This window comes from Arvicanthis niloticus, chromosome 14 (assembly GCF_011762505.2).
Source record: "Arvicanthis niloticus isolate mArvNil1 chromosome 14, mArvNil1.pat.X, whole genome shotgun sequence".
NCBI lineage: Eukaryota > Metazoa > Chordata > Mammalia > Rodentia > Muridae > Arvicanthis > Arvicanthis niloticus.
In genome coordinates this window covers 53,928,751-54,000,839 of record NC_047671.1, presented here as the reverse complement: position 1 = coordinate 54,000,839, position 72,089 = coordinate 53,928,751, and the positions used below count along the sequence as shown (strand labels likewise).

At 41.7% G+C, this 72,089-nt stretch overlaps 1 protein-coding gene across 3 annotated transcripts; it reads right to left on the bottom strand.

Annotated features, from left to right (window-relative positions):
• Positions 1-17,547: 17,547 nt before the first annotated feature.
• Nrep (neuronal regeneration related protein) lies at positions 17,548-44,920 on the bottom strand. Of its 3 annotated transcripts, none has more exons than XM_034518542.2 (5): positions 44,390-44,534; positions 43,948-43,991; positions 42,620-42,683; positions 23,606-23,683; positions 17,548-19,382 (listed from the first exon to the last, which is right to left on the bottom strand). In XM_034518542.2, exons 3-5 carry the CDS (start codon positions 42,620-42,622, stop codon positions 19,257-19,259), a joined length of 207 nt encoding a protein of 68 aa, XP_034374433.1. In that variant the 5' UTR covers positions 42,623-42,683; positions 43,948-43,991; positions 44,390-44,534; the 3' UTR covers positions 17,548-19,256. The 3 variants fall into 3 exon arrangements, with proteins under 3 accessions (XP_034374433.1, XP_076768973.1, XP_076768972.1); XM_076912858.1 differs by lacking the exon at positions 44,390-44,534 and adding an exon at positions 44,173-44,250; XM_076912857.1 differs by lacking the exons at positions 17,548-19,382; positions 23,606-23,683 and having other exon boundaries at positions 42,614-42,683; positions 44,390-44,920.
• Between the last annotated feature and the right edge of the window lie 27,169 nt (positions 44,921-72,089).

Sequence of the window (72,089 nt, the reverse complement as noted above, 5' to 3'; positions counted from 1 at the left end):
AGAAAACCGTTCGGCCCCTCGCCATCAGGTTTAATGCTAGCTACAGTATTTTCATATTTTTAAAGAAAAACCTTCAGTAATGGGTTTGAATCCCTCAAATGATTTTTTTTCTACATTTGGTGGTAATAATTCATTTATTGCTGTGATAAGATACGACTTCATGTCATACATCACACTAAATACCAGTATAAGTGGCAGAGATGTGTATATTGATTATTTTCAAAATTTCCCTTTGACTTCTAAGAAAGACTTAGATTACTTTTTGACTCCAAAACACTCTAGGATTTTCTGCACTGACTGGGGTGTTCATGTAATTCACTTTCTGTCTCAAACAGAGTAATTTCTCGTTTTTTACACCCCCTTACCTCATCTCCACAGTAATCTACACACTTTAATATTTATTAAAGCACTTTTATCTGTTCCTTCTCCGAATGAGAACACCAGCCTGGCTCCCTCCACCAGACGCCTGACCAGGTATTTACACCTCACACTTTCTCTGACACCAGCCTCTTTCTGAGCATAGATTTAGCACTGGCTTCCTGCTGTGAAGAGCTGGCCTCCTGAGAGCATATCCCCCCCTTTTTTTTTCTCCTTTTTCTCCCCATAGCACAGGAAATTCAGTACCTTCAATTCCCTCTGCCTCCTGCATCACCCAGTACTTTCAGAGCCTCTGCCCCCTCGGCTACGCCAGCGAGGTTCCCCAGATTGTAGGTGCGGGCGGCCAGCTCAGCTCTGGGTGTCTCCTATCAGTCCTTACGGTTGCCAGGTTCACCTGCTGCTCTGTTACGAGGCTGGATCTGCACACTTGGACTGGACCACTATCCCCTCACTGCATTGATCTGGATCCCCTTTTGGCTCAAAGTTATTGCTGACTCCTAAAAGATGGTTGAGTTGGAATAACCGAAGTTTTCTTGAAACCTTGGCTTGAGCTTGGACCTGTTCCGCCTTCGCAGATATCCCCAGAGTTCTCGTCTTTCTCTCCTTTCAATGCTCAAAGTGAAGTCGGATGCCTGCTTATGTGAAATTTTCTTCAGATTTTGTTTTAGAAATAACATGGCACCTGTAAACCCCTGGCTCATCAACTTTATCATAGGAAAAGAAAAATTAGACCTTCCGGATCACGCCGTTGTGGGTCCTCATGTGGAGCCGCACCAGCTCTGGGTCAGAGTCTTCCTGTCTACCCCCAGTTCTCCATAATACCTGCGGAAGCTGTCTCTGCCTGTGGCCTTCTGTCTCCATCTCTGTGTGTACTTATAGGAAATGAATCTTCACTCCCTGATTATCCTCCTTTCCTTGTCTCCCCAACATCCCGGTTCAGGTCACAAATAATGTAGATCAAAGCCTTTTTATTTATTTATTTATTTATTTATTTATCTATTTATTTATTTTTACATCCCAATCACTGCCCCCTCACAGAGTCCCTCTCCCTATCTCCCATCCCCTTGTCCTCGTTTGACCCCAAATGTGTCCTATCTAAAAGAAATGCAGTGACAAAGATAGAGCAGAGACTGAAGGAGTGGCCAACCAATAAATAACTGGCCCACCTTGAGATCCATGCCATGGGCAAGCTCTAATCTGTGACACTATTAACGATACTCTGTTATGTTTACAGACAGGAGCCTATCGTAACTGTCCTCTGAGAGGTTCCACCCAGCAGCTGACTGAAACAGATGCAGAGACCCACAACTAAACATTGGACAGAACTAGAGGATTTTTTTTAAGGCTCCCCTCATCTCTTTGCAGATTCTACTCCCTGAACTTCCCTGTAGTTCACCTCTGAGCTACTGACTCTTCTGATACTTGTGCAGATTGCTCACTGCATACCTCTCCTCGATTACTTCCTTATCTCTCAGGGCTCTTTGTTCTGAGAATGACAGGTGTGTGTGTGCGCACACACACACACACACACACACACCCCTATCTTACAGAAGATGTAATTTTCACTATCAGAGCATCTTCTCACAATATACAAGGTAGGTATGAGTCTTTTCACACAACAAATGATAAAAGCTAAGCCACACTATGACATTGGCACAGCTGGTTAAGGGCAGGAACAGAGTCTGAAAGCAAGATGCAATTTGATTTGCACCTGAGTCATGAGGGCAGGAAGAGAGGAAACCCTTTCTTCTTACTAATCATCTCGGGCTCTTATAATGCATCCTGTCTTACGTAATCAGATATGTTTTATTTGACTTCCAGCTGTGGCCCAGTTGTCATTAGGAACCTTTTCAACATCTATGATTACATGGACAGAGACAGAACTAGTCAGTAGGTCTCAGAACAGCTTAGAGAACTGTAGAGAGATGAAATACCTAGGCTCTGCCCAGAGAAGAGAAGGAGGAGGAATTACCTTCTTCTGAGGGTGAAGTTAGCCACAGAAATTCTCTCAAGTTTTCCCAAGCAACCCTGATACGCAGCCAAAGTGGAACGTTACTAGATAAAACTCATTCTTAATGCCCCACCTACCCTCCATATTTCTTAAGTCTGGGCAACAAGCAAAGTTCTGGACTCACTTTGAGTACCTTGAACTTGTCAAAGCTGTATAGTCACCTTCTGGTTTTGGATCTAGTACTAGGACAAGTTTACAAAGGCGAGTACGAACAGCTTCCTGAGAAGCAGGACTGAAGTCACCAAGAGCATATGAGCACAGGTGCTAGGCCATCGCTAGCATGGTGTAGCTTCACCCTGGATAACATTGTCAGGGATGGAGTCAGCTGTGAGACCTGATAACAGAGTCTCCATCACCCCTAGCATTCCGGGTAGTAGTTGTGGTATATGGCCAAACAAGACTGTTTCCATCAGCGCCATCCTCCTAAAAGCAAAATGTTTCGTAAAATCCACTATTAATTTTATTTTTCTAACAGATTAATCAGGCCAGAGCAGTGTATCTATCTATGTGTTCCTTGTAGGAGTCCCCAACCAGAGGTGGTTCTTCTGCCTCTAACTACCACATGGTTCTATGTGGGGTAGAAAGGGAAGAAGGGGGCAGCTACTCAGATAGGCAGGCCAGCTGAGCCAGGCCTGGGGATCAGCATTGTAACAGATGTCTCAAACAGATGGTGTGCAAATCGTGTCCATGTACCCTAGAAACATGGAATCCAGGGGAGAAATGCAAAGTATGTCTGTGCTAGGCTCCTGTCCAAATAGATGGTATGATGTCAGTCTGTTGAAATTCAGGCTTATAGAAAAGGGTCTTTATTAGGCATGGGTAAAACGCCACTTGATTTCTCTCACCTTCTATTTCTGTTTTCTGAAATCTGCCTATTATCACACCATGCTTTCATGGAAGAATTTCTGCTACATTAAAATGCCCATTAAATTCCCCTCTGAGAATTTCATACATGCATAGAATGTGTTTTATCTGTCTATCTATATAGATAGATATAAACACATAGATACACTGCTCTGGCCTGATTAATCTGTTATCTATATCACTATATCTATGTAGATAGATGGAGATGATATAGATAGATATATATATAGATATAGATATAGATATATATATAGATATAGATACATATATCCACTCCATGCTTCCAACTCCTAGACTTCCATTATTCCCTACCAATCTTAAATCCTCTTATTTATTTTCTTTTTGCTTATAACTGAGTCCAACTGGTGCCGCACACATGATCATGGATGCCAGACTATCCATTGGCACATAGGCAACCTACAAGAGGCCACACCCCTCAAGAAAGCCGACCCACCCTCTCCTAGTAGTCACCAACTGCCAATCACTCCTCAGTTAGGGGTGTGGCCTCATGCACCCCTCTTCCATCGGTGCTGGACTATTGGCTTGCTTGATCTTGTGCAGGGAGCCACAACCACTGTGAGTTTCTGACAGCAGTGATGCTGTTCCGTCCAGAAAACAGTTTCCTGGCAGTCTGAGCCAACCTCTGGCTCTTAACAACTTTCTGTCCCCTCTTCCATACGGTTTCCTGAACCGTAGAGGAGGGAGGCCATGGTGAGAGATATATATCCCACTATGGTTGAGCACTCCATGGTCACCTGTTTCCTGTGCTTTTGGTCATCTGAATAAGTGAAAAATATTGCAGACCTTGTGAGAGCATATTTCATACAAGTGAAACATGGTGTCTGACTTTAATTTGTCAACTTGACTGGGTTATGGGATGCTTAGGTAGCTGATTAAATGCTGTTTATGTACCTTTCTGGAAGCTATTAGCATTTGAGTTGGTGAACAGAGTCAAGCAAGTGGATCTCCTTAATACAAATGTCTTCCCGACCACTGAGGGCCTGGATATAACAGAAAAGCAAAGGAAGCTGAATTTGCCTTTTCTCAGCCCAACTCCTGTAGCTGGAAGATTAATCTATCCTAAGTTGGGTGTGGTGGCACATGCTTACACTCCCACCTCTCCGAAGGTTGAGGCAGGAGAATTACCTTGAGCTCATGACCAGCTTGGACAACACAGCAAAAATCTCTATCAAATAAAACAATTAACATTTTGGCCTTGGCATTTCTGGTTCTCAGGAGTGCAGATGAGAACTGGAGTCTACGCCATCAATTCTCAGGCTTTCTGGTCAGGTCTCTAGGTTGACAGTGATAACGGGATGTTTCATGAGCCTCAACCTTACAATATACACCTTCAAAACTGGATATGTATATTATTTTTTGTTTCTCTGGAGACACCCCCCCCCAGTGTTTCTTCTTTATTCATGTGGGAATTGAGGAAGAACATGAGTTTAGAGAAAGGGATAAATAGCAAAGTTAGGTTCCTATGATGTCACCATGGAGTAGGTAAGGAGTGGCCTGGCCATTTTAGCACAGACATTTCGCAGAGTGATTTACCTCTCAGCTGACACACTGCTGCTGACTTCATGGTGTTGTGGAGGGGCCATGTGCACAATGATATCAGTGACAATGTCCCACACATTCAATGAGCAAGTGGCTATTTTCCACACTCTTCCCGGGGGCTGCTGCCACCACACTTTTAAAAAATGCACTTCTGAGTTTGTCTTCCTCCAGAACTCACATGCAATACCCCCTCATTAGCACACGTGACAAAGCAGATCGCAACTGTCAGTGACAAGTAGGAGCCCCAGTTAACCTTCTCCTAGAAGGCAGTGCCTCCCAGCTCTCTAGGGAACATCTGCTTTTCAGAAACTAGCCGTGTAATTGCGAGGAACCAGCCAGGGAGACAGACGTCCCAGAGGAGGCCTGATGACACCTCTGCCTTGTTTCTCATCTTCCAGATAGCCAATAGCTTTTCAACAGAGCTCATGGAAGGAGACAATTGGAAGGAGCTTGGACCTTTCATGAAGAGAAGTGACTGTCTTTCGATGAGTTGTGAAGGGGACACAAGGCGTAGGGTAAAGAACATGTGAAGGCCGACTGTACAGCAGATTCTTAGGGCACAGACACTCATCTCTCCTTCCATTTAGCGACACCATAGAGCACCCTAATGGCCCCCGCCATTGACTCCTTCCAGACCTCAGCCATCATTTAAAAAAACATCTGGGTTGGCCTTAGACAAGGGTTCATATAAGAATTTGAAAAGAATGTTGAAACTTCCAGGGTCAAAAACAGGTACAGAGAGACTAGTTAAAGGATCTGAGGCCTTTCATCCCTGAAGAGAGAGAAAGAAAAAAGAAGCAGGAGGAACAAGATGGGAAAGGTGGAAGCATAGGAGGATGTGCAGTGTTGAAGAGAAATAGTAGGAGTCTTGGGCTCAGAAAGACCCCAACTACTTATTAAACTGCTCAACTTGAAGGACTGAGCAAATTAGCGCATTCCTAAAATTCTCTTTCTGCAAGGCTTTCACACACAGTCACATGGGTCTGACTGAAACAGCTAAGCACAGGCAGCCCTCTCTAGAGCTTTTTATCATTTTTCTCGCTGGGTACAGTCATGCTTTCTTATGACATCTTCATTATGTCTCTATGTATATTCCAGAGGTCTGGAGGAATGACCATCCTCATAGAAGAAGAAGGAGAAGCATTAGTTAGGCTCCAATCTTTATTCCTGAGACCCCCAGCACTCCTAAGGAAAAGTCAGTGCAGAAAGCAGCTCAGGAATCTGGGCCAGAAAGGAGGGTTAGTTTTCCCTTTATTGTATATGTCTACTAGGCTCACCTCAGAACAGTAGATTTTCAGTTGAAGAGATTGCACCCCACTGAGCTCTGCCACCACCACTCCATGTGCCTTACTGACCCATCCAGGTTGCCATAATTAAGTATGAATGAGTATTCTGAATATCATTTTCCTTTCTTCATCAAAAGAGCGCTGGTCCCCTTGGCGTCTTTCCCCTTGCACTGACATAGAGAGCGCCACAGAAACAGACAAGGCTTTGATTTAAGGGGCGTGGGGTATGTCCAAGCTTCGTGACTAGCTACCAAGTATTTCTGACCAAGAATAGATTCCTCGAGGCACTAGACTGGGTGTGGTAGTGCATGGCATTACTTCCAGCACCCAGAAGGCACAAGTAGACAAATCTCTGTTTAAGGCCAGCCTGGCCTCAATAAGTTCTAGGCCAGTCAGTGGTACACAGTAAGACAGACAGCAAGATGCTGTCTAAAAATAATAAAACAACACATGAAATAACAGATCTTAGACTGTTGTGTAGCCAAAAGTTTTCAAAATACGTTGCTCCTTTTACATGTGTGTATGGTGTGTCTATAGTATGCGCGTGCATGTGAGGGCTTGGGGGAAGGGCACCCATGTGTCCTGGAATGCATGTGGGGGGGGGTCAGGAAACAAAACGTTGAGTATCAGATCACATCTTCCACCTGTCTGAGAACATTCATTTGCTCACAGCTGTGTATGTCAGACTAGCTAGCTCCCAAGGCTCTGAGGCACTCCTTATCTCCCATCTTGCTGTTGGCTCTCAGAGATGACAGACCTGCACAATGGCATCTGCCATTACTCGGGAACTGAGGATTTGGACTTCAGTCCTCACCTTGGCACAGCAGGTGTTTTGAAGACCCACCCAGCTTTCCTGCCCAGCCCCAAATATCCTTGTTATAGAAATAATATGAAGAATGTACCTTTGTGCAATTTTTAATTGGATGGTTATGTTTATGTATTTCTAAATTCTGTAATTTAAAGAACATTATAATTGCTTCTATTTTTTAAATGACCATTATAATTCCTTGCACAAATGTATACAATGGGATCAAAATATCATGGTATTAAGTAAGATGGCATCATTCTGTTTTCGGAAAAGAAATACTACTATAACTTTCAGAAGTTGAACATTACCCCTCCCCCCGAACTATTTTTTTTTTTTTTTACTTTTACTGGAGACCTTTATCTTAATGTACTATTTTGGTCAAAAACACTTTATAACCCTATTGCACTCACCTACAATTAAAATGCACCTAAACTTTCACTTGTATTTCCTTTGCCCAGAAATACCTAAGTATTAAAAGAAATCTTTGCAAATGGAATAATTTTTAGAAGCAGTGCACTACAAATGAAAATATGAACACCTTCCTCTTAGTAAGAACAAGTGCAAAATCATATGCCAGTGCAAGGATTGATGAGATGGGAGCTTTAGTCATTAGTTCATGATCTGCCAATGAGGAATTACTTATTGCTCATATGAAACAGATCAACATAAATTCTATTTCTTCTGTCTGTCTGTCTGTCTGTATGTATGTACATATACACTACACATACACATATGCTATATACATTGAAAATGTTTTACTACAGCAACAAAATTCAGTTCTTTGAATTTCTGATGCCATGTGGCAAAATTCATGTAATTATCTGTAATCAAAAATGCTTTTGCTTTTCTGTCTCCTGACAACTTGGTAATGTTCTTCTGCATTTTTAAAGTAATGCACTGGAAAGTCTGAGTAGCAGAGCTTTATTCGCCAGTTATTTTGAATAATTTGCTTTCCCGGTTTCTGGGAAGCACACCAAGACAGATTCACTCTGACTTTTTAAATGATTCCTAATTATGCTGTAACACACGCATTTAGGGCCACCTTAAAAAAAAAAAAACAAAAAAAACCAACAACTCTCTTTTTAGAAATGGCAGGAATAAAACCACATGTTTTTTTTAAGCTGATTAAACATTTGACAAAACAATACTTTCTGATGAAATGCTTCAATCTTAATTTTTGCTTTAAGTGTATTTTTCTACTTTAGAGCTGTAGATTTTACTCAATTATGGAAAATGTCTTTCAAAAATACTCATCAATGGGGACAACATTCACTATCAAATTGGCTAAATCAGGTACAAGTTCTGTCAGAAAAAGGTTGGCTTTGTCTTTCTACTCAAAGAGCTATTTTTAATTCTACAAAACATTGTAAAACTGATCACTAAAAGTACAAATGGAGGTGATATCGGTGTAGCTGTTGTATATTTAAATGTATTACAGAGCAACGTGATCAACATGCACTCACATAAAGCAAAGTTGTGTCCGCCAAGTTTATGTCAATTTGACACACACTAGCCTCATCTGGGGAGAGGGAACCTCAACTGAGGAAATTTCCACACCATACTGGCCTGTAGGCAAGCCTGTGGGACATTTTCTTGATTGATGATTAGGGTGGGGGGCCCAGTTCACGGTAAGTGGTGCCACCCCTGGGCTGGCTGAGCAAGCCATGGACAGCAGACCAGTAAGCAGTATCCCTCCACAGCCTCTGCGTTAGTTCCTCCCTCCAGCTTCCTGCTCTCAGTTGCTGCCCTGACTTCCCTCAGCCATAAGTATTCCTCAGTGATAAGATGTTACCAGAAAGTGTTAACTGACATAAACCCTTTCTTTCCTGAGTTACATTTGGTCATAGTGTTTCATCATGGCAAAATCCTAACGAAGACAAAAGTGTTTTGATTTGAATATGCAATGTCCTTCAAAAGCTCGATTTCAGAGATCTTTGAACCTGTTGGACATGGAGCCTGGCTAGTAGACATAGGGCCTTGGGTTTACAGGTTACAGATGGACCCTGGCTTGGGCCTGGCTTTTTGTTCCCAGCCATGTGCACCTGTCACCATGGGCTCTAACATGCTTTCTTCACTGTGATAGACTGACTTCTCAAACCATGAGCCAGACTATGTCATTCTTCTTCTAAGTATTTGCTTGTCAGGTTTGCTGTCTTAATGGCATGAAAGTAACTAATACACAAGGCAGGCCACTTCTCCAGCACAAGTGTATGCAGCTCTTGAATGCTGTTGGCTGGTTTTAAAGAATAATCATGTAAGAACTTATGTCAAAATCAATAATACCACTAAGAATGGAAATGTTCTTTTGGGCTACTAATCGGTCTACCAGCACAAAAGTTTTTGTTTCAATTATGAAGAGATATTAAACACTTTATATGATAATATATGAAGATAAATGATTATAATTGAATAAACATTTCATGTCATAATTTGGGCAATGGTTTTGACAATCTTATCAAACAATGTACATCAAGTCTGAAGGAATCCTCATGAAAGTGTCTTTGTCTTTGGATTTATCCACTTGACATCTCCAGAAAGCATTATAATTCCATTTAAAACAGTCATCAAAAGAGACATGGTGACATCCCACTGCAGTTCCAGCTGATTGGGAACTGAGACAAGGTTATTGCTTGAGCCCAGGAGTTCAAGGTCAGCCTAGGCAACAGAGCAAGATCTGGACTCAGAATGCAGGAGTGAGTAAATAAACAAACAAAACCCAGCATGGCCAGTCTGTGATAACCTACATGTTTCTTGTTATTTTTCTTCTTAGTCAAGTATTCAAAATCTATCCTATGCATTAGTATCTATATAAGAACAGTAGAAGATGATTGTATGCTACCCCTTGCAGAAGCCATTTCCCCCTGACTTGATGTCTCCCGCCATTTTTGTCATCCCAGCTGCCGCTGCACTCCCCGACTCCCCACAATCTCCCAGGAAAGCAAGACAATCTTTGCTCAGAATCACTCTGGGGAAGAGGAGGAAGTCTGAAGTAAACATTGTCCCTGTTCCTTTCATTACAATTTCCATACTTCTAAAATCTGAAAATCCCTAAGAGCCCAGAGACCCAATTTCTTGCTCATTAACACTGCAGTCATCTTTAACACGAACAGGAGATGGAGAAGCCTGAGCCTCTGTTCATGACTAATGAGAAGAAACCTTCTGTTTGCTCCATCTGGGGTTCGGTGTCATGTTAAAGGCCATGTGTTGTACTAAGATCTGAGATAGAGGAAACCTCCCTCTTTAAAAAGAAATAGTGTGTTAAAAAAAAAGTTTATTATGAGCCCAGAGTAATTTTCTGTAGATTGATTTGAGGGAAAGAATACAGAAGAGTTTAAAACAAACTTTCTTAAAGCCAGCCATAAGTATCCATGGGAAGTTGCCAAGTACCCAAGTTTGAACTTCATGAATCTCTTCTGCTCATAAGTAGCCTCACCCAAACCAATCCAACGTCTTTTTTCTCCTTAAGTCATAGGATTTCAGTGCTTGGAGGAGAATTACCGAACATTTCCAAAGAGGGCCCCAGTGAGGAGGCACAGCTGGTCCAGCAGGCAGGCTGTGGGCTCAGCATACAGGAACCTGTTTCCCGCCTGAAGTTAGAGCTACTGCATGTAGTTCCACTGTCAAACACAAAGCTTTTGTAAGGTGCCTGGCCCCTGGTTAGTAAAACAGGTTCATGGCTACTCTCAATGTGGTATAAATACCCAGAGAATTAGTGATGCAAACCATCTTTCTTGAATGAAGCCAGGAGCAAGAACAGAGGTGGTGAGGGTCATCAAAGGGAGGAGGCATCCCTCATCCGAAGGCAGAGTCTGCTGTTCAACTCCACTCTCCTATTGTACAGCTTCCATTTTTCCACCTAGAAATTCATGTGGAGTATTTCCATCTTGGTAAGTAATCAACATTCTTTTGTGTGTGTGTATGTGTGTGAAAATCTTTATTGGATATTTTATTTACATTTCAGATGCCATCCCCTTTCCCCATTTCCCCTCCCTAGAAAACCCTATCCCATCCCCACTTTTGCTTTTATACTATTTTTTTAATGTTAATCAAAGGCTTTATAAGTTTGGTAATGCTCAATATCAATCAGAAGTGTAACCCAATACCCAACCTAGATATATCAACTAGCTTTGACTGGCAGGGACACGCAAACATCCACCTCCATGTCCCCCCCCCCCCTTGTCACTTAGCTCCTCCTCTCCTTCTCCTCCTCTCCTTACTCCTCCCACCTTAGCTCCTCCTACATATCACCCTTCCTGTTAAAATAAAATTTTTCTCTTAGAATACAATTAGAGCATAACTATACCAATTTGTGTCAGTAAGATACAAGATAGACCTAATACCCAGTCCATCGTTTTGTTGACTAAACAGAACTTCTGTCGTCCCTCCTAACTAAAAGACTTAATTCTGAACCTGGCTTTTTTTCTTGGCTTTAGAATGAAAGTCAGCTGAAAACCATCCTTTCATACCTTTTCTCTCAAAGTACATGGCCGGGATTGGCTATGAGACTATAAGTCTTCAACCCTGTCAGAAATCCAGAATGACTGAGTTAACTGAAATTATGGGAAGCACAAAGCATAGCTTCTAAAACTTAGCCAAATTATAGAGACCGCTGAGCACCTGGACAGTCCCTATACTACAAAACATTGGAACATTTGATCTTCAGCCTTCTGGCCCAGGATCATCTGACAGACCTAGTGATGCAGAACTATTAAGGGCTGATTACTCAGTCTTGGCAGATATAATCAGTCAACTATTCTGCAAATGTGTCCTTTTCTGGACAGTAGTTTGTCTGTAGATGAAAGGAGGCAATTCTTGCCTAGTGGCTGTCTCACCACAACTGGAGTAACTCCAAAGATGCTCAATTTCTTCTTAGAATCCAAGACAGGAAGCTGCCAGGAGCAGACAGGTCTCTAATCAAAATGGACATTAATACAGAAATGTTTGTAACATCAATTCTGTGGACTTATGATGTTTTGAAAACCAACTATCCATGTAAGGGAATCTGGACTGTTGTCTCTTAACTCCTCTCAGCTATTTCTAAATAAAATATAGAAAACACCCTAGCAATAAATTCCAAGCCATGAATTTGCTATAGGCCCTTAACTCACATGCTAATTATCTCAAATCAGTTTAAAAAGTTAAAGAAGGACTGGGTCTAAGCCTTGTTTTCCTAAATGTGTTATATAGGTTCAATGCCTATGAGAGTATCAATATTAATCTCACTTTTATATCAATAAGATGCTGATACTAATGAAAACCTTAAATTTGAAATCAAAGTAAATTTTGTACCATTTAAGAAATTATAACTTCATCTAAATAACAATTATACATATTTCTACCAATAGGTTATGGCTATGCAATAAATCTTAGCTAATCCTCCCTGTTCCAACAAAACCTCTACTTTTCCTTAGAAAGACAGCCCAATATTAACCACCTCAGTCCCCAAGCCCAGGGAATAGGGGCGCCAACTCTTCATTAACTTCTTCAAGCTGATTATGGGCATTGAGATATTAGAAGAGGGGCAGGGAGAAGAATAAATTGATAAGCCTCTGATGTCTGTGTCTTCATTGCATCCAGCTGCAATTTCAGGACATCAGAGGTTTGAGCAGGTCTGCTCAGCTCACTTGATGAGTAGATACACCAAGGCTGTGTATTCTGCAATATACAATTCTTAAAACAAATTTTAATATCAAGATAAGTTTTGTTTGAATTCTGTAGTCTAGTCTTCTAGCAGCCTGACTCTGTCATGTCTAATCCATATACTTCTGGGAGTTTCTATGAGGGTGTACTACCACAATCCTCCCATTTTTTTTCCTCCCTGCTCTTAAATTCCCCAACACTAGGGAACCCAAACTTTCAGGCACCAAGGCCCTCTACTTCCACTGATGCCTAATCCCTTACCCCATTCCCCCTCCTCCAATTACTATGAGGGTGTGCTCCCACCATCCTCTCATTCCCACCTTCCTGCTCTTGAAATTTCCCAAGACTAGGAAATCCAAACTTTCAGGTACCTAGGCTGTCCACTTCCAATGATGCCTGGCAAGGCCACCCTCAACAACCTATACAGGTGGAGACATGAGTCCCCCGCTTTGTGTTCTCGGGCTGGAGATTTTAGAATGGCTACTCCAGCTTGTTTCTTAGGGCCATTTGCTTGAAAGATTGTTTTTCCAGCCTTTTACTCTAAGGTAGAGTCTGTCTTTGTCACTGAAGCAGGTTTCCTGTATGCAGCAAAATACTGGGCTCTGTTTATGTATCCAGTCCATTAGCCTATGTGTTTTAATTGGGGGATTGAGTCCATTGATGTTAACAGATGTTAAGGAACAGTGATTGTTGCTTCTTGTTATTTTTGTTATTAGATGTGAAATTATCTTTGTGTGACTACCTTCTTTTGGATTTGTTGGAAGAGGATTACTTTCTTGCTCTTTCTAGGGTATAATTTCCCTCCTTGTATTGAAGCTTTCCTGCTATTATCCTTTGTAATGCTGGGTTTGTGGAAAGATATTGTGTAAATTTGGTTTTGTCATGGAATATATTGGTTTCTCCATCTATGGTAATTGAGAGTTTTGTTGGGTATAGTAGCCTGGGCTGGCATTTGTGTTCTCTTAGGGTCTGTATGACATCTGTCCAGCATCTTTTAGCTTTTATAGTATCTGGTGAGAAGTCTGGTATAATTCTGATAGGTCTGCCTTTATATGTTACTTGGTCTTTTTCCCTTACTGCATTTAATATTCTTTGTTTTGTGCACTTGGTGTTTTGATTATTATGTGATGAGAGGTGTTTCTTTTCTGGTCTAGTCTATTTGGTGTTCTATAGGCTTCTTGTATGTTTATGGGCATCTCATTCTTTAGATTAGGGAAGTTTTCTTCTATAATTTTGTTGAAGATATTTATTGATCCTTTAAGTTGGGAATCTTCACTCTCATCTATACCTATTATCCTTAGGTTTGGTCTTCTTATTGTGTCCTGAATTTCCTGGATGTTTTGTGTTAAGAACTTTTTGCATTTTACGTTTTCTTTGACAATTGTGTCAATATTTTGTATGGTATCTTCTGCATCTGAGATTCTCTCTTCTATCTCTTGTATTCTGTTGGTGATGCTTGCGTCTGTGACTCCTGATTTCTTTCATAGGTTTTCTATCTCCAGGGTAGTCTCCCTTTGTGATTTCTTGATTGTTTCTACTTCCATTTTTATGTCCTGGATGGTTTTGTTCCATTCCTTCACCTGTTTGGTTGTGTTCTCTTGTAATTCTTTAAGGGATTTTTGTGTTTCCTCTTTAAGGGCTTCTACCTGTCTACCTGTGTTCTTCTCAAATTCTTTGAGAGTGTTATTTATATTTTTCGTAAAGTCCTCTATCATCATCATTAGAAGTGATTTTAAATCTAAATCTTGTTTTCCTAGTACTATGGAGAATTCAGGACTTTCTTGTGTAGGAGATCTAGGTTCTACTGATGCCAAATACCCAGGTTGCTGATGCTTATGTTCTTGCACTTGCCTTTTGCCATCTGGTTCTCCTTAGTGCTCCCTGCCCTGTCTCTGACTGGAGCCTATCTTTCCTATTATCTTGGTTTTATCAGAACTGTGTGGGTTACTACTGGGTAAGAGCTGGGGCCCAAAATCTGCTCAGTGCTCTGGGCTAAGAGTGACTTCCTGGGACCTTGTGGGTCCCGGTTACTCCCTGTTTGGGGCGAGCGTTGCTGTCTGCTTACCTAAAATAATGCCAGGGTTAGAGCACCTGGGATCCCGACTTCCTCTGGGTTCTTAGAGATTGGGGGCAGAGCTGCTGCCCCGGTATCTGCTCAGTGCTCAGGCCCAGACCGGAAGGCAGTAATCAACATTCTTAAAACACATTGCACACAAAGGAAAGAGGTCAATAGAGTCTACCTGGTCATTAGTTGTTGGTTGCCCATCTGCATCCAAATGCAGTATGGTAATAAGTTTTTGTCTCTGGTGAGAGAACAAAGTCTTTAATCAAAAATTGGGGCTCCTGTTTGACTCCAACTGGCCTTCAGATTCATTTGGCCTTCAAATGCTTAACTTTGCCGCAACAGGTATTAACCATTAACAGGTCCACAGTTGTCCCTGGCATGATTCCTGTGAGTTTATGGTGGAGTGCAGGGTCAATCACCCATCGTTTTCAACTTTATGAAACCTGAATGAGCCGCCCTCAGTGATCCCTGTGGAACACCACTGATTTTTCTCAGACTGTAAATATCATGTATCCCAACCTCTCTTTACAACTGCCAATGACTGATTCTTGAGGGGCTAAGAACACTTTGGTTAGTCAGTGGAAGCCCTGCTGTTCGGGGTGTGCTCTAGAACCCTCTTCAGAGCCACGCTCTATGGGGCTCCAGAAACTTTCTCTTCAAAGAAGTATCTGCTATTCCAGGTTTCAGTTTTCTTTTAATTCATCCCTTAGCCTACAATAAACCCTGAGTTCTTTTACTAGATAGAGACAGTTATATTATTTCAAAATCACGTCTCCAAATTCTTTAGTTTTCCCCACTTCAAGAAATAAAACTTGCTTTTCTACCCTGTAGAGTACATCATAAGGCTGTATTTAGTAGCTGGTTTACCTGAACAGAATATGATAATGGTTGGCTTGGGGATTTTTCTTTGTTTGCTTGCTTGCTTTCTAGTTTCTTTGTTCTTTTCCGGTCTCACACTATAGATCAGGATGGCCTAGAACTCAGTATGCAAAACAGGCTGGCTTCAAACTGAAGGCAACTCTTTTAGCCTTAGACTCCTTAATTCTGTGATTACAGGTGTGAGCCACCATTTCAGCACAATGGTGAAGTTTGAGACTAGATCATAGGTACCTGGGCTTGTTCCTAGCTCTCTCTCTCTCTCTCTCTCTCTCTCTCTCTCTCTCTCTCTCTCTCTGTGTGTGTGTGTGTATACCCATGTATGCACACACACACACACACACACACACACACACACACACACACACTGCTATAGATAAAACCCAGGATTTGGTGGATTCAAGGCAAGCTACTCTACCAACTGAATTATATTCCCACGCCTCTCTTGATGTACTCTTTAGGAAGGGAGAAATTATGAGGCCATTTCAGTTCTGCAGAGAGACCAATGAATAGAAGGACTGAGATGCCCAGCCAAGAGTCAAGGGTGGGGGTATGGCTTTCCAACCCCAGCCAGAATATCAGATGGCTCTAGGCCCATTTGATATCTTGGCTTCAAGGACATACTAATAACCACCAACTACACTACTCCAGAATTCCTGACCCATAGACCCTGTGGAATAAGAAAGAATACGGTTTCAATATGCAAAATGTGGTTTCAGTCTCTTTAGGAGCAATTGGTAATTAAGGTGGATGGAACTAAAATAACAGAGAAATGTCACCCATTTCCCCACCTCATTACCTTTTCATATTCTTAGTTTAGCAAGGCAATAAGGCAGAGTGTATTCCCCCAGAGCTGTGACACCACTCCAAGCAGAGTGTATCCCCCACAGACTTGACGTTCCTCCAAGCAGAGTGTGTCCCCCATAAACATGATACCCCTCCAAGTATATGCAAAGGCATTAACCTCTGGGTGTGTATCCAGGTGCCAGTATCTCACCTGGAATTCACATTAATTTCAAATTAAACTCAACACACTCCAAATTTGAGACACCTCTTGACACGCACAATCAGGAACCAGAATCTTCCAGAAAGCATCTTCTGGCCCCCATACTGAGGACACGTTCCCAGAGTGGGGATGGTAAGATTCTCTGTTCTCCCTCCCTCTGGCTTTTATTTCAGAATTATGTTCTTTACCCTCTGGTGAGGGGTCTCGGTGTCAACATGCCACCAGCTGATTTTGAAACTCTTGCATAAATCAAGGTGATGCTCCAGTTCCATAATAAATGAGGGAAGCAGCAGAAGCTTCTCAACAGCCAAGACGGCAAACATTCAATACTGAGGCCGTGGCTGGAGAGCCACGCCCACGCCCACGCCCACGCCCTTGCCTGCTGGCTGAGAACCTCAGTTCCTCTATTCATAGGTCTCTGTTCAGAACTGAGATGTCCCCATAATCCTGCCTTTCCTAAAGAATATATCGAAAGGGGTTTGAGCATGAAATTCAGTTATAGTGTAGCTTTCCTTGCATGCACCAACCTTAGACTCTATCTACAGCAGCACATGGAGCAGGAATCCCCAATTTCCAGTTTTCAGAGTCACTTGAGACTTCCAAAAGGCTCTGATGATGGCATCTCAATACGCACAGGGGTTCCGGTGACTGCATGCCTATACATTAATGGCTTAAACGTTTATTTCAGAGTTGAATCCACTTGCAAATGTAAGTGTGGAGGCGCCACCCTTCACAGTGTGGGTCTTGCTGGTAAAGGAGTGTGAGAACATGCATTTTGAAGTGTGTGGGAAGGGGAAATGTCTAGAAGTGAAAGGATTTGCATTTACTTCTCCTTTGTGACCAGGGCGATGCTGCTAACACCATCTTAATGAGCCCCTACCTGGATCCCAATTTCAAAAAGCCCTCAAGAGAGAAAAATTTCAAAAGGCAAATCTGTTTCTCCCTTCTGACACTTGGCCTGACTTGAGGGATCCTGGGAACACAAAACGTAGCATGACTCCGCAGAGGCATTCAAAAGACTGACCGACCCTACAGTGAGGAGCCAAAGCCCGGTTACCTTGTAGCTTGCATATTTATTGAACAAATCCTACTAAAATAGCTAAAATACATTGGGTACTTATGAGAGGACCACGTTACAAAAGCCTGCATTTTCAGCAGTGCACAACTGTAACTCTACGTAAATGCCACAAATGCACAATATCGTTTCCTTGCTCTATTTACATAGCGGATATATCTACCCTAACAGAGGTGGGGGTAGGGAGAATGCACAAGAAACTCAGGCCAGAGGGGGTGAGGGAGAGAGAGAGAGAGAGAGAGAGAGAGAGAGAGAGAGAGAGAGAGGAGAGACGAAGAGGGACAGTGCATGCGTCATTGGTATTTAACAGTCAGAAGCGCAAACAGTTCAGAACAAGGCCTGCCCTGTCAAAGGAAGAGCTAAAGACATTATATAAGAATTAAGGTGGGCTTTCAGTCTGGCTAACACAACAACATTCCGTGAAGAGATGGCATTGTCAGATTTTATTTTTGTTTATCCATTTCACTGGGAGCAAGGACAAAAATGTAAAATCTATACCTTGCTTATCAAAACTGCCAAAAAATAGGTGTTTTGCCTTTCATCATCATCATCATCACAACCACCACTATCATCATCATTACCTTAATCATCATCTTCATCATCACTATTTTGTAAAGACATTTTTCTCCAATTTCAATTTTTGGAAAGGGCTAATTTTCAAATTCCTACTCAAATGCCAAGTACTTTAATAAGTACACATGGCACTTATTAAAAGAGTGGACCTTCCCCCCACCCCCCAATATCAAACGAAAAGAATCCAAAGAGATAACCTCGAAACGCCTGGAAAAAAATTATTGCTTTTCTTTTTCTAAGTCAGGCAGGTGAGGCTGCAGAAAGGAAGAGATCTGGTAGGTCAATTACAGTTTTGTGATTGCTCCCGCTACCGTGACTGCACATCCGCCAGGGCCAGTCACGAGAGGACAGCCTCTCACACTCTTGGTAGCATCCGCTCAACCTACAACGCTGAAGAAGAAAGCCACACTCAGGACACAGGGAAAACAAGTCAGTCCAGTCTAGAGAAGAACATTCCAGGAAACAGAGTACCAACACCTTCTTAGAACATGGAAATAAAAAACAACTCCACCAGAGCTACCTCGCCAAGGAGCATGTTGAAAGTCCAAAATAGCACCATTCATCAGTGTCTCAGGCCCTGTGGCAGCGTCTCAGTCAGTTACCACAAGGGAACAATGAGTTTCAAACTACTTCTATACATCCAAAGAGTACATGGGTAAAATATAGAGATATACAGACAATCGATGAACATAATCTACCAGGCTTGTTACATCTAAATGAGAAAATAAAAAAGTGGGGGACTCTCAGCCTTTGCAAGAAGCAGTCGGGAGCTGTGTGATGAAAGGCGGGAGTGGACCAGTCATGTGAGCGCAGTGGGAGTTTTGAGTTGTGGAAGACATCGTTGTAGCGAACCAGGCCTGAAGGCCCACCTGTAGGGGTTGTAAACGTGGATTCACAGTGTGAAATTCTGAGCGTTTTCACTGGAGTCAGAATGATTAAAAACTGGTTTGATGAAACCTATTTGTCCACTGTAAATTCTCTAAAGCCAGGCTTAGAGTCCCATAGTTTCTTCTTATAGTTGATGATTTACACAGAAAAAAAAAATCCCATATATGATACCAAGACCTCATCAAAACCCCATACACCGTATGCAATACAAATGGAGGTGGGACGATTAAAAAGGGTGGAGGTAACTGATCGCTGCGGAGCAGCGTTCATGGCTGCCCAGCGGAGTCAGCGAGGCATCGCCGGGCTCCTCCATCTTTTTGCGGTTCACTTCCTTAGGCACCGGAAGTCTTCCCTGCAGGGAGAAAACAGACAAACAGAGAGACAAATGGACACACACAAGATATACTTAGTCACACTTTTAAAACCATCTTTAACGGTTTTTGCTTCTCTACCTTTTTCTTGCCCTGGAACTTTTGCTATTGTGCAGTTTATATATTAGCAGTTTTCTCTTGAATGTAAATATCAGGCCAGTGGGCAATGAAGCAACTGAAGACCAGCTTTCCCTTCCTGGTGTAGAGTGAACTGTTTCTCACATGGTGGTGACATCATTCCTCAGAGTCAGGTCTCCAGGGACAGTGGCTGGTGTTAGACAGGGCTCAGGATAAAGCTGGGTCAGGAGTACACATAGAAGTGATAATATATTTTTAATGATTTATTTTATGTATATGAGTGTCTGCCTGCATGCATATATGTGTACAACATGTGGGCCCGGTGTTAAGGGAGGGAAGAAGAAGGCATTGAATCCCTGGAACTGTAGTTGCAGATGGTTGTGAACCATCTGTGAGTGCTAGGAGCTGAGCCCATGTCCTCCGCAAGAACAGAATGTGTTCTCAGCCTTCTTAATCACTGAGCCATCTCTCCAGACCCATATGAGTGTGTGTGTGTGTGTGTGTGTGTGTGTGTGTGTGTGTTTCTAATTTTCAATGGATGATGTGCTGGAGGGCTGACAGTAGTCTATTTCCTATTACACTACTTAAATATATCTCAATACACAAGTCTTTCTTATGTAAGCTTTACTCTATAAGCCTCTGGTACAACTTCATATAAGTTCTAATGGTCAGGACTAAAACAGTACCCAACATGGGAGTGTTTGAGAGATACACGATGTAAAAGGATCCCAGATTAAAAGCTACAGGAAAGAGTAGGAGACCGAGAGACCACATCCAGGGATCCCGGGACTCCCTAAGTCCCTGTCACTCAGCTGGCGCTGACTAAAATGATGAGCCAGCCCAACAGGTGACAGCCACCGCGCTGCTTCTGCTGACACACAGAAGGAGGCCAGCAGCGAGGTGCAGCCTCCCTCAGAACCCAGCAGCAAGAGGGCAGGTCAGTGGGGCCCACTGACCAACAGACATGAAAGTCTTAATTCATTCAAAAACCGAAGAAAGATTGCATGTCCCATTCACATACACTCACCTTCAGTGAAGGCGAAGCTCTCTCTAAATCAAACCATTGATTTTTGGTATTTTCTTAGGGAAGACATTAATTAGCCTTTGTGGTTTTTTAAGTATTTGTGTCCTGTCAATAGAGTTGACTACCTGGAAGTACTTGGTTACTAGATAAAAGTACTGTGCAGCTATGAAAGCCATTTCAGTCTGGAAATGTTAGATCGAAATAAATAAATACAAATAAATAAATAAATAAATAAAATCCACTGATATTTTCCAAGTAATGCTACCTGCCCCCAATCTGATCAGTTAGTGTGGCCTTGAAACTGTTCCAAAGTTAGCACACTGCTGTGTGTTGGTTTTGAGACTTAGACCCACTAACTCTTGACCTCCAGAAAAAAAAATACACTGCAAATGAAAACTGAGAGCCTAGGAAAGAGTTAGCTCCTGAAAAACGAAAACAAAAAAGAACTGGAGTATTTCAGATCTGAATTTAGCTCTTCTATTTTTATTTCATTTTATTGTCTTCTTTCTGTGGTACCAAACACTCATACACTTCAGCCCTCCTTATTGTTGGTCTGAATGCTTGCACACACTGCTAGGGTCTAAGTCTACAGAGGGAAACAAACAAAAATAGTCTTTACCTAATCTGCCCTTAACTATGATCTATGGGAGAGACCAGAGTAACTGGACAGACCATGCCAGTAGGTCATGCAGAGGCATGCTACTGAAAGACCCTGCGGGCCAATAAACTGAACCACCTTCAATGGGACAAACTCCCAGAGAGATATGACTCTCTGCACTTTCTTTTCGGAGCCTGGATTTACTAGATCACAATCCTTGTCCCTGACACTTAACTGTTTGGTTTTACAGAATCGTCTGTCTCTAATTCACTTTCTGTCCCCACAAGTCAGGCCTTACAATAGTTGAGGAGACACAGTTACCATTCTCCATCACCCACAGGTAATGATCCATGTGAGACAGAGACCCGAGTAACCTAGAAGCCCAAGGATGGACAGTAAGCAGAGTTGCTCGTGGCCACAATGTGCCTGCTCTGCCAGAGGCCACATCCAGATATCCAGCGCCAGTTACTAATTAATGTGCTTTGGACCAAGTAGACTGAGATTATCTTTCATGCAGGTATGCAAAGGTATGCTTTTCCAGAAGTTTCCTCCTGGAAAAAGGCCAATTATATTATGTTTAAAATACCGCTTCCTATTTAAAGAAGTTATAAGAAGGTAGCTGAAGGCCTGCCCCTCCTACTTACCATGTCTGCCATGGAGCACATTGTCATGTAGGCAAGAAATGCAGGGAAGGACAGCTGACCTAACACCTCACTGAGGAACCACATCTGGTCTTGCCCACCTCTTGATACTGCCAGTATGAAAGAGGGCTGTGGGGAGGCCTGACTGACGTATGAATTAACCACACTGTTTCTTTTCACCCTCAGCTGCCTCAGGGGAATTATGCCCTAGTTTAGCCCAGAAAAGAATATCTAGGGGTAAAAATACACGTGTATGTGTATAAATAATTGTAAGGGGTGAAGCAGGTAGCCCAGAACAGAATATGTGCCTGGCGTGCATTCTACCTCCAAAACCATCAAAGTAATAATGTAATAATAATAATAATGAACAATAAGGAAGAGGAGGATGGGGTGAGTTGGTGGTAGAGTTATGCTGCCTCTTGGCTGTGTGCTGGTGCTGGAGTTGTAGGCTGTGGTTAAGCTTCTACCCCAGTTCTTTCCCACCCCAGCTCTATGTGACTAGCACAGACTCAATTCCATCAGGTCCCACAAAATTACATCTATCTGCATCTCTGCCAAAAGTTTCAACTTGACCTTCAGAAATTCTCTGAAAAGCTAAAAAAAAAAAAAAAAAGACTTAGGCTTCTTTTCTGTCCATGCTAACTGCCAGGGGACAGAACCATAATTTCTGAAAATTCTGTCCATAATGAGAATTCTGTCATTTAGTGGAAATAAGGTCTTCTCCTACAGGAAAATGGCAGCAGTGTTATACCTGGGTAGTACCACTGTCCAATGACATGAGACTTTGAATTTTAAAAAAAAATTATTTTATGTGCATGGGTGTTTTGCTTGCATGTGTGTATTTGAACCACAAGCATGCAGTGCCTAAGAGGCCAGAAGTAAGTGTTGGGTCTCCTGGAACTGTAGTAACCGACATTCATGGGCCATCATGTGGGTGTTGGGAATTAAATCCTTATCCTCTGGAATAGTAGCAGGACTTTAAACCACAGAGCCACCTCTCCAGCCCCATGAAATTGCTAAATGGAAATTTTATTTTCAATGGGTTTTGTCTTCATTGTGAGACCAGCAGGGTCAGCACCATCAACCTACTTATGGTCAAGTTGATATTTAATGTAGCCCAAGTGTCTACAGGAAAAAACATTGATTCATCTTGTTTTTTGTTTGTTTCAAGAACAGTACTAATTAAAAAAAAATTCCTCATAACAGAAAAATTTTGGCCCAACAAGATGTCACACCAAAACCATTTTGATGTAGAGTGTTTCCCAGGTCTATAAAAACTAGACAATCTAACAGTTTTTAATGATTTCCCATTTTATTTTGTGGGTCTTCTCTGATGAGCGGGCACCACCAACAGCTATCACTTCATACTTAGAAGAAGACCTCACCACTTTTAACCTGCCTACCTTCCTGGTTTTGCTTTTGGATTTATCACCGATATTTAAATATAAAGCTGCCTAACCAGGATTGAAACAAGTTTAAGATCTGTAAAACATACATTTGACACACTGATTCAATGATGCTTAAATGAACATTTGCATCTGAATCCAAGTCACAAAAAAGAAGGTAACAGGAAGGTTAACAGTCCTTGGCTATGCAAAAAATGTTTGAGATAGGCTCTCACTAGAGCCTCAAATTTTCAGTAGTCCTTCTGTCTCAGCTTTTTGGGGTGCTGGGATTATAGGTGTGTACCACTAAGCCCAGCTCTGGGTTATTTCCAATATCAGCATAGTTTCATATCAGTGGATTATTATGGGATATGCAACGAATGCTAAGATAAAACTGAAGTAAGCCCGATTTATTTCTGTGTGTGTTTACGCTTCAAATTTGAAAACAGTGTTTACAGACAGCAGCTCAGGCCCTCACCTTAGAAAGACCTCCCTCCATTTCCTTGTATGGAAATGGTTCTTGACTGACCCAGACCAAGAGTCCCGGGGAGTAAACCTGTGGAGACATAAAAGCACACACATTCAAATGCCAAACAAGATCCACCCTGAAGCCATAGAGCCTCACCTCTCATAGCTCAGTTCTCAGTTCTCTAATTCTTAACTCTCAGCTCTCTAAGCTTTCCTCTTACCCACCCCCAGCAACCCCACCTTCTTCTTAGAGCACCAGGAAACTCATTAGATTTTTTCCAAACATGCACTGCACCCAGGAGAACTTCAGCTTCAACTTCGATCTTCCAAGATGGAGTCCAACAGAGCAGAGATATCAATCAATGTTATCTTTAGCAGGCAAATTGGCAGCTTAATGGCAAGTCTGGCAAGGTGCACTAAGTCATCATGGAGAGCTTTGAAAGCATCTTACATTCCATGGGTACCCTTTGCAAACCTCCATGTTGATGACATAAATGGTCAGGTCGTCATCAACACTGTTAGGAATTAGCCTCCTATTATCAGAAGGTTAAGGAACAGACACTGAGCAAAGAAGGAGGGAGGAGATGTCGCACATCCTCCCCAGTCCCACAGCCCTTCTCACCACACAGCAGCTAGCTCCCTAAAGCAGCTGGGGTACCTGAGAGAGGGGCAGGGAGCTGGGCAGCGATGCAATGAATGATTCAGACAATAAGAGCTGATGGATTCTGAGGGTGGGAGGAGGTAGAAGGAGGGAAGTGAGCTGAGTAAGTCTTCTTTAAATATACAAAGGGTTATTAGCATAAGGTGGTTGACCAGCTGTTCTCTATTTCCAGAAAGCAAGATGGGGAGGGGAGGCTTAAAATTACAAATCACAGATTTAGGTCAGCTATAAGAGAGATCTTGGCACAGGAATCGTTAAATTACTAAAAGAATTTAGAGTGGAAAACTGTGAAATCTTCTCTTTAAAAATTTAGAAACAGAATCCAACAGCCATCTGTCAGAGCTGGTTCACATTTGTCCCAGCGCTGCCTGAAGGGAGGGAAGAGGAGACTCCTTCCAGATCTGAGTTTGTCAAAGAAGCCTCCTATATAGTAACAATTAAGAAGCGCCTCTCGTTAACAGATTAACAAATAGACTCACGTGTCACTTTCAGCCTTGGGAGCTCTAATTGTTGAATTAATGGCTAATATTGTGTATGACTCCATCAACCTAGTTGGTTAGGGGTCTGTGTTCATTGGGATAACAGTGCTTTGGCTGGTCTTTCCGTTATGGGTAGGGCGCATCACAGCTCACCGAGTAACTGTGTACACTATTTCATCTATTTCAGCAGGTGGCTATGAATAGGAATGTTTTAATTACACAGAAGAGAGAAAGGTCAGGATGTTTTGCCCAAAGCAACACATCGTGGGTCAGGACTGCAGCTCAAATTATATTCCTAGATCTACGCTGTTCTCTCCAGTGTGCCGCTGGTCTTAGGTTATGCCCTAAAGCAAAGAATCTATTCTCTACCATCCCGCTCACAAAGCAAGACTAGTCCATAGCTATCACCCACTTTGGCCTCCTCAATACTTGAGTGTTCGTCCTGTAAGCAGTGGTACCATTTCCTCTCCTTGGACTGTGGCTGCTTTCTGAGCCCTGTGCTTGCTCCCACAGATTTCCCCTCCTCTGCCCGGCTCCTTCTTAAAGAATAACCCCATCTGCCTCGTGTGGGACAGGCAGCCAATCCTGGCATTCTCTTCAGCCAGAAAAGAGGGAATGAAAGTACAATCTAAAATAAATAAGCTGTTTGTTTGTTTGTTTCAAGGCATGTAACAAAACCATAGCACATAAAAATCCCAGCTTAGCCTAACATTCTCAATATGACCAGAATAGAGGTCAGGAGTAAACTCACTTAATATAAATTGACCTTAGTGATTGATCACATCTCAACATTATCACTACATTTTTTTTAAGAGCAAATAGTGAAAAAAGGTTTCCCAAAGAACCAAAGGCAAAGTCAAGAAATGATATTTGTGGCTGTGCGATTCTCTGAGGATGTTTCGTTTTAATAAAGTCACTTCGGCATTTAGCATATCAAAGCTGCCAGAGCACGTGTCAACTACGAACAAACGAAGCCAACATTTAGTACACTATCCAGAAGCGTCGGCAGCAGAGGGGCTGCTGTCAGCAAGCTCACAGGCTGCTGTATCTTGGCTGACTAACTAGTACAGAGTACCAAGAGCTAGCAATGACTCGTGATTGTGATCAAGGCCTGGAGATGCTGCTGACAACCAGACAACAAGAATGTGCTACGAATCCTCCTGGAGTCCTGTATGACACTGACTGCAACGTTTCTCTCATCCTGGGTACCAACTGGTTCTCACCACACTCATCACCCTGGATTACAGTTTGTATTTTTTTTTTCATGAAAACTAAAGTAATGCTTTTTTTTTCCACACTTAATTATTGAGTTCTTACTTTGAGTGACAGTATCGGTTTGTATCTCACAAACGACAGCATTCTGGGAAGCATCCATGAAAACACCCTAAAATGGTTTTATTCTTTCAAAACTGTCTTCCATGTAGAAAAATAGACAAAAGTCCCAGTCAAATCCTCCTAGAATAGTATTATCTTAGAACCCAAATAGAGACGCCAGGGATACAAGCTGTATTTCAATAATGGTGAGTGCCTAGTCCAAAAATGTGAAGGAACGATTTAGCATTTTTTGTTTGATTTTGCCTGTCAGTGTGTTCATTTCCCATTAATGCACCTTTTCCCACAAAACCACATTACTTCCCTGGTGATTAATTAGGAACAGGACCATATGAAGGACTCAATCAATATATGCACATCTAAGACATACATTCAAATATGGCTTATGATGACAATTTACTATTTCTTATTCCCAAAAGTATCAGATTGCTGGGACTTAAGTTTAAATATCCCAGCACAACATACACCTTGAGAATAAAGGCTCGCTGGCTTTCTTTCTTTCTTTCTTTCTTTCTCTCTTTTTTTCTTTCTTTCTTTCCTTTCTTCCTTCCTTCCTCTCTTTTCTCCCACTTTGTTTCTTCTCTTTGAAGACTTTTTACTTTATCAAGGCCACAACAAAAATAACTTTAATTTTTAAGCCTATATGGTAATTAGCTTGATAGCAGTTTGGTATTTGATATGAACTGTAACTAAAAACTAGTATTCCATATTAGAAAAATAAAGTGTGTGTGTGTGTGAGGGGGAGGAATCAAAAACCAGTCTTTTATGTTTCAAAAAAAAAAAAACGACCTAAAGCATTGGCTAACTTGTTTCATGCTTTTCATTTGATGATGCTGGGTGTCTGTTGCTATTGTTTTGGTTTATGCTTGTGGTCCCCGTTTAGGAGCAATGGAGAAGCCCTTTGTTCTATTTCCTATCCATTTCCTTTATTCCACAACAGAATTTGATTTCTATGTATCACCAGCTGGAGATTTAGAAGCTTCTGAATGTTCCCTGTTTGTTTACTGCTTTTCTCAACAGTTCATTGAGAAGACTGTTTGGAGATAATGGCCAACAAAGGCTCCAATTATATTTTTACCCTGAGCAAATACATTCCACATAGATAAACGCCTCTTACTTAGCTGTTTGGCAAACCTTCACAGAAGTAAAGACTGTGGCACTGCTTAGCTGTGAGTGACTAACTGTAATAAATTCTTTTCCTTTGGAGAGGTCTACTGTGTTTCAAGGGTGTATACACATGTCCTGTGTATGACTTAAGAAGACAGATGCTCACCCCTTCCCATTAATAAAACGGACCAACAGGGCCGCAGGTGTCCGACCTCCATAATTAATTCTTTTTATAGCAAGGGGATATATTTCATAATTTCACTGCCAATTAAACAGTGTAAGCCTGCGTATATATATATATATGTTCTACTATAACTAATTGGCCAGAAAGTTGTGAAACCCAGTCCTGTCACTTAAAGAGAATGCATGTGCATATACATACACTTAATTTTGGTAACTATCCCCTGAAGTATCACAATATGAATCTTCCTCAGAAGCCACTGTGTTGCTGGTCACCTGAGCGAAGAATGTAAGATGAAACTCTAAACTAGGAACAAAGACCATCTTTCTGTACCAAAGACAAGATGGTGCAAAAAGGTGATGTATTGTGCTGGCTCTCAAGAGGCCTGGGCTCAGAGGCCTGCAGAACCCAGACAAAGCTTCTTCAAGGGAAAGCACATGGGGAGAAATGCATTGCCACCAGAACACGAAAAATAGAACATGAAGAACACTGGCCACCAGAATGACGGATATAGTCCTTGCAAATTTCAGAAAGCAGAATAAAAGTGTTGGTGCCTAAGTTGGCAAACACTCTGTGTTGAGAAGTAAATGAAACACACACACACACACACACACACACACACACACAGAGGCTATTAAAACAATGAGTAATTAGAGAGAATGCGTTATGAGTCTTCTTGCCAAGAAGCAACGGTCGGCCTCTAAGCTCTGCTGATACCCTCAGAGTCCCCATAGGCTTGACAAGTAAGTCCCTAACATGAAGAAAGTGAGGTGGGGGAAAGATACTTGCACCTCACAAGAAAGAAGACAGGGAGAGCTCCCAACTTGGTCAGACCCAATGCTATCAGCTCGACCTTAGGTTCATCTTCCTCTGATGGGCCCAGATAATGTTCACATGTGATTCCTGTTCTGTAGCAGATTATGTGACCATCTGACATGTGTTGGATGATCCAAAGACTGGTAATTCTCTGTTGGAGCAGTCAGAGTGCCTGAAACAAGCTGTGTGGACTTTCATAGTGGAATCCCCTGAACTCTTTCTGTTCATTGTAAAGCCGTCATGAGAGGCCGCTGATGACTACGTGGGAACCTGACAGCTGTGGAATTTTAATTCTAGACTTCAACTAGGCAGAGAAAGGAAATGAAAATCTCCTTCGCTGGCAACAAACCGAAAGTGTTTGCACGTGAAATTAATCGTCAGCACAAAGAGCTTTCACCACCGTTGTTCCACAATGTAACAGTCTGTTTGTTTCGCTGCAGACTTTTTTAGATTTCATTTTCTAAGAATAACAGCAAAGACTTTCAAAGGTAGCAACAAACCAAGGCAGAAACAAGACCCAGAAGGCTAACAACCGTGTCTGCTTTTTCTTTCTCACCACTGTTTAAACCTACTCATTCCGTCAATTTCCTAAGTTTTGATGATGCATGGTGCAAGTTTAGGTGCAGCAGCTGCTGGCTTCAGAGCAGAGCAGTCCTGACATCCTGACCTCACTTGCAAACACTTACGTTGTACAAACTCTCCCTCCCATCCCAGCCTCATCCTGCCCAATAGAAAGAAGCTCATCACAATACAACCTACTGAAAGACTGCAGAAACCCCAAAACAGAGGGCAGGCATCGAGGGATTACCACATTGCTGCCAAGACACCTCCCTGGAACTGGAGGTTAGTCTGGTACAGGAATCGGAGCCAAGTGTGGTCTAAACTCGAGGAAGTAAGCTCAGTGCTTCTAATCTGGACTTTAATGGGTGACTTCCCAGTAATGAAGACAAAACAAAGTCTAAACAGCTGATAACAGCTCAAAGCAAGCCACGAGGAAAAGCACAAGACTAAAGCTTTGGAATAGCTCATAGTGTCTGAGGACAGACTTTCCAAACGAAGAGCCAAAAGCTTTTTAAATTCTGAGATTATGTAGATGCCACTGAACAGTGAGAATCGAGTTGAGTGGTGAGATGCCTCAGCAGGTAAGGCTCACTGCTGAGGCTGGTGGCGCCTATCCTGCAACCTACACAACTGTCCTATGGTATGTGCATGCATCCATGCATGTGTGCACATATGCACACACAAATTAATTAATTAATTAATTAATTAATTCAACAAAAATAATTAACATTGTTTTTAAGCAGAGGTCACAGCGCATTTTGCCTTTTCAGTAAGAAAAAAAAATGAACGAGAAAGAGAGAATAAAAAGAAGAAAATGGAGCCTTTGTTGAGCTGCAGCCAAAAAGCCTTCGAGGCTTGACAGCAGTGCACAAGCTCCCCTTCACCCCCGTGATTCCAACAAATATGCTAATAAAATTTCCTACCTCCCTGGAGTAGAAACAGAATAAATATTTATTTAACACATCTGAGTTCTAAGTCTGGACTACCTCGTAGTCCCACTAGATGAATTTATTTTCATTTGTCAGCAAGAAAGGAGAAGCATTACATCTTGTGATATTTCTCCATCTTTGAAGGTCCGTCAAAAGGAGAAAGGAAAAGAACCCTGGGATACTCATTCTGTATGTGCCAAAGTGCAGCTGGACCTTAGGGCAGCACTGTCTACCACCGAAAAAGCAACGCTGCTGCTCTTCTCCCAACCTGCACACCCAGCGGCTGGTCCCAAGGCTAGCAGGAAACGACAGACTTAACTTTTCTCAATATTTTAATTTTTATACACTTTATTATTTTAAAATTGCCCATAAATTATAACATCACACAGCAAAATGAACCATCCCCAAAGTCTCTTCAGACTTGATGTCAATCATGTCAATAACTCTGGGTATGTCAATCACCAGGTTCAATCCTCAACTAACTACTAGAAGTCTGACTTCTCATCACGAAGGACATCATTTCTCCCCACCTTTGTGCCAAAGCATTACTGTACCACCCACTGATAACTTAAAAAACCGTTGCCAAGTGGAAAAATAATAACTTATAACTATATTTCTTTTTGCTAAAGCCTTCAATCAAATGTTAATAATCTAGACAGGAAATTTATATTTTCCCTGGTCTGGGTGAATAAAGAGATAGACTGTTGCTCTGAATGTCTGAAGACATTCTGGAGCATTTATCTAGGTGACTTGTGTAAAAGACCTAAGAACAAGCTTTCCAGAAAGCCTGCATATCCTCCAGTGTTTATTTCAAAAGGAAGTATTCACTCTTCCCCTCCGTGGACTCTCTTCTGGGGGCAGTCTCAGCCACCATGGCTTTCATCAAAAGCCATTTCATGGGTCAGTGCTGTGGAGCTCGGTCCCGTCGGGTAGACCGAGGTATCTTCACAGCATCATAACAGAGCTCCAGGTTTGGAAGGAAATAGCTTTCTCCATAAGAAGACACAGCATATAAAAAGTCTAGTCTTTGCACATAAAGGAACAGTATCTACAAATCTGTATGTACATCCTATAGGTGCCCAGGTGGAAAGAGGCCACTGAGCAGATTCTCATAGCCTGTCCTCTAGACAAACTAGCATAAGCCTAAAAGGATGCAAGAAACAGAGTAAGCTCAGAATGCATGGGCTACAGCTCTGAACACTGCCTGGATTTCAGTGATACTGGGCGAAGCAAGGTCTGAAGGCTGAAGGTACCGTTCTGTTGAAGAGTCCTGGGAAGCAGAGGACCAGAGGAAGACCTCCACTCCAAGTGGGAAGAGTGTTCCAGAGCAAGGCATCAAGAAAGAAACAATGCTTCAAGAGATCTGAAGGCGTCTATGACAGTAACACCGAGTTAGAAGCTAAAGCCCCTGACCAGGAGCTCACCTGTATTCTAACCACCAGGAAAATCCCAACTTAAAAATCACACCACCTTTCTAAACCCTGACTTTACTCTCCAGCCCTCTATTTTATTCCCCACCCCAAGTCTTTATTATACTATAAACCAAACATCAAAACTCCACTTTTCCACAAGAAGAGCATGAGAAACACGTAGATGGTGTGGGAACACACACAGACAAAACATATAAATCCAGGGGCCCACAGCTCCATGTAGAAAGGCATGAAGTTCGTCATAACGCTCTGGTGTTTTATTTGCCTCCCTTCCCCCTTGCTGAAGATGAGCCCAGGGCCTTGTGGGTGCTAAACATTCATTCTACCATTGGGCCACACACACCCAATCTACATGTGTGTCTTCTAAAAAGCTGAAGGCATGTGGGTTTATTTATCTATTTAGTGGTACTTGGGGGGTGGGGAGAGACCCAGTTCCTTTTGTATGCCTGGCCAGCATTCCACCAGTTTCATCCAGCCCCAGGCACTAATCAATAATTTACTCCTAACCAATTTAATTTTATTGTAAGGATGTAACAAACTGACACACAGTAAGTGTTTGTGTCAGAGCCAAGAACAGAGGTGGGTGCTCCTGGGAGCACTCCCCTCCCACTTACCATATGTAGATGCAAACACTGAGGGAGAGTTGGGGTCTGTTTCAGGGTCACACAGCCAATGGAGAAGGCAACATGTTCCATCTTCACAGACCTACCTCTCAGTACTGACACTGCCTCTCTCTCTGGAACCACCTGGAGTGTCTCCCGGAAACCCTTTTGAGAGCTGAGGTCTGCTTTCAACCCCAAGGGTGCTAGCACCCCCTCTGAGTGCCCTGAAGATTAATTTTAGATTTCTGAAACCCACTGTCAAAAGTAATTTTCTCAAATCATCTGTTGTTCTAAAACGTATTTCCAGTAAATAGCAGCTCCTTCAAACAGAACTTACCTTAAAGGGGTGAGGGGGAAGCAGTCTTTGAGGATACTGGATTTGTTCCACAGTGCTCAAGTGTTACTAATATCACTGTGGAAATCTATTGTGTGAGCAGAAACTTTAACATGGCTAACTTAAAATTCTGGATATTCCTAGACCTAACGGTTACTAAGAAAAACTGGCAGACTCAGTTTTCTTCTCTCCATATCTCTGTCTCTGTTTCTGTCATCCTCCCTCTTCTCCCCCTTCTCCTCCCTCCCTCCTTTCCTTTCTCTCTTTCCCTCCTTTTTCTCCCTCTCTCCCTCCCTCCCTCCCTCTCTCCCTCCCTCCCTCCCTCCCTCCCTCTCTTTCTCTGTCTGTCCCCATCCACCATGTGTCTCAAAATTTCCTTGGAAGGAAACATTCAACACAATACAAATGTATCTGTGATTGTTGCAGCAAAGGCTCAGCTCTTTTGCTGAGAAACCACACTGTTTCAATATGACCCCCAAATGAACTCGCCAGCTGCTCCTCCTTGGATGGCCTACGAAGGCTGCTCTACTTCTGCACATTGGTCTCTCTCATCGAAAGCATCTGAAATATCGCTCACTAGAGCATTGCTTTTCAAATTTCTAGCCAACTTTAAAACAAACTGCTAAGTTAAAAGAATTAGAATCGTGCAATGATCTGTGCCAATGACCCATGCGTTGCATAAAATATAATGTGATCTCGACCAAAAAGAAAGAAAATAACAGCAATTAGAGCAGAGAGGCCGTAAGCAAGCTACCAGAAATCAGAAATTCAGAAGGAAAATAGACTTAACATGGCTTAATTTGGAAACTTTGAATTAATGTAGTAGAAATCCAGACAGTTCTAAAGACAGGCTAATGGAAAGATGGAGAAGGTTAGCAAGCCAATTACTAGGTCTTCATGGTAGAAAGACACCAAACAGCATGAAATAAAGTGTTTTCTATTTCATCTTCAGACTACACAGAAGAGTCTATTCAACTATCATCAAAGTTGTAGGATTAAAAACAGTCGGTGAATTCAGCACAAATTTACACTGTCAAGAAAGTTGCTTCTATGTGGCCAAGGAATAAACTTAATTGAACATCTGATTGACTTGATTGTGGCAGTATAGACAACTAAGCCTCATATAATAAAATTTAAGTTTGTTTTTGTTGTTGTTTAAAAAAAAAAAAACAGTCCTCAGGAAAAAAGGGGGTTTAGGAAGAGACTTAGTAAGGATTAAATGAAAAGATGTGGAGACCTGTCTCCCAGACCATGGTAACAAGATTTGAATAATTTAAGATTCTGTTATCAAGAACTGAGCAAACTGCCAGACCAAGGCACTGGATGATGTGTAGTTAGAGCCAACTCTACAAGAGCGCAAAAATCAGAGACGTGGTCTGGTTCTGACCACTTGGGCTTTGGAAAAATCCGATCCTGACAATCAAGAACGAAAAGTATTAAGAACAGGACCTTAGAGGAGGTCTACGCAGAGAGATTGATTCTGTATTGACTAACTGGTTAAGTTCAATTGCCCAATCAATTTATGAAAACATATTTGTGAAGTAGTGGGTATCTGGTAGGCACTTGGTAATCTTTGTAAAACTAGAAAGCACATTTTTATCAAGAAGTAATGTCCATTGATTTGGACTAAGATCATCTAAGAAGTAAACACAATTTTCCAAGATGCTCTAAGGGTTGCGGGTGCTAAGGAGATGCTTCCATGGGAAAAGTACTTCAACACAAGCATGGAGACCATAGTTTGCATCCCTAATACTCATATAAAAGCGGGATGTGTCAGCATGTGTCTGTCACCTCCATGCTGGATGATGACAGGTGGATCCAAGGGCTTGGTGCTCACATCTCAGAAGTGGCAAGTTCCAGCTTTAACAAGGAATCTTGACATAGAAAACAAGATGGGTGAGAAATTGAAGAAGACAGTGGACATCAACCTGCAGCCTCTACCTATGCATGCAAGGGTGAATACACACACACACACACACACAGAGAGAGAGAGAGAGAGAGAGAGAGAGAGAGAGAGAGAGAGAGAGAGAGAGAGAGAGCTACAAATCACAAGCTACAAAATCAAAGAAAGTCTCCTCAGGAAAGCAGCTGGATAGTATAATTCATCTGTTCAAGTTCTCACTATCTTAATCATAGAACATCTGAAATCCTCTGACGCTGCGGGATGGTGAGGCATGGCTGATACCTTGTACAGTGTTCACTTTTTTGGCTGGCTTAACCTCGTGCCTACATTGCACTGGGTGAAGGTTCTACCATATGCTGCCAACTGCACACAAGCTGATATGCTACACTTAGCAACTGCCTGAGGAACTTTCACACTATGGTCCCAAGGAACCTTAGGGTGACTTTTATGAGGATGACCTAGTAAGGCTATGAAACTCTCCTGTGAAAGTAGTGCTGAGTACTTAATACCAAACACTTGTTGGGGCCACATTTGCAACTACCTTAGTTAGTATCCATCTAACTACTGAGTGTGGTTTTTCCTGTATGGGCCAGAATGTCCAAGAAGCAATGTCTCTGCTTCCTAGCTCTTTCCTGTCCAAAGATAGTTTCCTTTATTAGACACCAACTTTATCCAATAAAAAGTGTCCTCAAAATGCCTGGGCCTGTATTGAACAAAACAAGTTTTGTAAAATTCTCCCTGTTCGGACTGTGGTATTTTTCCCTGCTGGAACTGTATCAAACCTTGTTCCACCAGGAAGGCTGTCACCTGCCCCAGTAATCAAAGGACAGCCACATGTGATGGCGATCTGAGTGCAGGAGCTGAGGGGTTGAAGCTGGTCAGGTACAGCAGCACCTCTGTGCACACTCTGAAACACCTCTGTCTTAACTCCCCATCGGTGCGGCGCTGATTCAGTATTTTCGCTGGCAGCAGCTATTTGGCTATTCCGCCACCACCACCACCCCGCTCCCTTTTCCAATCACTGTCTCCAACTCCCAATTTCAGCCAAAAAGCAGCAAACAGACCTTCCTTTCTTCAGCCATGCTCCCTTATATTGTTTCCATCATCTCGAATTCAAGTGATTCTTGTACTGTCCTCCATGAAAATCAGGACGGACACTGGACTACCAAGCATTCCGAAATCAGGGCTTTTAAATGCTTCTGTCTATGTGCTCACAACACCCTGAAGGCAAACAGGCAGCAATGATTCTGTTCTAAGAGATTTCATCACCTTGTGATGCCAGCCCAGCTTTTGCTCTACCGCCATGAGTTCATCCATTAGAGTGCCGAGAGGCGATCCCTGCTGGCTGCTGGAGACACACCACTACTGAGTGCATGATGGTACTCCACAGCCAGAACCCCGGATGAGGTCTGGCACTCTCCCTGAAAATGGCAAATCACACAAACCCAGCATCCTGAGCTAATGTGTGAACACTTCTGCTTAAAAGGGGTGTCAAAGAAGAGATCACAGCATTTAAGGGTTGTGCTTCTAGGATGGTTAGATCTGATTTAACCGTTCCCCTCACCTCCCTAACACTGAGAGATGTTCATAGAGGCTTTGCATCAACGAATGCATCATCTGTCTAGACCCAGCTCACTTCCTGGACCACAAGGTAATAATCTGAGATATTGTAACTCTGCACAGGGCCAGACTGTTCAAGGTTATAAATCTTGAAGTAGGCCACCTGGTTCTGGCCAGAACCCTATGTATCTATGTATACATGGCCACTGACTCATTTATTTATTCTGCAAGCATTGGAGCATTTATTGATCACTGGGGATGTGCCAGATCCTAGTTAGACATGAGGGGGGAGAGCAACCTGGCTTACAGATGGATGCAGGCTCCATTCCAAGGTCCCATTAGGACATGTTAATGAAGGTTGGGGTTTGTTTCTGTGCTGTATAACAGCAATGCCAAGTTAGTTTGCTAGCTATTCAAAAGTTCTGAGTGATGAAACTTTCCCATCTCTGAATTCACCACCCTACCCACAGAGGAAAGGGAGGAAGGGAAAGACATCACAGCCTTACTGCTACCAAGAAACATAGGCTTTTATAGTCAGTCAGTGTTTCGAGGTTACAACCCTATCGGGTCAGGAAAAAAACATGCTGTAGGATGCATGGTAATGGTAATGGTTGGATACATGGCCAAGGTACATGAGGTTATTCCCACCAGGGATTCTATGGATTACTTCACAGGGATCATTCTCCAGTTTGAGAGTACCTTTATTTTGTCAGTGGTGCATTCCTTACAGACCAAGGGAGCAAAGACACAGAAGGAATGAACCCTGGGACACATCAAGAATAACAAGTGACCTAGGCTAACCACTTTCATTGCTATAGATAAAGGATTATGGTTCCTGGCAAGTTGGTTTCACCTCAGAAATTAAATTTAGGAAGATCTAAAACCAAGAGCTGAAAAAAAAAACATATTTGAAAAAAAAAGATGGGGGACAGATAAACAGTTTCAGGCTAATGCTTACCTATGTTGCCCTTGCTGAAACCTTAAAAGGGAGTTTAACTCATAGGACTCAAGGGATTACAGGGCTGACCTATGTTGCCCTCACTGAAAGGCTCAGGGATGGGCCAAACTCACCTATAGAGGCTCTTAGTGCCAATCCTGACACTTCACTTGTGAAGCACATGAGGAGATTTCCCTCAGATACTCATGACTATTGACTACATGAACAAGTCAAATGGCAAACAATTTTATTAAGATGCTGCTTGAAGCTCCTTGCAGTCTGAGGTATGTCTAGTTAGTCAGGAAGACCTGAGAGAGACAAGTAGCAGAATCCCTAATCCAGGTGGTCAGCATGAACCTGCGCCCAGTTTGCCTAAGGAAGGACCATGGTGTCCCCTTTCAGGCATCTGGCCCAGCAGGAAGCCCCTCTGTCTCAGTGGACAATACTGAGGGACTTGCCATAAAGAAGGGCTGCTGCTACCTTGAGAAGTGTGGCAAGCAAGCTCCCTTTTCCTTTCCAGATCCTTAGCCAGGGCCTCCCTTTCCCCACCATGTAACCCTCAATCCAAGGACAGGAGGGGAGCAGCAAAGACAGCTGTACCTTTAACCAGAGACTATGTGAGTGGGGAACCCGCTCTGCTCAATCCAAAGGCAAAGAACCTGAGATAGTTTGGTAACCTGAGCTAGAACACTCAGCCATCTGGAAGTTGCCTGCTCTGTGGCTTCTTATTGCTTACAAATCAAGCCTTTGACTTCCACGTCTGACTTTTGAGGCTCACCCTCGGTAGCACAGGGCCCCTTAAGAGGAATCAAGCACCACTGAACATATGAATTTCTGAAATATTGTTTTCATCTGGAATTCTTTTCTGCCTCCTCTAAATACTCAATTCTATGTGCACTCAGTGCTTATTAAAGACTAGTTTCAAGACTTGGGAATAGAAAATGTAATGTAATAATGTAAAAATGTAATAAGGCATATTATATTTACATATTATCAAGGAGAAAAGAGTTTACTTACAGGGTTTAGGCCTTGTGCTGATACCACTCAACTGCGCATGTCTTCCTGAAATGCTATGGGCTTCTTGCACTATACTCAGGCTGACTGATACAGTCAGCCATGGGTAGTTAGAGGTGGCACGCATGCTGTAAACCTGCCATTTCTAGCTCTAGATTAATATCTATTTCATTAATGAGAAACTAAAACTAATTGTGGCAACTCAGTGCTAAATTAAAAAAAAAATCCGACTTAATAGACATTGGTGTGTACACACAAAATATTTATTAAGCTTCTACCTCATATTGACTATTTTCTAAGCATGATATATGAAGTAGATAAATCTTGTATAGGAATATAATCAGTTGTGCAATAGGAAAAAAGGTTACGAACTACTAACAAATTATGACATTAGGTTGGCACCTATCATGTCATTGCAACTAAAGAGTGGATTGATACGGAGAACTAAGTGAAGAGAGATTTAAATGCTAGGTCCCAAACTAATAGGACGGACAATATTTACCATGTACTGGATAGAAGCATTGTGGGTTTTTTAAGCTAATGAAATTATATATATATATAATATTATTAAAGCTTTCTCAAAGATAAAAATGTCCCTATGTAACTATTTTGGATAAATTTAACCCCAATGCTAACCTGTTTTCTAGTTTAAGCCAGAAGAGCAGTTTAAAGTTGGAATTTTGCAACGTATCATCTGACAAGATAACACAGTCCAAGCACACTTGAAATCTTCTCCCCTTTGTATATCTGGATTGAATTTGCTGGTAAGATTGCTATATCCCTGGCCTTTTCTTGCACAGCACAAGAATTATACAGATAAAGCAAGCAAATCCACTCCCATATCACTGTAGCAACATTTGAATTACCAAGATGAAGCAGATGAAATCAAGGGATTTTTGGGTTTTTTTTTTTTTTTGTTTTTTTTGGTTTTTCTTTTTGTAAAACATAATTATTCAGATAATTGTTTCAGTCTTCCATTTCACTGAAGCTGTGAGGATCTGATCTCAGATGACTTCCCACCCATTAACAGCACTAATGAATCAGCATGGTGTCAAGGACCTGGCAGCCCCCAGCAGCAACACTAGCACCACCTTCAGGTCGCCCAAGGCATCAGCATGCACGCCAGGGCTTTTAGTGACCAGGTAACTAAATATTTAAATGTTCAAAATTTTTATCTGGGAAGTATTCATTCAGTTTCGAAAAGTATTTGTATTTTACAAGTGCATTTTCTGATTTTAGAATAATTTATTTTATGATTTCAAATGAAGTGAATTCCTTTTGTATATTTATGATAATCTGACCTATATCTAACTTCTTAAGAAGTGCATAGTTGTAAAAATGGAACACACTTTGAATAGCTATTTATTCCAAGATTTTTTTACTCAGGTACCATCTCCAACCTATCTATATAGCTCAAGAGGAAGCTGGACTGGGGCTAAATCCAGATAGATTGATTATCTCTTCTGCCCTAATTCCCCAAACAATCCCCAATTCTCCCCTTCAAAGGCACAGGAAGGCTTGGTGAAACACAAGATGGCACCATATAAAATTACCCTCCAAGGCAGCACCAAAAGTCACCTCAGCAACTAGTCAATTGACATTCCAAACCCACTGACAAGGGCTGCCAGTAAGAGCAACCCCTCCCAGTCCTGGCATCTTTCCTTAAACCAGGGATGTTTATTTATGTTAATGTGGGGATTACGGAAGGGGCTTGCTCCTTCTCAGCACGTACAGAAAGCATAGTGCTATGAAAGGTACCATAGAGTCAACTGGTCTTTTTTAAAGCATCAGCCATAGAGAACTAAAATCGCCCCAGTTCCTAGATCCCTGTTAAAACGGTCCAAGCTCATGCTTATGCCTCTGAGAGGTGTGGCAAACATACAGTGGGAGACAGGCTTACTCCCTGGAGAGGGTGAAAGCAGGATATTAAATTTGGCAATGGATAAAAAATCTGGTTTTTCAAACTAGTTTCTATAGGATCACCTATATATTCTGAAACACTTTCTACTCGTTGTCACCTACAGGTCAAGTACTTATAAAGTAAAATGACAAATTGGCAACACATCATAAAACAGAGATCTGGAGATTGAAACCCAGCAAAGAGCTAAAGGAAATGGGAAAAAAATCGAAGATCCCTGTAGACTCACAGTAATTACAAAGCTATGCAGACCCTACAAATTGCGAATAATAAAGGGAAAAAAAGCATGTTTATTAGAAAACTGAAAAAAGTTGGAGAACAAGTCATTGATAAAAACAGCATGGTCAATAAAGGTGCAGAAAACAATGCTTAGAATTAACAACAGTATTCTTGGGTGGCACCTCAGAATCACCTCCAACAGCAAAATCATGTTATTGGCACACCCTGCAATTATGCTCGGAGGCCAGAGAACTGAAGACAGTCATGTATATCATGTTACTTATTTATCTATCTATTTATTTTAATAATGCAAATGGCACTCTATGAATCTTGTATGTCTCCAAATTACTACTGTGAAACCCTATGTTCTATTTTGGTCTCTGTTGCTGTGTGCTTACTTACACCCTAAGTAAGCATCCTGGGCATGAAAGGGTTCACTTGGCCTAGAAGCTCCAGTCAGTCCATCCAGAGGGGAGCCAGGCCAGAAGCCAAGATTGGAATCTGAAGGCAGGAAGTAAAGTAGAGTCCATGGAAGAACACTGCTTCCTGACTGCTCCTTGCTCACCTTGCTGTTTTATACAAGCCAAGACCACCTGCCTGGGGTGGCTCCACCCACAGTGGACTGGACCCTCCCACATCAATCACTAATTAAGAAAATGACCCACAGTCATGCCCACAGGCCAATACAATTGAGGCAATTCCTCAGTTGGGGGTCCCTTCTTCCCAGATTACTCTAGTTTGTGTTAAGCTGACAAAAGCTAACCAGTACACCCTACCAATTTAGGGTACGTAAAAAGTCAAGAGATTTAATCATAACACGTAGGATTCTCGAGTTTACTGACTAATTTCTTACATTGGACTGAACAGATTATAAGTTTGTATTTGAAATGAACCTTTTTAGAATATGGAAATCAGATTCCCTGTAGTATTTTACGTTATGTAGATGAAAATGTGTGTTTAAAGAAAAAGCAATGCTTGCGTCTATCTGAGGGATGGTCAGTATTTAAGTACCCTCTTCCCCATCAGGTAATTGCTAATGCACTCGAGCCAGATCTCCAGGTAATCTAGATGAAGAGTTCCAGTTTTAATCAAAGAAAGGATTTTAATAAAAAAATAATGAATCAACTTCATTTTGCTAAAAGGAAAGAGGTTTAAGACATCTTTAGTATCTGGCTTTAAAAATATACATTTGAACCTTTTTTTTCCTTTTACACTATTATACACAAAGATTTTTTTTTTTTTTTTTTAAGAGCTGGGACTTTCCAGATACGAGAATTGCTAGAAAGTGACTTGGAATCACCCTCAGACAATAACTGCTGGTGGTTTTATTTCAGGCAATGGGCTTGTGCCAGGAAGGACTCACGCCTTGATGAAAGGAGCACCAAAAACTTGTGAGGATTTTTGGTTTCACGGGTAAAAATCCTCCCAAGAGAAACAAACGGTGCTCATCCGTCCCGCCACCACACAACACGGACTACTGAAGGCAATTAGCATTTAATATTAATTTGTCTTTGCCTTTCAGCCTTTGAGCGGTTCCGGTTTTCAGTCTCAGCTTGGCGAGCAGGAGCACGCCTCTCATCCACAAAGCACACTCCGCCCCCTACTACAGAAACCTGGTATTTTGCCTTGACCTTGATCCATACGACCAGGTTTGGCAGGGTTCAACGGTCCTATTTATGTTTAACTAAAACTGTCACTTGATACATTGCAACATACAGTCTTTGTGGTCTGGCTACAGGGATCCAAAGTGAGCAGGGCTCTAGGAGGGAGACAAAGTGGGGCGCCCACTCCAGTGAAAGAACTAAATAAAGGACACCCCACCAGCACCTCATTACTCTACACAAACGTTTAACTGGGGAGTTAGTGTGAAGGCAACTGTTTGCAAAAAGCCAGTTGATTACTTTGATTTTATGTTTGCCTCTTTTGTTTTTTCTGACCCCCCTCCTTTCTTTAATTCATTAGCAAGCTGGCCCAAGCAAAACCTACTTTGCTTGGTGCTTTGACACCCACTTGTTGCAATGACAGGAAAGGCATACGTTAAAAAAATTACAAAGCTCACTCTTAATGAAAGCCAATCTGAACTCATTTAACCGCCTCTGACTCATCTTTCTCTTCCGAAGCTAATTCTCAGTTGTTCTCAAAGAAAACATCAAGTATATCAGATCCAATTTTAATTCACTAAATTCCACCCTCATTTCGAAGACAAATGAAAAGGAAAAATAAGAAGTGAATTGGGGATTCATACATATAAACTAGGACATGGGTGCTCTGAGGACCGTCAGCGTCTTCAGGAGGCATGCTATGCTGCTAGGAAGCTTCAGAACACTTCTGTCACTTCTCTTCTTCCCACAGAAGTCCAGCACATGTATTTAGCTGCTTTCGATGTATATTTTCTCTGTTGTTTTATTTAATCAGGAATGTAACCGTCCTCTCTGTATACTCCTTGTGAGATATTGCTATATCTTAATTTAGAGGTTAATATGCCTGCCCTCTAAAATTGAATTTTCTCTTTTTAAAGAAAGTTATAAGTCAGCAAAAAAAGCACACATATTTGAATAACAATACATAATATCTTCATTAAAAATTTAATATTTACCGCTATTAAGGACAGCATATACTATAGCTTGTGACTTGAACACAGATTCACAGATTTCTTGTAAGTTTTAGCTGCCTGTAATATAAGAGCCATTGCTTTGTTTGAGCCCTCCTGCCGGTCTCCCTTCATGCATGTCACAACATGTCAATCTTCTTAAAGAACAGAATAGGTCCTGTTGTTTGAGGTAAATACATCCTTTCTCTGAGACAAGAATTTTAGTTTTGTATTCAAAATGACTGCAAGTCAGCAGCTCTAAGTCAACACATTCCGTTCATATAGATTGCTAGACTGCAAAGCTGCTATATGCTGGAGACAGAAAGAACCTTTTAAAGGTCAGATGGGGTGGGAACAACAAAGAGTTAGGCTGGGTGAAGGAGAGCGGCTTATACTTCTATGTAATAATTGATAAGCTAACTGAGAATTCCCTCTATTGACCATTTCTTACCATTTTGAGAATCTTAATAGTCTTGGGCTTCTATCCTCTCTTTCTTCAGTCCAGGGAGACCAACCTGCAAAATATGTTTAAATACAGTAGACACACTGCTTCACCACAGGTCAGCAAATGTAAAATGCCCCCTCAGAGGTCACAGACAAATAACCAGTTTGTGTGCTGAAGATAAGTCCCACGAAAATTATTCTAAACATTTCCCTGAAGGGGCTTTCCAAGTGGTCTACAGGTTTACATAGGGGACAAAGGAATGCCTGGCACCTGGCTCTGCACTCCTGGGCTATTCTTAGTGTCTGGTTCATCTTTAAATTGCAGTTCAAAAGGTTTAGCAACTTAAAAGTAGACCCAAGTGATAAAAATAGATTGTTCTCTGGCTGCTCTTTGTCCCCAGACATACTACTGGCAGTATATTTGCAATCAAGACAGCAGAACAAGAATCAGCCTTCCACCGTAGTGTAATGCCTCAGAGTGGATATTTTTGGAAATGGCACTGCATTACATAACCTTCCGTGTTAAAAAAAAAAAAAAAAAAAAAAAAAAACCTACACAAGGGAGAAAGTCAGGAATATACACCATTATGCCCTCTCCCTAAAGCAAATAAACATTAATGTACACGCTGCAGTGGTTCCCCCTCCACCTCCATCCCATTAGACCACAACTCTTTTGTTACTGTAAGTTCCGGAAAAATTAAGATGAATGGAAAAACTAAAAGTTCTCCAAACGGGTATCAGAGGCACTTAGAGTTTTCCTATAATGTTGTTATAGAAACACAAATGCAAATCACGTTATTAGCGGCATCAAGAAAAAAGTAGTCATTTATCTTTAATGCTCCCGCACCCCAAGTTCAACTGCTTTATAAGAAAATGCAGGGGGAAAAAAAAGTGTTACAAGAGCTAAAACACCGTAAAGCCCCACGGCCGCTGCAGCAGCAACACTGAAAGAGTAATCAAGTGTAAGGATCTTATAAAGGGAGGGAAAGCTTGCATGCACCAAAGTGCATTTAATGCAAAGGAACAAAACAGCTCTCAAACAAGCAAGAACATTAACCACACCAGCAAGCAAAACCCCACCCCTTCACAAAGAATTCATTTCTCTCAACTTGTGCATTAAACAAAAGAGGGGGGGAGGCAAGTTAAATCCTAGCGTTAATGCAGCAGGAGTGAAATGGCATAATTTCTCCGAGGTGTCAGCTTTAGCTCTAAAATTTAGTGGGAGACAGCATGTACTCTGCAAAGCTGAAGGGTCCAGCTAAGAGCAAAGGCAAGGAATCGACACAAAAGAGAAAGCAGCGCTCCCAGCTGGGGAGGAGAATGGCAGATACTTACAGACAAAAGCCCCGCTCCCTGCTCACTCTCTCTGCTCTCTACACCTGAAACACAAATGTGGATGAAAAAGGGCATCATGCTAGAAAGACAGCTGAGGGGGAAGGGGGAGGGGAAAGGGGTGGAGGAAGAGGAGGGCGGAATGGGGGGGGGGAGGGAAACAAAACCCCAACCCGCTTCACTTCCAAGAAGTGCAGCCTCGGAGAAGGAGGGGAAAGGGTTCCCTGCCTTGCTTGCTCTCTCCAAGAGAGTGTGTGTGTGTGTCTTGTGTCTCTCTCTTTAAATCAGTCTCTCAATCTCAACTCCTCTCTCCCCCCCCCCCCATTCCTCCCACCTCCTCCCCTCTCTTCTGCTAGTGTACTAGTGAACAATGAGCTAATTCTGATGGAGCTGGCGCGCGGCCAGCGCCCCAGCCTTGCTGCCACCGCGGAGCCAGACTGCTTACTCGGCAGGAATCAGCGGCTCGCGGCCCCGTGGGCGCGCGGCCAACACGAGCGCGCTCCACGGCCCCCGCACCCGCGCCGTCGCCGCCGTAGGGCACGGGGCCCTGGGGGGGTGGGGGGGGAAGGGGACCGCGCGGAGCAGCCCCGGGAGCGCAGCGCGCACTCTGGCGGGCTCCCCGCCTCGCCGCGCGGCGGCTTTGCAGACAAATAAGGAGGCGGAGGCGGCGGTTTGGGGGCGTGCCAGGCGCGGAGGCGGCCCGCCAAGGAGAGGCTGCGCAGCCCTACTGTAATAATAAACCTGCGGCCGGGGCATCTGAGGGAACCGGGACAGCCACGGCCCTGCCGCCTTCCCTTTTATGTGCCTGTCCTGAGCACGGCAGAAAATGGTGCCCACGGCAGCATCGGGGCGCGCACGGAAGCCTCTATCCTAGCTCGTCCGGGCTCCCCGCAGCGATCGCCCCCACGCGGGGAAAGCCCCAAGGCTGGCGCCCGCGAGGCTAGCGCAGCGGGGTCAGGGGCTGCGGGCAGGAGGACGCACACGCGCACGGTCGCGTGCACAATCACACGCGCGCACTCGGACACTTTCAGTCACGCGCGCGAACAGTCTACAAGAGAAGGGCGGCCTGATGGGTGCAACCGGAGACGCTCGGCCCTAGAGCTTTTCTTTCCCCAAGGATTTCAAAGTTCTCATACCCCCCCTCCCCCCTCCCCTCCCCAGCAACTTTCCTTAAGTTGTGGGTTTCTTAGGGGGGAAAAGATCTGTTTTGTTTTTTTAAATTCATGTAAAAAATCGATCTTTTCCTAGTAATGTAATAGTTCAGAATGTTGCAACAAACTGGTGGCGTTGCCAGGACAGCAGGGTATCATACTATGGTAACTGTCAGATGTTTCATAGTGAAGATTAGTTCCTAATTTAATTGTCTTTCCTAGTGCGGAATGGGGGAAGGAAGTGGGGGCGGGATAAAGGTTCCCAATACCTTCTAAATTTGCTATGCACATTTTACCCCTAGTCATTAAAAGCAATGTTTTCCATTTTAACAAAGAAAAGACACATTTACAAAACTCAATTTTAAGCCATGTGTTTATAAAATGTTAATTTTTTTTTCTTTTTAGAGTCAAGCACTGGGTACAGAAATAGCAAACCTTGAAAAGTAATTGTTTACAAGCATAATTCTAAAATAACTACAAGCTTATTGGAAGACTGGAGTGCTTTTCAAACTACAAAAGTGAATACACCAACAAGTACCTTGCAGAAAGTAGGATGCTAGGGAAACCTAGAAGATGACTCCACTGAAACTTTGACTGTCATTGTATCCCCCTGGAGTGTTTGGGAGGGAAGAGTGGGAAATGCGTGGAAAGGGCAGGTGGCTAAGAACAAAGAGAAGAAAAGCAATTTAGCAAGTTTCCCTGACTATTCATGGTCAATGTTTTCCTGTCAGAAAATACTGACAAGAAAGTGTGGGGTGCAGTAGTCTGGGTGTGAGAGAGGAGGCCCGGGAAGTTGTCTCTCTAGTTTGAACCCATGAAAGACTGGTCAAAGGGATTTCACAGGAGATCTTTGCCATCGGGCCCCCAGTCGCTACCAAACCAAAGATTACCAAGATCCATCCCAGCAACTTGTCAGAAGTTGAATCTTGGTCTGGAGAGATGGCTCAGTGGGTCTGTCACCAAGCCTAAGGACCTCCATGGTCATTCCAGTCTGCAAAGCCCTTGCTGCACACACATGAAGACCTGAGTTCAGATCCTTAGAACCCCTGAAAAAGGCAGGTAAGGTGGTGAATGCAACCCCAATGCTGGGGGAACAGAGACAAGCACATTTTCCCAGAGCTCCCCGGCCAGGCACTCTAGCTAAATAAGGGGGTACCAGGCTCAGTAAGAGTTTTCTCTCAAAATTAAATAAACAGAGCGGATGAGCCCCAGCGCCTGCCCCAAGGGTCTTGCAGCACGGGGTGGCTTGCACCACTATGATGAACAAATATGCGATGGAGAGGTGAAACAGATAGAAACATCGAGCCCTGTGGAGAGAGGTGAACTGGGAGACATGGCAATGACTAGTGAGAGAGACAGCTGAGGTTCACATGCCTGCCCTCTTTGCCCAGTAGGGTCTGTGGGATGGTTGGTAAGTCTGGAGCTTACCCAGATGCAGACTCAACCCCGGAACACGACGTGTGACTGTGGGATCCCCCTGGCTCTAAGCAATGAGAGGCCAGAGATGAGGAAAGGTTTACTTTCTGGATTGAACCACCTCCAAGAAGGATCACCCGTGGTCTGTGACGTAACTGGAGGCCATCTTGGTGTCTATGGTCCGCATGAAGCCTGAGCTCCGTGTGGACATTTGTGGTCTGTGCTGTTGACTGATGCCTTGGTGATGTCCTTGGGCTTTGCGGCCTCATGGAGTCATGCTGATGTGAGCAGCCTGTGCAGCCGCCTGAGGCTATGTTGAGGCCTTAGGTCCATTTAGCTGCTGAGGGCCATGAGTGAGTTGGTGCTAATATGGCCAGAGACCATGCTGATATCTGAGGCCAGTATTACCACTGACACACATGAGGATGTCGGATGTCAAGGCTTCTTCCTGAAGCCATGTTGATATCCACAGGCATAGGAGAGTTGGCCCCACACATTATGGCTGAGGCAGGGGCCCAGCGGTGGTATGGGCAGCAGAGTGGCCTCAGCCCTCCACCATGCTGGCTGCCTGTGGTGTCAGCACTAAAGGGCTGACCCTGCTCCTCTCTGGCCTCTTCAGAGCTCTCCTCAGTTGATGGCTTCTGGTGTGGATGCAGAGAAAGACTCATCCTCCCTTGTGAAGCTGGCCCCTAGGAGTGTGAGCATGTTCCAGTGAGTATATGGACAACACAAAATAGACTAATTTTTTATTTCCCCCACCCTGCCTGTGTTTGCAGGGGTTGGGTGGGTCTCAGAGGAGGAGCTCCAGGAGGACTGGGAGGTAAGCATGATCAGGTACATGATGTGAGACTCAAGTAATCAATAAATAAACATATTTCTTCAGTCACATAATAAATAAATAAATGAATTAATTAATAGATGATAGATGATTGATAGATGATAGACAGACAGACAGACAGACAGACAGACAGACAGACAGACAAATGAGATATAATGCTTGTCATATTGCAGCTCACTCTGAACTGAAACATTTACATTAGGGGTGGAGGTTGGGGTTCATAAGACTCAAGAGATAAATGAATTTTACACCTCCCTCAAAGGAAAGAAGAAGCTTTGAACACCACCATTCCCTCCCCAGCTTGATAGCACTATTAAACAAAGGCTGCAGAAGGAGACTCTGCCCAACCAAGCAGTGGGGAAGAAAGTTCTTGGATACATCAAGCCGCTCACAGTGTGTGCAGAGTGTTCCATGGATGTAGCCTTCCTGAGTTGTGAGATAACTTGGTGTGGGTTTTCTGTGATGGAGCTGCTTTTCAACATCCTGCTCTTGTAAGTAACCCCAATAGGAACTCATCAGTCTACCAAGTTGGACACTGATGCAATCATTACTTCACTCTGTCCTGCGTTGCTTTTCAGGGATAAATGAATGTGTGTATATTGTGTCTTCCCAGGAAAAGTTATTTATGACTTCTGGCCTACACACACACACACACACGCCCATAAACATCTAAACACACACAAGCACATATACATATACACACATTGCTTCTACATGGACACAATTACCCTAAGGTGTCTTTTGAAAACCAGGACAATTTTGGTTTATTTAAATATTAGTTTTTTCAACATCGAAATCATAGATACCGGGTGACTGATATTTAAGAACACTGGGCTCAAAATCTTAGTCCAGTCATCTATTATGTTCCAGAAAACAGTTATAACACCACCATTCAAGAAGCATCCTTGAGTTCCTGCTAGGTTCTAAGGGATGGCGTTAACTACTTAAGGGTAGAAAAGATTTCACACCAGGTCACCTTGCCAAGAGCTTTAGCAATAGCTGTTTCATGGTTGCCTGACTACTGTTTCCTGTTCACTACTGTCTCCTGTTCACTACTGTCTCCTGTTCACTACCGTCTCCTGGTCACTACTGTCTCCTGGTCACTACTGTCTCCTGGTCACTACTGTCTAGCCTGCAGAATGTACAGTTGGCCTGCTCTTTTTGAATCATGACATGACTTGTTCTTTCACAAGATAAAGGCCATTTGTAGCCTCAAAGTGGCCACAGTCCAACTTTTTAACTTCAACATTTGTTTCTCTCCTAAGCATGCAGTTTAACCAATCAGACCAAAGTCTCTTCTGGTCCATTACCAGTCAGGAAACAGTCTCTTGCCTTGTACAGGAAAGTCTCAAACCTCAATTGTGGGACCTAATGAATCTTTACTGGAACAGTGAATGATGAGGTCTTGAGGAAACATTTGTCCATCATAAAAATGCCTGTAGAAAACACATGGTGACAACCTACTATGTGCCCAGATGTTGCCAAATCCTCCTGTGAGAGAAGCTCACCCCTAGTTGAGAAAAAAACTGACTTACACTATCAGAATCAGATCTTTTTCTTGAGGAGGAAGGGGGCTCTCTTGAGTCATGTGGATTGTACAGAGTAGGTGCAGGCCCCTGAATAGAATTGAGGTTTTCTTTAAAAGGAGACAAAAAATGAAGTAGACAATGTCTTTATCTTCAAGGCATTTGTGAGCTTAGAGGACGGAGAAAGAATCAAAACCAAAGATTTGATTAGTATAAGACAGTTACAACATTCTCCTCTGGACACATTGTGTACAGCAAGCCTGGACTCAAACTAGGCTTCACTGACAGTTCCATGAGGAGCCAATGCCTAAGCTGAATTCATGAAAAAAGAAGGCTCAGGTAAACTGAGGAAGAGGGAGAGGCAGATCAAGCAAGGGTGGCAGGGCAGGAAGGCTCATAAGCTTAGAGATTCTGCAGCTGGTGACACCCAAGCGTCATGAGAAAAGGAGAACCCTAGGTTAGAACTTGACTCACACACTCCGTCCCTGGCTGCAAGCACCAAGGAGTATTCCATCACAGAGTAGACCAGAATGGCTGCAGGATTGTCTCTCCTGGAAAATTGATTCTCATATACACCCTCATCCATCCCAATGCTTCTCATATGTGTATTCCTGTGCCGGTGTTTCAGTGGGTGTTTTGCTTGGAATCTTAAATTCCAGGCAGAAGGCTATATAGAGAATGCTTAAAAACAGATCTATGAGACTTTGGATAATTATATAATCTTTTTGTCTGCATTTCCACAGCCTTCAGTTAAGGTTGATCCCACAGAGTCACATATGTGACATTGTGGGCTGTGTTTGACATATAGTTAGCATTGCACACATGGTAACAGTAAGCCTTATAGATAAGTTGCTAGAATAACTATTAGATGACATATCATGTCCTTCTCTGGCCTCAGCTCTTGTCTTCTGATGAGAATGAATGATAATGCTTCTCCCCACAGCCTCACTACTGCACACACTTTGCATCTTTCCCTCAGCCCTTTCTTCAATTTGCTGCTTCTTGCTTTCTCCAAAGTTTAGCTTAGATGCCCAGTGTGGAGAGTCACTCCTGCAACCTTAACACTATGGAGGCTGAAATAGATACTGAGTTTGAGGCCATCTTGCAAACATAGCAAAACCCTACCTCAAAAACAAGACGAAAAGGGTTAGGGAGATTCCTCAGCTGTACAAGCACAAGGACCTGATTATGAGTCCACAGCAGCTATATAAAAAGCTAAGTGCTCTGCGGAGGGAGGCAGAAGCAGGAAGCTCCTGAGGCTTCCTAGACAGCTAACATAGCCAAACAGGTGAATTCCATGTTCAGTGAAAAACTGTCTCAAAAAGTAGGATGGAGAGCGATTGAGGAAGAGATTTGACTTTGACCTCTGACCTCCCCATGCATCTACATGTACACACACACATGAGCATGGATGTGCATAATACACACAAAACAGAACAGAGATTTTACCTTAGAGGTTGAGGAGTATAGCTTAGTGAAAGTGTTTAGCATGTACATGTCTGGATTCAATCCTTGTTACTTCTACACACACACACACACACACACACACACACACACACACCAGTCTGTATCTTTTAGGAATATACCATTGAGCTCCTGGTCCAATTTAGAAAGTTTCTGTGCTCCTACATGCAGAACTCTATGCTGGTCTTTATCAGATAATGTAGTAACATTGACTTTATTTTCTGTCTTCTGCACAGGAAGCAGAAGACACCGTTGTTGATTGCCTTCCTAATATCCTTTGTTTCTTTCTTCATTGTTAATGACACACTGACTTTTTCCCTTGTATTGTTTTATGCCTCCTATAACCCACACATCCAGGTAAGAGAGTTTTGAGAAGTAGATCCTAATTATTTAGTGACTTGACAGCCTCGATTTTGACAATAGACTAGAGAGGATGAGAATGTTATGAGAACTCAACCAACCCAACTGAAGGTGGAAAATCATATTGCGTACTCGAGTTACAAAATTCAAATGCAATCCTTATCACAATATAAATCAAGCAAAAACCTAACCAGAAAGTGGCATAGAATGCTTTCTTCCCTCAAGAAACATTATTTCCGAAGTATTTTTGAGTATGGATATGAATATGGAAGAGGGCTAGAATTGAAGGAGTGAACTAAATTAAAATAATATTTGGCAAATTCCAGTGAGTAATTTGTGAATGACTCAAATTAAGCTGGAGAGCCAGGGAAAGAAGGGAGTATTCAAGTTAATTGTGCAGGTGGGCTTGCAGGCTTCCTTAGGGTCTTGACGCAGCACAAGAGCCTAGCTGGATGGGAGGCTAAGATGGCACCAGGAGTCAGGCTTTGTTTCTGCTAGAATGGCAATGGCCTTTCCTGAAACTCAAAACACAGGAAGAAAATGAATTTGGGCAGAAGAATTAGTAATTAGTAATGGAGTTCATTCTGTGCCTGTTACATGTATAACCTACAATGCAATATTCTAACCTCTAGCCTAAAGTAAGGTTCTTACCAGTGTCTCCTTTATCCTCACATTTCCTTTCTGTTGAGGGGTGAATAATATCTCCTACAACTTTATATGCTGAAGTCCAGATCCTAGTAACTCAGACTATGACTTCTCAGAGAGGTCTTTAAAGCGATAATTAAGGTCAAATGAGGTCATACGGTTGGACCCTTTTCTAAGGGCTAAGTGACTTTTCCTTTAAACAAGAAACATCTAAGGCACAGACATAGACACAGGCAGAGGGAGTAACCCATGAAAACAGGATGAAAAGAGCTATCTATCTACAAGGCAAAGAGATTCCAGAGAAGCCAAAGTAAGTATTGTGTTGATTTTGTATTAGCAGAATTCTAAGAACATAGGTCTACTGTCTAAACTATCTATCTAGTCTGGGGTATTTTGTTAACTCATGCCAACTCTCACAGACTAACAACACACTTTCCTTGCATCAAATAGACACAAGAGCAAAGGGCCTGTGACACACGGTTGTTATGAGAATTGGGCTCTTGTACAGTAGAAGTCACTGTCATTTTAACACACTAAGGGCAAAGTTTTGTCCAACCTTCAAAGCCTTAAATGTGTTTGTGAAAGGAGCCGTTGTGGAGGCGCCAATGAAATTCATGGTTTGTGGTTCTCAGGACAGCATTCCAAAACACAGAAGGGAAAGGAAAATAACTCACAACTGCCCCTGTCTACAGCTTCCCCGGTGTATTTACACAGCTGCTGAGAGGAGCTCAAAGGAGAATCTCAGCTTCACCACTGAGACACACTGAAAACACTCAGAAAGTGCCCTCCTTGAGGGGGATTCAGTTTGTCTTGAAAAATGACACAAGATACCAAGAACTGAGTCGTTGAGGCCTTTGGTGAAAAAGATGCAAAACTTGACAAAATGTGAATGTGGATGCATATCGCTAAAGAGTTTAGTGCCACTGTTCCATGAAATTAATGAAAAAAAAAGTACTTAAAATTTAAAAAGTAAATGGAAGAGGTAAGAACTTTGAAGATCCTAGTATCATAATCTTTTATGTTGCCCAACATCTGGGAATAGTTGGAATTCCCTGGAAAAGTCAAGTTAGTCCTGGAGGGGAGAGTTGGGGGAGGGGCTGCTGTGGAAGCAAAGAAATGAGAGGAAGTGAGAAAAAGAAGTCTCAGAAGAAAACTGTCTGGCTATCCCACCATACAAGATCAAACATTGAAAGCATTCAATTTTATCCTCTTCTTGCCTTAAAACCGATATAAATTATGGTGTGAAAATTTAAAGTAATACTAGTGCTTAATGCTATTCTAAAATACATAAAGGGAAATTATTTTAAAATCCCAGCATCTGGTATGTGTGTCTGTGTGTGAGTGTATATGTATGAGCGTGTGTGACAGTGAATGTATGTGTGCTTGTGTGTGAGAGTAGTGAGTGCATGTGTGAGTGTGTGTATGTGGACTAATTTTTTTTTTTTGACAAAGAATTTTCTACCTTGCTTAAGTTTGGAGTTTTAAAGTTGATTAAAATAGTGAATGAGTACTTCCCACAGCACTGGGGAAATGCCAAGGTACACTCAAAGACGCTAGCAACTGTATTCTGTAATAGTCGGGCACTCTCTGTTTTATCAATCATGTAGATTAACCAAAAAAAAAAAAGAAGAAGAAGAAGAAAGAAAGAAAGAAAAAGAAAAACCTGTCTATATTTGCATGTCCTCTGGTATTGGTCTGTAATTAGAATGACAATAGGTCTATATGGAATCAAAATTTGAAATTAACACAAGGACCCGACAGTTAGGCAAGGTCCCCTCCTATTAGTGGACATAGCCTCAGAATCCAGGGTTCACTACAGCTGAGATATGGAGGGTTAGGACCCTTTCATTTAAGTGCTTCTTCATCTGCCCACTGAATGTGGTATTACTTTGCTTTGGAGGCAGAGATAGAAAGAGTTGTCCAAGAGATAGACAACTGATTGGATGACAGAGATTCTTTGCCATTAGGATGAGGAGACAACTTATCAGCATCAGCATCCTACTGCTGCTCCTCCTCCTCCTCCTCCTCCTCCTCCTCCTCCTCCTTCTCCTCTTCCTCCTCCTCCTTCAAATATTTAAGGTTATTACCCTCTTCTCTTGTGGAAAAACCCTTCTAAGATCTTAAGACATCAGACAGTGTGATACCCTGAGAATTTGTGGAAACACACATGCAAAGAATAATAAAAGGCATGTGTTTGTGTATGTGTGTGTGAATAGTAGCATCACATGTTTGTTACACTTCCTTTTAACTTTTTGTCTTTATTGTGTGTCTTAGAACCTATGAAACCATATCTCTTTATTCCCATTTCAAGATGAGAAACAGGCAGAAATGAAATGAAAAGCTCTATTAAGGATCACAGCTTTCTCCAGCAAAGCTGCGTGGGCAGTCTGAATCCTGAGTAAGCTGCATTGCTTTCCACAAGAGCATGAATCTCCCCAGAAAACTGCTTTCAGACAAAGCATCCTCCATGAGCAGACACTTTAGGACAAGACATGGACTCCTCATATTATCACTTAACCTACATTCTAACATCAGGGTTCATATTTCACAAATGAACAAACCTGGGTAGGGAGAGGGTAAGCCACCAGACCCCAGTGTTCCTTGATATCCTCAGGAGTTGGGGGCTGATTCCAGAATCCCTCTCTGTTTCCCAAGCCCTTGGACAGAAAGCCCTTTATGTAAATAAATGGATGTAATGTTTGCATAAACCAAAGAACACACTCATATTCTTTATACTTTATCTCTTCTCCAGACGACTTAGAGCATCTAATGTAGTGTAAATACTTGTCAGTAGTTGTTACACTTAGGGATCACTTAGGGAATGACGACCAGGAAAGTCTATATACATCCTATATGACTAAAATAGTTTTCATCCGAGGTTGGTTAAATTCATGTGGGTATGAAACACAATACACAAAGAATCTACTACATACACAGTGTAAAGGAAGAGAAGAGACTCGAACTCAGGAAACTTGGATCTAGAATCCAATTAACTACCATGCTCCCATACTGCAAATGCTCTGTCTCAAAGCTTGACTGTGATCCATTGAACATGAAACAACGTTGTGTCTTCATTGCCCATAGTCCTTTGACCTTGCTCTCTGGCTAGTTCTCTGACAAACTCTTATCTACACCCCAGACTTCCTAACTTTAATTTCATCTTGAGTTTGGTATTGGAAACAGTTTTTTTATTCCACATTAATCTCTTTGCAGAAGTTTTAAAAAGAAGTTTCCTAATCAGTATTTTATTGTAAACATTTTTACTTTTGTTAACTCTTTGTTTTTTATAGAAATAAATGAAATAGTTTTTTTTTTAAAAAAAAAAATGATGCTAGGGTTGGGACAATCTATGAGACTTCGCTTAGAATTCTCTGATTGAAGGTTGAAAATAAGAAAGTTTGAGGAATAAAGACCAAGTTTTCATTTGCATAGTTTTGCTTCACTTTGCACCAAAATGTCAGCATCTTAAAACATCTGGCTGTTGTCCTGTGACTACACCCTGAAAGCTAAAGAGGCAGAATACAGTCACTCATTAAGAGAATGACCTTGGTCTTAGCTGATCAAGAATTCAACCTTCCTCACCGATTTCTTAGCTGTCGGAGTCCATGGTCTCTATTTCAGTTGTTAGCCTCCAACTTTCTGCTCTGTGGAGCTGGTTTCTCCTCATTTTCAGTGGCCCAAGAAGGGATGGACATAGACATTTCTCATGAAGAGCTAGGCGAGAACAGTCCTTTTCTTATCAATTTTATGACTGGTAAGTCTTTCTTGCTTCTGTGATGGCTGCTCTCGGTTGTCAACAGTACTACAGCGGAACTGACTAAAATCCCAAAATGAAGGGCACACCTGTGAGGGATTTTTGCTTAATTTGAAGTAGGTACATTCACTAATCCAGAACTTTGAGCTAGGAGGACACACACCTTTAATCAGAATCTTCTAAATACACACCTTCTAAATCTGGGCCACACCTTCTGCTGGAAGCCTATCTAAGGAGATGGAAGAAGGAAGATTTTGCTCTTTGACTGTGGGTTCTGAGGTGGAAACCCAGGGAAGCTTTCCACGGCGGCAGGCCCCAATAACACTAGGGAGTCCGGGGTTCCAAAGCTTTATTTTTCATGGTGAATGTAGATAGTCTAGGTGCACCCCCCACTTAAGCCAGTGTGGGCCTGGCTTAAATAGGGAGGGGGAAGACAGGAGGATCTGGGAGGGAGTAACTTAATTAGCTATGCCCTCTGGCCTTAAGGTAACTCATTGATATGGAAATCTCTCTAGGGCTGAGGCCTGTAGTCACACCCCTTACCTGTGGATGGTGATGTAAACCTCTCTGAGAGGGGCTGCTTTGTCCTACATGACTGAAAGGTGCAGGTTAAATGGAGATTAGACTGGGAGTCAGGACCCTGGGCTCTGGGGTGTGGCCGAACACCTGCTGTTGCTCCATTGGAGTCGTGGGGTTCCAGGCCCATGCCCACCCAAGAACCAAGATACCCTTTCTAGGCCCCACATTTGACTACTTGCCAATTTCTTCACTGGCATTAGAGCCTGCTTCTTCAGGATTCCAGTGCATACTGAAAGACCAGCTGAGACAGCCAGCCTCTTGGACTAACTAACCAACTACTGGATTCTTAAACTTTCACAGCCAGCCTTTGTTAGATAGCTAGACTGCAGCCTGTAAGTCATTTTAATAAATCATGTGTGTGTGTACATATACATATACATCATATACATACACATACATATACATCATATACATGCACATACATATACATCATATACATCGTACAGAGAAATTCGTTGTGTAAATTACTCTAGAAACCCCTGACCACAACAGCGATACAGTTATTAAGTTCATAAGTGAGATAATTTTTTTCTGTCAATATATTTTTGTACAGTTTTAAATGCCCCCAACTCTTTTTCTTTTTTCCTCTTTAAGTTCAAGGACAATTTTATTAGTGCTTAAAAGAAAATCACCCCAGGGCAGACAACTATAGGCATCAGCAGCTGCCAGAGGAGAACGGAAGAGAGAAAGAAACAGCCATGCTGTTTAAGTCAGTGTGGAGGTCAGATCCATGGTGGGCAAGCAGCCTTACGTCCCCCAAGCTGGCACTGGCCTGAATACCCACTTCCTGAGGACTAGTTTCATGGTACCAAAAGGCACCAAACAGGCTTCCAAAGGGAGGAAGTAAACAGCAGTCCTATCCATCCAACAACAATTCGAGGCATGGCACAGTAGCCCTCAGGGAGCAGTAGTGGCATGCACACCTTGGCAGTAACTAACAGCTCTGTAACTGTATTTAAGATCCACTCAATGAGAGTGACATTATGTCTGGTACTGGAAACCTAGTCAGCTACCCAGGGTTAGTGATGTCATGGATCTTGGAGGAGAGCTTACGATCACCACTTTACTAAGCTGAGCCAACTCTGACCTCCTATTCTGATTTCTCTCTCTACATAATAACCCTAAATACCATTATAGAATTTGTTAAGGACACTCAACTCTTTTCAAACATGCCATAAATTACAAGTTAGTTGAATTCATTGGCTACTCTAAGAACAGGTGAACAACTGGTGAGATTGAACCATACCCTCTGGAGTTTAAATAACTAGCGTTCGAGTTCAATCCAAGTTAGGATGAACTGAGCTCAAATAGAATGTTATTCTCACGCATGTTAAATGGGCATTTTATGAGATCAATTCTTATAACAGTCAGGGTGTGGGCTTTTGAAAGTCTACATTTAAAGCACATTTTCAGTAATTTTATGATCTTAACTGTAAAGTCATTCCCAAATAGGCTAAGGGTAAGTAGAGTTCACCATCAATTCTTCTACGTAGCTTTACAGTGTTTTGGGTTTTTTTTAAAGGCAATGATACCTGGCACATAGACAGATATCCTTTGTCTAAGTGTCCCAGGATATCAGCACCTACAGTATCCATAGCATCATATGCTTGCTTTATCTAAAATTGAAGTTGTCATCTCCCTTGAAAGTTGAGAGCATCTTCTGCGCTCTGTTGACGACAGTGCTCATATTTGCACATACTGTCTCAGTCAAGGTGGAAAAGCTCCTCAAACCTTTCTTCCACTTAATCTTGAACTTTCATAAACTCTTCTATTAAACAGGCTCCTTCAAGTGTTGGCTTAAGCATCACAGCACTCTCCTGTACTTCTGGACACCATTTATCACCTTCAGTAAGTGTTGAGCATTTGTTTACTACAAAAAGACAAGGTGTGAGGCAGCTCAGAGCGATGGATGAGTCCCACCCAACGGCACCATCCTAGTGGAACGTAGTGCCACAAATAATCATGAAGACACAGACAATTAGTAAGTAAGGCATTTGTAGATAAGGAAAATTAACAGCAATAACAGACATCTGGCAAAGAACACCTGGAAGGAGGCTGCTGGGGGAGATGCTCAGGAAAGGTCTGACTCAGTTGACATTGTGCTGAGACCTGACTCACAAAAAGAAACCAATAATTGAAGAGCTGAGGAATGAACATTCTTATTAGAGCAAAATGTTAATGCACAAGTCATCAGGAATAAGCCAGTGGGAATTTCCAAGACATAGGTAAGCCTGAGTGACATCATCGGCTAGAGGATGGTGAGCACAGAGGCAGGAGCTGAGGTAAAAACATCCCCACTGGGGCTGACTTCATCTAATCTGACTGTGGATTACCGAGTAAATAATCTGGCTGAAGTCACAGACAACACACGCAGCTAACAAGGAACAAAGATAGGACTTAAAAACGAGTGTTTTCTGACCAGAGGCTTCATAATAAGTTATATTTTGAATATATGTATGTACTACATAAATAGACATGTGCTGATAGAATATTTAAAAGCAGAATCTTACTGTGCCAACAAAAGTCAGCATTTCCCTATTTCACTGGGAACCAAAATGATATCAAAATCCACAAGAATGCTCTCTGTGACTTCAGTTACATACAGTGAGCAAACATTCATGGTTGTAGAATGATTTTTAAACTTCCCTTCAAAATAGCTTATAGATGGGGCTGGAGAGATGGCTCAGTGGTTAAGAGTTCTGGTCTTCCACAGGTCTTGCGTTCAATTCCTAGCAACCACATGGTGGCTCACAACTATCTGTAATGGGATCTGATGACCTCTTTTGGTGTGTCTGAAGATTTTTATGCATATACCTAAAATACATAATTCTTTTAAAGATTGTTTATAGATTGCTAACTATAACATTATGAAACACAGTAATAGGGGAACATTTTAGAGGAAGTGACAATATTACAAGTTTGCTGAAGTTTAAAACAGGCAAGTTCTGCAGACTCCTTCACTCTAACACAAAACTCCTAGAACTCGAATTTGCGATAGAATTACTGTGTGAAAACGTACAAGTGATGTCTTACACCTGAATGCAATTCTTCATTTGTGCTCAAATTGTGGTTTTTAAATTATTGTTTCAAATCTTGTCAGGAGTTTATTTTTATATTCCTGAAAAAAAATCATCAGAAGTGAAGAGGTTTTTTACTTTAGAGTTCTTAGATAGTTTTGAAATATTATTTCTTTGACATTTTTCCTATCCTCTTTCACTAAATGTATATAAATGATTTTGAGGTTTTTTGTCATTAATGAAAAACTATCCTCAAACAACAAAAACAAAGACAAAAAACAAACAAACAAAATACTCTATTCAACGAATGTTCTACTTTTCTGAAGTCCAGAAGGTTAATTGCGATATATAAATTGCAATACATTCATGGCACTTGGGACAACATCTGTATGTATTTGATGAGGCCATGACTGTTCCCCCATTAAGGAATAAGTCTGTGGTCTTAGAAATGTAATAGCCTGATGCAGTCATTAGGACACAGATAGGTGTCTATTGGTCCAGGAGAACAGTACAGATCTCATGAAGAACACAAGTAAAATCACCTTGACACAGCACCACAGACAAATTATTTATTGAAAAGACAAATTTTTTTATTATGTATTAGTAGGCATAATACAAATTAGTCTGTTCCTCACTGAACAACAACTTTGGATTGGGCAACATTGTCTTGTTATTAATAGTTACTGGTGGTTTGTATCTCTTAAACAGCAAGTTGAAGATATCCACAAAATCTACTTGAAGTTCTTTGTTTATTTGTATTCAACTAAAGCCAACACAGTCTTGAGACTTCTAGCAGTTTGTGATAATGCCTTTTATTTTGACACAATAAAATATAGTAAGATGAAGCAAAAACTGTCATGTCAAAATTGGATATGGCAACCCAACAGGAGGAAAAGGGTCCCAAGAGCAGGCAAAAGAGTCACAGACCCACTTGCTCTCGTGGTCAGGAGTCCCATAATAGTATTAAACTAATAGTTGTGATAATAACTATATACACAGAGGACCTGGTGGAGACTCATGTAGGTCCTGTGCTTACTGCTTCAGTCTCTGTGGGTTCATGTGTGCTTTGCTCAGTTGACTCCGAGGACCTTGTTCTCCTGGTGTCCTCCACACCCTATGACTCTTATAATCTTCTTGCCTTCTCTTCTGCAGGATTCCCTAAGCTCTGACGGGAGGGATTTGATGGAGACCTCCAATTTAGACTCTGCATAATATTTCCGCCTGTGGGTCTCTGCCTCTCTTCCCATATGCTGCCAGAGGAAGCCTCTCTGATGATGACTGGATAAGGCATTCATCTATTAATACAGCAGAAGATCATTAAGAATCATTTTATTGATTGTTTTTAAAATCAGGAGTATTTGGGTGTACCCTAGGTCTCTGGACAATCTAGTCTCTAGTTCTCAATTACTCAAGCAATGTAGTGTATGGGTTCCTTCTCATGGAGAGGGCCTTAAGTCAAATCAAACATTAATTGGCTACAAGTTTCAGGTCACCATTGTCTTAGTATGTTTTGCATGCATGACAGATTGTAGGACAAACATTTTGTTGCTGGGTTGGTTTTCTTGTTTATCTCTTGGTCGTTTGCAGAGTAGCTTCTCGCATCAAAGAGACTAGAATGTAGAAACTGGAAGATACATCGAGGCATCAGCTTGACTTCTCCATGTTCAATGCATTTTGTGGATATTGTCCTTGGTGATGGGACTCACCCTCAGTTTGGGGAGAGCAACCCTTTGTATTAGCATCAGCCTGAGTTGTTTGCAGATTTCTATAGAACCTCCTTGGCCAGCACCCCAATCAAATGCAGCCCAGGTCCATCATTGGAAGCCTTACCTGATGACAAGAGATGGCCAGTTGAGACTTCATAGTACCATTACGAGGAGATCTTATTAGGATGACCTAAATACACACACACACACACACACACACACACACGTGTATATATACATAAATAATAAATATTATTTATTATTTCCTGGAAAAATAAATATTTTTCCAGGAAGTTTCCACAGCACTAGGTTTCCACACCACTCCCCAAATGCCCCTCAATTCCAGCCATCTCTCCCTGTACTCTTTCCCTTCATTTCAACCCCCCTAACCTGATCCCTCCTGCTCCTGCCTCCACCTGCCCACATTCCACCCATAAAATCTGTTCTAGTTTCTATCTCCAGGGAGATCCACACATTCCACCTATACCCCTCCACAACCTGTCTGGGTCTACAGATTATAACTTGGTTATTATTTACTTAATGGCTAATATCCACTTATAAGTGAATAATACCATATTTGTTTTCCTGGGCTACCTCACTAAGGATGATTTTGTTTCTCTAGTTCCATCAATTTACCTACAAATTTCATGGTGTCGGTTCTTTCAACAGTGGAGTTATACTCCATTGTGTGAACACACCCCATTTTCTTTATTCATTCTTCTGTTGAGGGACATCTATAGGATGCTTCCAGTTTCTGACTATTATGAATGAAGTCACAATGAACATTATTGAGCAAGTGTCCTTGTGATAGGATGTAGCATCCTTTGAGTATATACCCAAGAGTGGTATATTTGGGTCTTGAAGTAATTAATTCCCAACTTTTTGAGGAACTGCAATATTGATTTCCACAGTGTCTGTACACGTTTGCACTCCCATCAGCAATGGAAGAGTGTCCCCTTGCTCCACATCTTCATATGAACTGTCACTTCTGTTTTTGACCTTAGACAGTTGTAAGAAGGATTCTAAACATAGTTTTGATTTGCATTTCTCTGATGGCTAAGGAGGTTGGACATTTCTTTACGTGTTTCTGAGCCTCTAGATAATTCCTCCTTAATTAAAACTTATTAAAACTTTGTTATAAAGAACTTGCAAAAAACACGTGATGTAGGGAAATTAACTAGATCTAAAGTCTGTCCATCTCAATGAACTGCTACACAGTTAGAAAAGCCATTCTAAAGCTGTGAAGCTTCATCGCTAATACTGTATCTTCACCATCACATATATTTTTTATGTGCTTATCTATCACCAAAAGCCCTGAAAAATCAATGACAGAAATAAAACTAAATCTTCTTTCATGACACATATCCATTACCTACACTACTCCCTTCTGCATTGCCTAGTGGTTACTTTTCTTGTTCTCTTTTCTGCATTCTATTCTGTAACAATACATACATTTTATACACATCGATATGTTATTCTGTAACAATATGTACATTTTATACACACTTACATGCTATTCTATAATAATACATACATCTTATACACATCTACATGTTATTCTGTAACAATACATATTTTTACACACACACAAACAGAGACAGAGATAGAGACAAGAGAGGGAGAGAGAGAGAGAGAGAGAGAGAGAGAGAGAGAGAGAGAGAGAGAGAGAGGATCTGCATATAAAGGAGAAGATACAGTTTTTTTCTGAGATTGTGTGGCCTTACTTAATATTATACATTCTAAGTCTATCCATTTTCCAGCAACTCCTTTGAGACAGCATCTAACCATTGTCAGAACAGCTGTCATCAAGAAATCTGGCAACAAGTGTTGGAGAGAATGTGGAGAGAGAAGAACATTTATTCACTGCTGATAGAGATGCAAATTAATGCAAGCCATTGTGAAAACCAGTCTGGAGATTCCTCAAATCATAAAAAATAGAACTCCATTCCACTCACCTATTTCACACTCAAAGAACTTTATTACCAACCATAGAGATATGTGTACCATCATGTTTATTGCTGCTTCGTTCATTACAGTAGGAAAACTGTACAACCTAGATGTCTATCAACTGATGGATGGGCACCGAAAATATGGTACATATATAAAGTGGAATACTATGCAGCTCCTAAAATACAACTTTCTTTCAACTGGTGAGCATAGTCATATACTCTCCAGGTGTCTTGTTCTGGAGCAAAACAGTTAGTTGAGAAGTATGTGTGTGTTATCACACATGTGTGCTCTATTGAATTCTCCAAGATTTCTCTTATTTTTTTAATCTTTTAAGAAGTTGCTGTATGCCATCTCTATACTGTGTTCTTGAGTTTAAAATAAACTCTTCAGTCAAAGGAGGAATAGTCCTATGAATCTCTCCTTGCTGGGGGAGCAGAATTACTCACATTCATTAAAATATTAGGTTAACATCATATTCTATAGCAAATGGAGCAATCATTGCTTAGCTGTTACTTCTTGGTCTTGACCACACAAGGGAAACAGTGGTGAGTGCTTTGTTTTACTCAGACCACAGGGTCCAAACCGAGTCATCAAAATCATTTGCTCAAGAAATCTGGAAGTGAGACCTGGTGGTGGTGGTATATGCTTTTGATCCCAGCACTCGGGAGGCAGAGGCAAGCGGCAAGGCCAGCCTGGTCTACAGAATGAGCTTCAAGACAGCCAGGAATGCTACACAGGGTAAATCCTGTTTTGAAAAAATCAAAATAATAATATTATTAATAATATTATTATTAAGAAATCTGGAGATAATTTTTTTTACTAAGAATAATTAATAGAGAGGAGTTGTCTTAATTTATTGGAAAAGTTAAGAGACCAACAGAAATGAGTAAAAATATGCTCTAGGTTAAATTTAAAACCACCATGCATAAATTTTGTTTTACTCTCTACAAAGAAGACCGTAAGGCCAGTGATGAAGTTTGAAATCATCGGAGATTCTTCATCTCTACAGTGATGCATCTTTCCTTTTGCTTTTGCCTTTTCTCTTTCTTTTCTTTTGATCAGCATGGCTCTTTCTAATGGCCATTGTCTCGTGAAAAAACACCTTTTTGTTGAAGGGTAAGAGCTATGCTCTCTGTGGGTATTAGAATGAGTATGAAGAATGTAGTAAGGAATTACACTGGTCTAGGAAAATAGCAATAGTAGGTTCTCTTCTAGTTCTGTGGCCTCACCAGCTATGGGGAGTTGACTGAGTTTACATTACCAGGTATGAATTCCCTCCTATTGAGTGAGCCTTAAGTCCAATTAGACAGCTTTGGTTACTCTAAGATAGAAGTGTCACTAAGATACCTTGAGGTTATCTTCCTCCTGCAGCTCATTGTGTTTTGTAAGTATTACAGATGCTAAGACTTTTTCTTCCTCAGCAGATTGCATAGCACCTTCCAATACAACAAATACTAGTCCTAAGGGTGGCAGAATCCAGGTCAGCATCAGCTCAATTCCTCCATTGTCCTGTATCTGAAATATGGAGTCTCAAATTCTGGGAAGCAACCAAGGGCAACAGCAATAGCTTATATTGTTTTGGAAGCTCTTGGGTTCTCCTGATCAATAACTCAAAAAGAGGCTTCTCATGCCTGGAACTGTGGATTTTGTTGGAAAGACTGTGGTTCTTTGTGGGAAGCACTATTGTCTTAAATAGTATAACTTTATGGATATATAGATATAGATACAGATATAAATATAGATATAATCATGGTATATATCAATATATGCTATAAATACCATATATAAGATATATATGTAGACATGGTATAATATACATATATGTATATGTATATGTATACACATATACTTCATGATATATATATTATATAGTATATTATAGCATACTCATACCCATACATGTATATCTATTGCATTACACATATGTATATATGTCTGTACATGTATGTATACATACATAATGTAATTTTAAATAAACATAAAATAATATTTTCCTATGAGTTTTTCAAGCATTGTTATTAATTTTTCTTCTCTCCTCCCTTCATATACCCCTTCCCTTCTCCAGTTAGTACCTCCACATTTTTCTGATTTCTCCCTTCAAAGTCTGTATGCCCAGATATTCCTTTCTCTAGAACTCCTTCCCTCCCCCTACCCCACCACAGGTCCTTTTTCACATTGCTGGTTTCTGTGTTTACTCAAAACTGTACACTTACATCTTCAGATCTGGAGTAGGAACCATGATTAAGAGAGAACATGTGTGATGGTCTCTCTGGGACTGTGTTACCTTTCTCAGTACAGTATTCTCTAGTTCCATCCACTTGCCTGAGAAGTTCACGATTTCTTTTCTTTTCATAGCTGAGTAGAAGCCACATTTCCATTATCCATTCATCAGTTGAAGGATATTTAAGCTGTTTCTATTTCCTATGTGTTGGTACAGTATCAATGAACATGGCTGAGCAAATATCTGTGGAATAGAATGTTAAATCCTCTGTGCATACTAGGAGTAGTATGTGTCATAGCTGATATACATATACGTATATGTATACATATATATGTGTGTATACATATACAAATACATATATGTATATGTATGTATGTATAATGTATGTATATAGTATAGCATACTCATACCCATATATCTTCAACAGAATTCCTTATCTAAGGCTCAGGAAATATCTTGAAAGAGGGACTGGGAAGACCTCAAGAGCCAGAGGACCAAGATGACTGCTAAGAGACTGTTCTCTGAATAGAACGTGGGGATTGTATCTAAGAAAATATCAACAATATGGTAGCTTAAACAAGACCTACATAATGGCCACACCAGTAGACATGTCAGGGCAGATGGGGGAAATTTCATAAGGCCCCACCCCTAAATGAAGAATGATAGACATTTAGGGACTTAGAGGAGGAGAAAATCCTCCTTTCCAGGGAAGAGTTCCTTCAATTGGTTACCCAGTGACAAACGGTCAGCCCAAGTGAGCAACGCTAAATGGACTCAGCAGGTGTATTTATATATTTGCATGTATGTGTAAGTAACAATAATATGTAAAGAAAAAATAGAGATAATACTTGAACAAAGAAGGCGGGCCTAGGAGAAAAGGAATGGGGGACAGAGGAAGGGGAGGCAGGAGAGGATGATAAGGGATTGAACATGATGAAAGTATATTATAATGCACTTATGAAATATCATAATGAAACCCATTACTTTGTACAAATGCCAATAAAATATGATGCCTTCAATATTTCTTTCTATATTTTTTTTCTAAAGATGCTCTTGGATCAAATTTGTCTTGTGTCAACCCAGAGTGTGATCTCTTCTGTCCCTGGCTATATTATGCAACGATCTTAAGATACTTACAGCAACCAGACAGGTTAAGCTTAGATGCAGATACACAGTACTGCACTTCTGGGCCAGAAAGTAACGCATGCATTTATTGCCAAATGACATTACAAATCTTCTCGCAGCTGCCTTATTCAAATTATTCCTAAACTGGAAATGTTCCATATCCTCATCAACAGGAGAATCAGTATATGAACAATGGTCTATTTATACATTGGAGTAATACTCACAGAAACAGTAAACCAATGGAAACATCAGTCCATAAAAAATATGGAAAATCACCATAGCCTACAGAGAGGACAAAGAAAGAGCCAAATATGGTTTCATTAGTGTGAAGTCTCCATTTTAACTTTTATCCCAATAAATAGCCCTGAGTTTTACCTTTGAGTCCCAGAACACACAAAATTATTTATGATTCTTTCCCATGTGACATGCAAGCAAAACCATTCCTGGTGCTCAGCAAACAAATTAAATATATTACATGCAATGAATGCTGCAGGCTATGAGCGCTTAATTTTCTCAAGAAACCCTAGGTGAGAATGTGCATTATACTACACTCTATGTGGGTATGACTTTACAAGTGCAACCGCATCAAAACAACAGCGGTTGCCTCTAGAGGGAACTGGGTAACACACTTTTCACTGTAGGACCTACTACACAGCTGGAATGGCATGCTTTGTAAGTGTAAGCACATAAATTTCTCTTCAACTGTGGTAGTGAGCTATAGAACAGGAGAGGCTGGACACAATAAATCAATACTTTAGTGTAGGTGAACATTCCACGATGAACGTGCTTGTGATTTAACAGAAAATGGTCATGCTCAGAGGCCATCTCCCAGCTGACGCTACATCTCTTTAAATCGACTACTGAGAGAAACCATCATACTCTTCAAGGTTTGCAACATGCCAACATCTCCAGAGAAGCTGCTAGAACATATGATTTGTTAAGAAAGTTTCCTGAGCTGAGCAGCATGACCCACCCACCATGTTTCTAGGAGACTGAATCAGGGGGCTAGATAGCCAGGTCAACACAGTAGGATCTGCTCTGAAATCCAAACCATTCTTTGGTCACTTGAAAAAAGAAGCTCACAGTGGCTTTTCACTCAGTACTGAAGTGTGTTTGATTTCTTCATGTGCCCAGTAGAGCTGTGGTTAACACACACAGGCCTATCAACATTGCATCACAGATGGGCTTCAGAGGGCCCACCCTCTTCCTGAGGATTTATTGGCAGTAATGGTTGCTAGGGAAGAGATGTCATATGTTTCAGTGGTGTAGCCACTGGTACGTTGCTATGCTACAGTAAGCAATCTCCCACCAAATCCTCTGCCAGCTACTCTAACTAAACTCAGAGGGTCACACATAAGAAGTCAATAAGAAAGAAACAATTTGGGAAGGAGAAGGGCTTTAGCAGGAGAACTGGGGGGGGGGGTGGAGGAGGAAGATGGAAAGGAGGGGGAGGAGAAAGTAACAAAAAACCCATTATATACTTATAAGAAACTGTTAAACATGTAAAAATGGAAAAAAAACCTCTGATTTTAGGAAAGAAAATAAGTAAATAGTAAATAATAAAACTCCTAGAAGAATAACAACCATGCTTCTTTGAAACTCAGTGATATAATTTTTGCACAGTTTACACTATACATACTCAGAAACCAGTAAATTAATTAACAACAACAAAATTAATAGGTTTTCCCATTAGCCTTCTCATCTTTGATGGTTTGCAAACTAGCCGAAGTAGTAAGTGTTGGAGAATGTCACCTTTGCCAAGAGTGGCACCCAGACTTCCCAAGGCTGGGTGGCAAGGATCAGGTGGCTTTGGTAGGTGCATTTCTTTCTGCATCCCTGTCAAGTCACCCCTGCTAGCAGCTACTTTGTTCTTCTGCAGCCTTAAGTGGCTTTGTTCTGCTTTGCTGAGGCATTTTTTTTTTTTAAAGCTACTGTTTTCATTTTGTGTCATTGTCCTAGGAAAACAAATGTGTTGCATTATTTTGAGTTGGGCATCCACCTGGATACAGGTATGGGGGCTTCCTATCAGCATTTCTCTTAGCCAATCCGTGGGGACTAGAAAGGGTTGGGGCACGCCCACTGAGAAGGCAGGAAAGGATGGAAGCTTTGCAACAATTGGGGGAAAATAGCTGTAATTTCCATTATAGCTGTCACATGAGAAGCATTATCCTTCCAGAATCCGGATGTTTAGGGACTAATTCAGAGGGTATGTCTTTTATTTTTAGTTATCTCCACAAAAGCCTTTCCTGGGTTACTATTTCAAAAATGTCATAGCATAAATTGAAGGATGGGCTCAGAAAAGGCAGTTCAATCAGATCATCTCTCTCTCTCTCTCTCTCTCTCTCTCTCTCTCTCTCTCTCTCTCTCTCTCTCTGTCTGTGTGTGTGTGTGTGTGAGAGAGAGAGAGAGAGAGAGACAGAGAGAGAGACAGAGAGAGAGAGAGAGACAGAGAGAGAGAGAGACAGAGAGAGAGAGAGAGAGAGAGAGAGAGAGAGAGAGAGAGAGAGAGAGAATATATGACTCTCCGGTAAGAGAAAAATTTGTACTTGAAAGCTCTGTTTCTATTGTGTGGTGATTTTTTTGTCCCAGAATCTCTGCTTCTAAGCAATGCTCATGATGTCTGAGGCTGAGGCTTTCCCTGAGTGTTTTGAAAGTCAGAGATGGAAATTTTAAGTGAACAGTACTGGCTACAAGCCAATGCATGCTGGTTGGAAGCAGGGGGAAGGGCGTTATTTAAAACCACAACTGAATGTAGCAACTTCTGCCCTTTCCATGGAGAAGACAGGCGTCAGAAAGGAAGTGATTAGTATATGGGGGATAAATCTCATCAGAGCTTCCTTTCCCATACAAGATGAAATAGAAAGGAAGTGAGGGTAATGTTCTGGCTTAGGTGGCCTGGGGCTTAACAGGATGCATTAATGGGTTTTTGAATGCACAGAGAGTCTTTGTACTGGGTGTGGGTATGCAGGGGTGGCAGAGTTAACTGGTTTGCTTTCATAGGAGTTAGGCAGACAAGGAAGAAACAAGGAAAGAGGAAAACTCTGGAACACAGAAAAGAGGTCATAGAGTATTTCCAAGTGGGCTTTCCAAAGTTGTGTTTCAAGGGTTTTATTTTCTATAATATAAATCTAATCTTTGCTATAAGCAGTGCTATCTGCAACTCTCTCTCTCTTGCACACACACACACACACACACACACACACACACACAATCTTTAGTGAAGGTTTTAAATTTATGTATTTATATATATGTATGTATGATATGGGATACAGTGTGGTAATTTACTACATGTAGACAATATGTAATGACCTGCAGTGGTGAATTAGTTAAGTCGCTTTGGCTCCTGGTGGGTTGTGTGCACACTGCACCTGCCTAGAAGCCCTTTAGATTGTGAATGAGAGATACACCACACACACACACACACACACACACACACACACACACACACACACACCAGCTAATTTTGATATGCCTTGACTAGCTCAGTGGTTGGGCATTTCTTAGCCTCCCTGCAGCTAGCACACATTTCCCTCTGGTATTCCTGGCTTAACACCTTCTAAATCTGTTTTATCTTCACTGCCCTGTTACCTTCTGGGCAGCCCCATGCCTCATAGGGCCACTTTTCCCTTTCCACTTACATTGCTGGATGATTTTTTTCTTCTGCAGCTCTTAAATCTCATTCCTCTCCCTCTGAGTCATGGCAATTCTCCTCTTCTTCCCTTCTCTCTCTGTCCCTTGCCTGTGCAATCTAAAAGTCCCATGCTGTCTCCTTGCCCAGCCATTTTCTGTATGGCAATTCTATATTATCAATCAAAGCCAGCTGGGGCAGGGACCTTCAGGTCTACAAGTATGGCTTTTGGGAGTCAAAAAAGCAATTCCCAACAATGACCAGATCAGAATAGTTAAGTTTTCATCTTTGACACTAGAATACTTTTTACCAACAAGTAACAAACAGTAACATACTTAAAATGCCCTTTGTGAAGTTTCAATACGTGTTTACAATGTATAAACACGTTGTCCTAAGGTTTCCATCTTATAGTTACTTTGTTTAGACTCCTCTCAGCATTATCTATATAATAGATGATAGGTTATTATGAACCACAGTCACCTACTGTGCCAGAGACCTTGCCGCTTCCATCTGTTTTGGTACTTATCGCCAACCTTCCTCTATCCCTCTCCTCAAAACGTCCCTTCCAGTAACAACTATTCTATAGTATGATCAACAGTTTTAGCATCTACTGGTGGAAAGAAGATGCGATATTAGTCTTCTGTGTCTGGCTTGTGTCACTTAATGCCCTGTAGTTTCATCCATCTTACTACAAGTGTTGAAATAGCATTTCTTTTCCTCTCAGATTTTATTTACTGCTGTGATTGAACCCAGAGTTTTGCATTCAGGTTGAACCCAGAGTAAGCATGCAGTCCTCCATTGAGTGACACCCTCAGCTTCTGGGTGGGTACCATTCTTTTGACGGCTGAATAATATCTCATTGTGAATATTTATGCCGCTCAGTGGTCCACTTTAAAAACAAACAAACAAACAAACAAACAAACAAACACCCCATACAAGTAAAAAGACAAAGGGATCCAGAAGTGGGAGGGGATAGGAGGAGGTAATGGGGTAGAAATATATCAAAATAGTTTATTGAAATTTTTTATAGTAAATAGTTTTATTGATATGTAAGCTGCAAAATAGTTTACATGTTTGAAATTGTCAAAAAATAAATTAAAAAATATCAGCCAGCAGGGTAACTCAGCAGGTAAAGGCATTTGCTGCTAAGACTGGACACCTGAATTCAATCCCTGGGATCCACACAGTGGAAGGAAAGAACAGACTCCAAATTATCCCGACTTCCATAGGCTTGCCACGACAAATGTGCGTACACATACATACAAAATGAATAAAGAGAATAGAATCCATAGTCTTCTTGAAATGGTATTTTTAATACACAATATATTTGTGCATGTTCACCATGTTGAGCAAGAGTGTGCCTAAAGCTATCTACTGTACAAATTGAATTTTTAGAAAAGATTTTTATATTTTATATTTATTTTTTATATATGTATGTGTATGAATCTGTGAATGTGTGTGTGTGTGTGTGTGTGTGTGTGTGTGTGTGTGTGTACAAAAGCAGGAAGACAGTATCACGTCCCATGGAGCTGGAGCTGCCTGACATGGATGTTGGGATCTGGACTCTGGTCCTGTGGAAGAGCAGTAAGTGCTTTAGATGCTGACCTGTCACTCTGCCCCCACCACTTCATGCTTTTAAACCACATTTTTGGCAATTGCATGGATTTGGGTTATATAAATTATTTTAAGTGTTTGAATGAAAGAGATGTAATGAAAACTTAATTTTCAAATTCTATTCTTTCAATCTTATGAGTCATTTTGGCTCTTCTTAGAAATAATTGTTCCTAAATTGTATTTATGAATTTATATAAAATTTTCTAGACCAGTGTGTTTTAACCCCCATTCCCCTAACCCCCTCCATCCTGTCTCATCTGGAAAGTACTGCAGGCAGCCAGTGTTCATTTTGCTTCTGTGAACAACATGCAACCAGACACAAGCAGTCCCAGAAATTGTTCTTCAGATATTTTTTTAAATTTATTTATTTACTTTACATCCTGATCACAGTTCCCTCTCCTCTCCTTCCTGTCCTTCTGCCCCTTGACATGATAGATTTTTATAAGTGACACACCCAACAGAATAATGTAGTACCAAGGTTTCACAGGGAAACCATTTTGAGACCATCAGAGGGGTACAGTATAGTTTGACTTTGGTTCATGTTTCTTAAGATGCCTGTCCTTGAAACAGCACCAAATGGTGAGGACAGGAAGCCAAACAATGTGGTAAGGCTGTGTGTATGTGATGGGCAGCTGTCCTTTCGCCACAAGGCCCAAATAAGTCCCAATCAGCATTAACTGTTAAGAATATAACACTGCACAGCACAGACAGGCTGATCCCTCTGTGTACATCTGAATTCTCAACTCAAAAGACAGAGCCAATGGGAAATGGGAAATAATTACCCTTGGTTTAAGAGGCTACATTTTTAAAGATAATGTAATTATGCAGCAATAGATAAATATAATGTCCTATTCTCAGGATCCCCAGAGAGAAAGGGAGAGAAGAGAGAGAGAAGAGAGAAGAGAGAGAGAGAGAGAGAGAGAGAGAGAGAGAGAGAGAGAGAGATTTAGTGCTATTTTTTTTAGCAGCTCTATTTGAGACTTTACAAATCAGACCATACCAGTGGTCATGGCATGTGCTGGATCTCCAGTTCAATTCTCTGTATTTCAAAAAAGACAAAGACTGTCAGGGCAAGGGGGAGGTGGACTGCAGTTAGATCATCTCTCAGAAGAGAAAATAGGGGAGGGGTAGCAGAATGAAACTAAGCCAGC

What these genes read in the sequence shown, in the direction of transcription:
- Nrep (XM_076912857.1), bottom strand. Translation starts at nt 44,700, where the DNA reads ATGCCCCGGCCGCAGGTTTATTATTACAGTAGGGCTGCGCAGCCTCTC. An exon ending in GAGCCGCTGATTCCTGCCGA is followed by an intron (nt 43,992 to 44,389) that starts GTAAGCAGTCTG and finishes TTTGTGTTTCAG; the next exon opens with GTGTAGAGAGCAGAGAGAGT.